A 60948-nucleotide genomic window follows, 5' to 3' on the forward strand; every position below is an offset into this window, starting at 1 on the left:
CCTCTCCATCTTAAATAAGCATGCTCCATTCAAAAAAAGCAGAACTAAGAACAGATATAGCCCTTGGTTCACCCCAGACATGACTGCCCTTGACCAGCACAAAAACATCCTGTGGCGTACTGCATTAGCATCGAACAGCCCCCGCGATATGCAACTTTTCAGGGAAGTCAGGAACCAATATACACAATCAGTTAGGAAAACAAAGGCTAGCTTTTTGAAACAGAAATTTGCATCCTGTAGCACTAACTCCAAAAAATGTTGGGACACTGTAAAGTCCATGGAGAATAAGAGCACCTCTTCCCAGCTGCCCACTGCACTGAGGCTAGGAAACACTGTTACTACCGATATATCTACGATAATCGAACATTTGAACAAGCATTTTGCTATGGCTGGCCATGCTTTCCACCTGGCTACCCCTACCCTGGCCACCAGCTCTGCACCCTCTGCTGCAACTTGCCCATGCCCCCCCCCCTCCCCGCTTCTCCTTCACCCAAATTCAGATAGATGTTGTTCTGAAAGAGCTGCAAAATCTGGACCCCTAAAAATCAGCTGGGCTAGACAATCTGGAGCCTTTCTTTCTAAAATTAGCCGCCGAAATTGTCGCAACCCCTATTACCAGCCTGTTCAACCTCTCTTTCATATCGTCTGAGATCCCCAGAGATCGGAAAGCTGCCGCGGTCATCCCCCTCTTCAAAGGGGGTGACACTCTAGATTCAAACTGTTACAGACCTATATCCATCCTGCCCTGCCTTTCGAAAGTATTTGAAAGCCAAGTTAACAAACAGATCACCGACCATTTCGAATCCCACCGTACCTTCTCCGCTATGCAATCTGGTTTCCGAGCTGGTCATGGGTGCACCTCAGCCACGCTCAAGGTCCTAAACGATATTATAACCGTGATCGATAAAAGACAGTACTGTGCAGCCATCTTCATCGACCTGGCCAAGGCTTTCGACTCCGTCAATCACTGCATTCTTATTGGCAGACTAAATAGCCTTGGTTTCTCAAATGACTGCCTCGCCTGGTTCACCAAATACTTCTCAGATAGAGTTCAATGTGTCAAATCGGATGGCATGTTGTCTGGACCTATGGCAGTCTCTATGGGGGTGCCACAGGGTTAAATTCTCAGGCTGACTCAATTCTCTGTGTATTTCAATGATGTCGCTCTTGCTGCTGGTGACTCTCAGATCCACCTCTACGCAGACGACATCATTTTGTATACATCTGGCCCTTCATTGGACACTGTGTTAACAAACCTCCAAACAAGCTTCAATGCCATACAACACTCCTTCCGTAGCCTCCAACTGCTCATAAACGCTAGTAAAACTAAATGCATGCTCTTCAATTTAATGCTGCTTGCACCCGCCCGCCTGACTAGAATCACTACTCTCGGCGGGTCTGACTTAGAGTATGTGGACAACTACAAATACCTAGGTGTCTGGTTAGACCGTAAACTCTCCTTCCAGACTCACATTAAGCATCTCCAATCCAAAGTTAAATCTATAATCGGCTTCCTATTTCGCAACAAAGCCTCCTTCACTCATGCTGCCAAACATGCCCTCGTAAAACTGACTATCCTACCGATCCTTGACTTTGGCGATGTCATTTACAAAATAGCCTCCAACACTACTCAGCAAATTGGATGTAGTCTATCACAGTGCCATCCGTTTTGTCACCAAAGCCCCATATACTACCCACCATTGTGACCTGTACGCTCTCGTTGGCTGGCCCTCACTACTTATTCGTCGCCAAACCCACTGGCTCCAGGTCATCTATAAATCACTGCTAGGCAAATCCCCGCCTTATCTTAGCTCATTGGTCACCATAGCAACACCCACCCGTTGTATGCACTCCAGCAGGTATATCTCACTGGTCATCCCCAAAGCTAACACCTCCTTTGGCCGCCATTCCTTCCAGTTCTCTGCTGCCAATGACTGGAACGAACTGCAAAAATCTCTGAAGCTATCTCCGTCACTAACTTTAAGCATCAGTTGTCAGAGCAGCTTACCGATCACTGCACCTGTACACAGCCCATGTCACGCCCTGACATAGAGATCTTTAGTTGGTTTTGGTCAGGGTGTGAAATTCTAGGTGTAGATCTATGTTTTCTATGTCTATGTTGGCCGGGTGTGGTTCCCAATCAGAGGCAGCTGTCGATCGTCTCTGATTGGGGATCATACTTAGGTAGCCATTTTGTTTCTGTTTGTTTGGCTTGTTTGATGTATAGCCTTTAGAACTTCACGTTCAGTTGCTTTGTTATTTTGTCAAGTGTTTATTATTATAATTAAACATGTAGGCATACCACGCTGCACCTTGTGCCAATCCTTTACACGACGAACGTGACAGAATATCCCACTACCAATGGACCAAGCAGCGTGAACAGGAAGAGCAGACAACATGGACATGGGAGGATATTTTGGACGGTAAGGGATCCTGGACTTGGGAAGAGATCCAGGCAGGTATGGATCGCCTTCCTTGGGAGCAGACGGAGACAGCAAGAAAGGATAAACGGCGAATCCGAAGTGCACAACGACGAAGGAGGCCCGAGAGGCAACCCCAAGAAAATTATTGGGGGGGCACACGGGGTGGTCGACAAAGCAGCAGGAGGCCGTGAAAAGGCTGACTGTGGAGGAGGAGGAGGCCGCTAGAGTAGAGACCCTCCAAGACCTGCAGCTCAGCAGTCTAAGAGAGGAGACCACCACATTGCGGGGGCTGTTAGCTCAGAGGGAGCAGGAGTTCTCCCTTCAGAGGGAGGCGCTACAGGAGGCTCACAGGGAGAAGGAGTCAGTGGATGCACTGAGAGAGGAGTTGGCCAGGCAACAGGAGGAGCTGAGAGAGGAGTTAAACCTTCAGCAGCAGAGAGATCAGTACTTAGAGCAGAGGCTGGCAAAGCCAGGTTGCAGAGCAGAGCCAACTCACCGCACTCGCTTTGAGGAGCGTGTGACCGTGCAGGCACCAGGCTATGCGCCGGCGTTGCGCACTGTGCCGCCAGGGCACCTTCACAGACCCGGGGTGCGTGTTTCCAGTCCGGCACGGCCCGTGCCTGCTCCTCGCACCAAACCAGTGGTGCGTGTCTCCAGTCCGGCAAGGCCCATGCCTGCTCCTCGCACCAAACCAGTGGTGCGTCTTTCCAGTCCAGCACGACCCGTGCCTGCTCCTCGCACCAAACCAGTGGTGCGTGTTTCCAGTCCGGTACGGACCGTGCCTGCTCCTCGCACCAAACCAGGGGTGCGTGTCGCCAGCCCGGTACGCCCCGTACCTGCTCCCCGCACCAAACCAGTGGTGCGTGTCCCAGTCCTGTACGGCCCGTACCTGCACCTCGCACCAAATCAGTGGTGCGTGTCGCCAGCCCGGTGCGCCCCGTACCTGCTCCTCGCACCAAACCAGTGGTGCGTGTCGCCAGCCCGGTGCGCCCCGTACCTGCTCCTCGCACCAAACCAGTGGTGCGTGTCTCCAGTCCTGTACGGCCCGTGCCTGCTCCTCGCACCAAATCAGTGGTGCGTGTCGCCAGCCCGGTGACCCCGTACCTGCTCCTCGCACCAGACTAGTGGTGCGTGTCTCCAGCCCGGTACGGTCCAGTCCAGGGTCAGAGCAGTCCGCTCCACCGGTGCCTAGTCCAGCTCCGGTCAGCTGCTCCACTCCAGTGCCAGAGCAGTCCGCTCCACCGGTGCCCAGTCCAGCTCTGGTCAGCTGCTCCACTCCAGTGCCAGAGCAGTCCGCTCCACCGCTGCCTAGTCTAGCTCCGGTCAGCTGCTCCACTCCAGTGCCAGAGCAGTCCGCTCCACCGGTGCCCAATCCAGCTCCGGTTAGCTGCTCCAGTCCAATGCCAGAGCAGTCCGCTCCACCGGTGCCTAGTCCATCCCCGGTCAGCTGCTCCAGTCCAGAGCCAGACCAGTCCGCTCCACCGGGGTCCAGTTCAGCTCCGGTCAGCGGCTCCACTCCAGTGCCAGAGCAGTCCGCTCCACCGGTGCCTAGTCCAGCCCCGGTCAGCTGCTCCAGTCCAGAGCCAGATTAGTCCGCTCCACCGGGGTCCAGTTCAGCCCCGGTCAGCGGCTCCACTCCAGAACTAGACGTCAACCCCTCTCCAGGGTCGGGGCCTCCCACACAAGGGTCCAGACAGGGCTTGGTGCATCGCGGGAGGATTTCCAGTCCAGGCCCAGACGTCAGCCCCTCTCCAGGGTCGGGGCCTCCCACACCAGGGCTTGGTGCATCGTGGGAGGACTGAGAGGGGAGGCATCGCGCCGAGGTCCAGACCGGACCAGGGTGCAACGGGGAGGCAGAAAGGGAGAGGACTGTCACGCCCTGACATAGAGATCTTTAGTTGGTTTTGGTCAGGGTGTGAAATTCTAGGTGTAGATCTATGTTTTCTATGTCTATGTTGGCCGGGTGTGGTTCCCAATCAGAGGCAGCTGTCGATCGTTGTCTCTGATTGGGGATCATACTTAGGTAGCCATTTTGCCTACCTTTAGTTGTGGGATCTTGTTTCTGTTTGTTTGGCTTGTTTGATGTATAGCCTTTAGAACTTCACGTTCAGTTGCTTTGTTATTTTGTCAAGTGTTTATTATTATAATTAAACATGTACGCATACCACGCTGCACCTTGTTCCAATCCTTTACACAACGAACGTGACAGCCCATCTGTAATTAGCCCACCCAACTACCTCATCCCCATATTGTTATTTATTTTGCTAATTTTCAACCTAGTATCTCTATTTGCACATCATCTTCTGCACATCTATCTTTCCAGTGTTAATACTAAATTGTAATTATCTTGCACTATGGACTATTTATTGCCTTACCTCCATAACTTACTACATTTGCACACACTGTATATAGATTTTCTATTCTGTTATTGACTGTACGTTTTGTTTATCCCATATGTAACTCCATATGTAAAAACGTGTTGTTTTTATTGCACTGCTTTGCTTTATCTTGGCCAGGTCGCAGTTGTAAATGAGAACTTGTTCTCAACTGGCTTACCTGGTTAAATAAAGGTTAAATAAATAAAATACCCCTCATTCCATCTGTGATCGAGTCAATGCATGGGGCGCGCTTCTTCACAAAATTAGATCTCCGGAGTGCGTACAACCTGGTGCATGTCTGAGAGGGGGACGAGTGGAAGACAGCATTCAGCACAACCACGGGGCATTACGAATACCTGGTGATGCCGTACGGTTTGATGAATGCCCCATCAGTCTTCCAGTCCTTTGTGAACGAGATGTTTTGGGACATGCTTGGTCACGGTGTAGTGGTCTACATCGATGACATTCTGGTGTATTCCGCTATCCACGCCGAGCATGTGTCCCTGGTTCGCAAAGTGCTGGCCCGACTGTTGAAACATGACCGTCATGCCAAGGCAGAAAAGTGTCTGTTTTTCCAACAGTCTGTCTCCTTCCTCAGATACCGCATTACCTACTCAGGTGTGGAGATGGAGGGAGATCACATTTCAGCCGTGCGTAATTGTCCGACTCCAACCACGGTTAAGGAGGTACAGCGCTTTATTGGCTTTGCCAACTACTATCAGAGGTTTATCCGGGGCTTTGGCAAGGTCGCAGCTCCCATCACATCTCTGTTGAAGGGTGGGCCGTCCCGGCTCCACTGGTCTGCTGAGGCAGACAGAGCCTTCAGTAACCTGAAGGTTCTGTTCACCTCAGCCCTGGTACTGGCCAATCCCGATCCATCGCTACCGTTCGTAGTGGAGGTGGATTCGTCCGAGGTAGGGATAGGCGCTGTCCTATCTCAACGCTCGGGCACGCCACCCAAGCTCCGCCCCTGTGCCTTCTTCTCCAAGAAGCTCAGCCCGGCGGAGCAGAACTACGACGTTGGTGATCGGGAGCTGTTGGTTGTTGTCCGAGCCCTGACCATGTGGAGGCACTGGCTCGAAGGGGGCGAAACACCCTTTCCTCGTCTGGACGGACCTCCGTAACCTGGAGTACATCCGGGCAGCGAGGAGTCTGAACCCTCGCCAGGCCAGGTGGGCCCTATTCTTCACCCGGTTTTACACTATCATACATCCCGGGTACGAAGAACGTGAAGGCAGACGCACTGTCACGGCTGTACGACACAGAGGAGAGGCCCATAGACAACACCCCCATCCTCCCGGCCTCCTGTATTGTGGCGCCGGTAGTATGGGCGATGGACGCGGACATAGAGCGGGCGTTACGCACAGAGCCATCTCCACCTCAGTATCCAGCTGAGCTGCAGTACGTGCCGTCTCTTGTCCGTGACCGTCTGATCTATTGGGCACACACGTCCCCCTCCTCTGGTCATCCAGGTATCAGTCGTACAGTGCTCTGCCTGACCGGAAAGTACTGGTGGCCTACCTTGGCTAAGGACGTGAGGGTCTATGTCTCCTCCTGCTCGGTGTGCGCCCAGAGTAAGGCACCTAGGCACCTCCCAGCGGGTACATACAGATCTTACCAGTTCCACAACGGCCATGGTCCCACCTGTGTATTGACTTTCTCACTGATCTTCCCCTCTCTCAGGGTAACACCACCATCCTGGTCGTTGTGGATCTCTTTTCAAAAGCCTGCCGCCTCCTTCCTCTGCCCGGTCTCCCCATGGCCCTGCAGACTGCGGAGGCCCTGTTTACTCACGTCTTCCGGCACTACGGGGTGCCAGAGGACATAGTGTCTGACCGGGGTCCCAGTTTACATCCAGGGTCTGGAAGGCGTTCGTGGAACGTTTGGGGGTCTCGGTCAGCCTGACCTCTGTGTTTCACCCTGAGAGTAATGGGCAGGTGGAATGGGTGAATCAGGATGTGGGTAGGTTCCTGTGGTCCTACTGCCAGGACCGGCCGGGGGAGTGGTCAGTGTTCTTACCATGGGCAGAATATGCCCAGAACTCTCTCTGCCACTCCTCCACTAACCTATCGCCCTTTCAATGTGTTTTATGTTATCAGCCGGTTCTGGCACCGTGGCATCAGAGCCAGACCGAAGCTCCTGCGGTGGATGACTGCTGCTCACGTCCACCTCCAGCACGCCGTGCGTCGCCAGAAGGCCAACGCTGACCGCCACCGCAGTGAGGTCCCGGTCTTGGTACCGGGTAATCGGGTCTGGCTCTCGACCCGTAATCTGCTCCTTCGCCTGCCCTGCCAGAAGCTGAGCCCACGGTTTGTGGGGCCGTTCAAAGTCCTGAGGAGGATAAACGAGGTTACATATACAGTTGAAGTCGGAAGTTTACATACACCTTAGCCAAATACATTTAAACTCAGTTTTTCACAATTCCTTACATTTAATCCTAGTAAAAAATCCCTGTCTTAGGTCAGTTAGGATCAACACTTTTTTTTAAAATGTGAAATGTAATTATTTCTTTCCGCTTTTATTTCTTTCATCACATTCCCAGTGGGTCAGAAGTTTGTCTCCATGTGCAGTTGCAAACCGTAGTCTTGCTTTTTTATGCCGGTTTTGAAGCTGTGGCTTCTTCCTTGCTGAGCGGCCTTTCAGGTTATGTCGATATAGGACTAGTTTTACTGTGGATATAGATACTTTTGTACCTGTTTCCTCCAGCGTGTCTACTTCCTGAGCGGTATGACGGCTGCGTGGGCCCATGGTGTTTATACTTGCGTACTATTGTTTGTACAGATGAATGTGGTACCTTCAGGCGTTTGGAAATTACTCCCAAGGATGAACCAGAGTTGTGGAGGTCTACAATTTTCTTTCTGAGGTCTTGGCTGATTTCTTTTCATTTTCCCATGATGTCAAGCAAAGAGGCACTGAGTTTGAAGGTAGGCCTTGAAATACATCCACAGGTACACCTCCAATTGACTCAAATGATGTCAATTAGCCTATCAGAAGCTTCTAAAGCCATGACATCATTTTCTGGAAATTTCCAAGCTGTTTAAAGGCACAGTCAACTTAGTGTATGTAAACTTCTGACCCACTGGAATTGTGATACAGTGAATTATAAGTGAAATAATCTGTCTGTAAACAATTGTTGGAAAAATTACTTGTGTCATGCACAAAGTAGATGTTCTAACCGACTTGCCAAAACTATAGTTTGTTAACAAAAAAATTGTGGAGTGGTTGAAAAACAAGTTTTAATGACTCCAACCTAAGTGAATGTAAACTTCCGACTTCAACTGTAGGTTATTACTCCCTCCAGATTACCGTATTAACCCCTCATTCCATTTGTCTCTCCTCAGGCCGGTGGTGGCTGGTCCGCTCCAGGAGTCTGAGGTGCGGGAGGTTCCTCCTTCCCCTCTGGACATCGAGGGGGCCCCGGCGTACTCCGTCTGTTCCATCCTGGATTCGAGGCGTCGGGTGAGGGGCCTTCAGTACCTCGTGGAGTGGGAGGGGGATGGTCCGGAGGAGCGGTGCTGGGTTCTGGTGAGGGATATCCTCGATCCCTCCCTATTGCTGGATTTCCACCGTCGCCATCCGGCTAACCCTGCTCCGCGTCCTCCTGGCCGTTCCCGAAGGCCGGTGTCTGCGCGCTGCTGGAGCTGCGCTTCAAGGGGGGGTACTGTCACGACTTCTTCCGAAGCTGCCACCTCTCCTTGTTCGAGCAGGCTTTGGCGTTCATCGTCACCGGCCTTCTAGCCACTGCCGCTCCTCATCTCATCATTCCATTTGTTTTGTCTTGTTTTTACACACACCTGGTTCATATCCCCTCATCAGTACCTGTATAAGTGTTCCCTCTGCCCCCTTGTCTTTGTGTGTGATTGTTTATTGTGGAGGATAGCTAAGCTCGGTGGAGCTCAGTGTATTTTTCATCGCCAGGATATTTCCCCGTGTGCCTTGTATTTTCCAGTGTGCCTGTTTTTGCGTACTAGAGTGTCTGTATTTGCGGAATAAAGCCTGTTATTCTGTGATTTACCCTCCTGCGCCTGATTCCTTCGACATCACCTCATCACATTATTTAACCTCTTGAGATGAGAAAACATGTTTTTTATCAAGTTGAACATGTGCTCTTTATGACAGAATGTTAAAATGGTGTGTTTGATTACTTATCTTCGCCTTATAGCTTTAACTATTTCAAGACCACTGTCAGACACACAACTCATCCCCCCTGTCTCCCTTTCTCTACAGGACTGTTACTGCGCTGTTCTCCATCACCATCATCATGGAGCCAGGTTGCACAATGGGAACACATCACGGCTGTGACGGTTACTACTACCCCTGACGCTTGAGAAGTCACCACGATGGAGACGGACAGCTACACCCCGACCCCGGCCCCCAGTGACTGGGCTGGGACGGTGGTAAGTGTGGGGGCCCTGGAGGAGGTCTCGGGGGGAAGTGTCTCCTCCAGCACAGCCTGGTACATGCCCTACCCCCTGGGCTTCCAGGTGTCTCTGACCGCCTTCCTCATGCTGGAGCTGGTGCTGGGCTTCAGCAGCAACTTGACCGTGCTGGTGCTCTATTGCTCTCAGTCCAACCTGGTCGACTCGGTCAGCAACATGGTCACGGTTAACCTGCATGTGCTAGACGTGGTGTTGTGCGTGCTGTGTCTGCCTCTGACCCTGGTGGTGGTGCTGCTGCCCCCAGGGCCCAACCTGGCCCTGCTCTGCTGCTTCCACGAGGCCTGTGTCACCTTCGCCTCCATCGCCACTGCCATCAACGTGCTGGTCATCAGTGTGGACCGCTACGACATCTCTGTCCGACCCGCCAACCGGTTGCTCACCCCGCGGAAGGCGGGGCAGCTGCTGGCTGCCGTCTGGGCCACGTCTCTGGCCGTCTTCTTCATCCCCTTTCTGGAGGTGGAGTTTCTCACCGGAGGGGCGGAGAGTGGGCAGCACAGCTCCACCTCCTCCTCCCCCGACACCACCCTGAGGCCAGTGTGGCGTAACCGGACGTTGCTTTGTGTGGGTGGACAGGGCTACCACACAGGCCTGGCGATGTACTACCACCTCCTGCTGCAGGTGCCCATCTTCTTTATCACAGTGGCAGTCATGCTGTTCACATACTCACGGATCCTGCGGGCCTTGAACATTCATATCGGCTCCCATATTAAGAAGAGCCAGCGCTTCAGGGGCCCCTACTGCAGGGGGCGCCGTAAGAGACAGAAGCAGAAGGCAGGGCTGGGAGTGAGAGAGGGAGGAGAGCAGTGTACAGACACAACCAAGCACCTCTCTCACCCTCCACTCATCCCCTCCCCGTCCCCCACAGCCACCTACCCCCCAGCCCTGTCCTCAGCCCCTCTGGTTAGCTCTGAAGGTGCTGCTACTGCTGCCTCTGCACCTGCTGCCTCTGTCCCCGGTCCCACTGTTCAGGCATCTGTGTCGGCCATCATTGCCTTGCGGCGGGCTGTGAGGCGTCACCGGGACCGGCGGGAGCGCCAGCGGCGCGTCTTCAGGATGTCCTTCCTCATCGTCTCCACTTTCCTAGGTTGCTGGGCTCCTCTGTCCGTGGCCAACATGCTGATCCTGGGCCTGGGCCCCAGCGACACCCTGGTCAGCCTGCGCCTCTGGTTCCTGGCCCTGGCCTATGGCACCACCATTTCACACCCACTGCTCTATGCCTTCACCAGGCAGAAGCTGCGGCGTGCCCTCAGAGCCAAGGTGAAGAAGAGGGTGGTGTCACTACTGCAGGTGGACCCCTCGCCAGGAGGGACCGTCACACACAACTCCTGGGTGGAGCCAAGGAAGGGACGCCAGTTACGGCTGGAGGGCAGCAAAGCCATTGACCGTTGCCTGGTAGAGCCCCTGTGAGAATAGCATAACCTAAGTGTGTATAACAGCCAGACAAGGAGGTACAGAATGGAGAGGGGCTTAGGTGTGTTCACCTGCTCCTTATACAGGTCTGTGTGAAGGTAATTGTACACTGTAGGATCCACCTCTGGGACATGCTACACTATAACCACCAGCAAACCAGTGCTTGATTTCAGAAACACCTCTTGCAGCACTACAATCCAACCCATGTCTGTGCCCACAGCCACTACTTTACTCTGCCTCCAATACTTATACATTCCTTGTTAGAATAAACAAAGCATAAAAGACAAGACAATGACAGAAAATGTATTTGAGATACTTTAGTCTCTGTTTACAAATGGAAACATATCCTGTACATACAGTGGGGGAAAAAGTATTTAGTCAGCCACCAATTGTGCAAGTCCTCCCACTTAAAAAGATGAGAGAGGCCTGTAATTTTCATCATAGGTACACGTCAACTATGACAGACAAAATTAGGAAAAAATTTCCAGAAAATCACATTGTAGGATTTTTAATGAATTTATTTGCAAATTATGGTGGAAAATAAGTATTTGGTCAATAACAAAAGTTTCTCAATACTTTGTTATATACCCTTTGTTGGCAATGACACAGGTCAAACGTTTTCTGTAAGTCTTCACAAGGTTTTCACACACTGTTGCTGGTATTTTAGCCTATTCCTCCATGCAGATCTCCTCTAGAGCAGTGATGTTTTGGGGCTGTCGTTGGGCAACACGGACTTTCAACTCCCTCCAAAGATTTTCTATGGGGTTGCGATCTGGATACTGGCTAGGCCACTCCAGGACCTTGAAATGCTTCTTACGAAGCCACTCCTTCGTTGCCCGGGCGGTGTGTTTGGGATCATTGTCATGCTGAAAGACCCAGCCACGTTTCATCTTCAATGCCCTTGCTGATGGAAGGAGGTTTTCACTCAAAATCTCACGATACATGGCCCCATTCATTCTTTCCTTTACACGGATCAGTCGTCCTGGTCCCTTTGCAGAAAAACAGCCCCAAAGCATGATGTTTCCACCCCCATGCTTCACAGTAGGTATGGTGTTCTTTGGATGCAACTCAGCATTCTTTGTCCTCCAAACACGACGAGTTGAGTTTTTACCAAAAAGTTATATTTTGGTTTCATCTGACCATATGACATTCTCCCAATCCTCTTCTGGATCATCCAAATGCACTCTAGCAAACTTCAGACGGGCCTGGACATGTACTGGCTTAAGCAGGGGGACACGTCTGGCACTGCAGGATTTGTGTCCCTGGCGGCGTAGTGTGTTACTGATGGTAGGCTTTGTTACTTTGGTCCCAGCTCTCTGCAGGTCATTCACTAGGTCCCCCCGTGTGGTTCTGGGATTTTTGCTCACCGTTCTTGTGATCATTTTGACCCCACGGGGTGAGATCTTGCGTGGAGCCTCAGATCGAGGGAGATTATCAGTGGTCTTGTATGTCTTCCAATAATTGCTCCCACAGTTGATTTCTTCAAACCAAGCTGCTTACCTATTGCAGATTCAGTCTTCCCAGCCTGGTGCAGGTCTACAATTTTGTTTCTGGTGTCCTTTGACAGCTCTTTGGTCTTGGCCATAGTGGAGTTTGGAGTGTGACTGTTTGAGGTTGTGGACAGGTGTCTTTTATACTGATAACAAGTTCAAACAGGTGCCATTAATACAGGTAACGAGTGGAGGACAGAGGAGCCTCTTAAAGAAGAAGTTACAGGTCTGTGAGAGCCAGAAATCTTGCTTGTTTGTAGGTGACCAAATACTTATTTTCCACCATAATTTGCAAATAAATTCATAAAAAATCCTACAATGTGATTTTCTGGATTTTTTTTCCTCAATTTGTCTGTCATAGTTGACGTGTACCTATGATGAAAATTACAGGCCTCTCTCATCTTTTTAAGTGGGAGAACTTGCACAATTGGTGGCTGACTAAATACTTTTTTTCCCCACTGTATACTGTATATCAGGGTTTCACAAACACTACACAGCTGATTCAAATAACCAACTCATCATCAAGCTTTGATTATCTGAATCAGCTGTGTAGTGCTAGGGAAAAAAACTAAAGTGCACCTGGGGGGGGGGGCAGGACCGGGTTTGGGAAACCCTGCTGTATATCACTGAGTGCAATCACTAAGATGCTTATGTAACTTCTTTACAGTAGCCTATATGAGTGTCTGTTTGACCAGCAGAGGATCAGAATTCCACCCACTCAAGCATTGGAAGGCAGCTTCCAAGACAACACAAAAACACTGGCACCTGTATAGATACACAAATAAATATCATTTTGGTTCTGCTAAATACAGATGTAGGACCTTAATTGACGGCAGTTTGCTACAGCAGGAAAATAATAATCCTGCAGTAACAGGAAATGTGAATTATTATGTGGATTATAATTAATGCCATTTTTTTTAGGGTTTGATACATTTTTTGGCAAATCAAGTCTGACATTTTAAAGTGGAAATTACAAACTTTAGAAGCCTTTTTAAACCTTGAATACACTACAAGTTCTCAGCAACAAAAGAGTGATCAAATGAAGATCCTACATCTGTATTACCATGCCTTAATTATTTTAAGAATGGGTTTAAAGGTGTTGATTGTGTCATTGATTCTGAACAAGAATGTGAATATGTATATGTCCTTGCTGATAAAATATAAGATTAAACTATGTACATATTGTGGACACTATCATCTATTCATACATTCAGTGCTTTCAGAAAGTATTCAGACCCCTTGACCCCTTGAGCCTGAATTCAAAATGGGTTGAATATATTTTTTGTCTCACCCATCTACACACAATACCCCATAATGACAAAGTGAAAACATGTTTTTAGACATTTTAGCAAATGTATTACAAATGAAATACAGAAATATCCAATTTACATAAGTATTCACACCCCTGAGTCAATACATGCTAGAATCACCTTTGGCTGTGATTACAGCTGTGAGTCTTTCTGGGTAAGTCTCTAACAGCTTTGCATACCTGGATTGTACAATACTTTCACAATATTATTTTAAAAATTATTTTAAAATCATTGCTAGACAGCCATTTTCAAGTCTTGCCGTAGATTTTCAAGCCAATTTAAGTGAAAACTGTAACTAGGCCACTCAGGAGCATTCAATGTCGTCTTGGTAAGCAACTCCAGTGCATATTTAGCCTAGTGTTTTAGGTTATTGCCCTGATGAAAAGTGAATTTGTCTCCCAGTGTCTGTTGGAAAGCAGACTGAACCAGGTTTTTCTCTAGGATCTTGCCTGTGTTAAACTCTATTCTGTTTATTTTTATACTAAAAAAAAACTCCCTAGTCCTTGCCGATGACAAGCATACCAATAACATGATGCAGCCACCACCATGCTTGAAAATATGATCAGTGGTATTCAGTGATGTGTAGTGTTGGATTTTCCCCAAACATAACGCTTCGTATTCACGACATTAAGTTAATTTTTGGCCAAATTTTTTGCAGTTTTACTTTAGTGCTTTATTGCGAACAGATGAATGTTTTGGAATATTTGTATTCCTTCTTTTCATTCTGTCAATTAGGTTAGCATTGTGGAGTAAATACAATGCTGTTGATCCATCCTCAGTTTTCTCCTATCACAGCCATTAAACTCTGTAACTGTTTTAAAGTCACCATTGGCCTCATGGTGAAATCCCTGAGCGGTTTCCTTCCTCTCCGGCAACTGAGTTAGGAAGGATGCCTGTAGCTTTGTAGTGACTGGGTGTATTGATAGACCATCCAAAGTGTAATTAATAACTTCACCATGCTCAGAGGGATATTCAATGTGTGCTTTTTTTCATTTTAACCCATCTACCAATAGGTGCCCTTCTTTGCGAGTCATTGGATAACCTCCCTGGTCTTTGTGGTTGAATCTGTGTTTGAAATTCACAGAGGGACCTTAAAGATAATTGTATGTGTGGGGTACAGAGATGAGGTAGTCATTAAAAAATCATGTTAAACACTATTATTGCACACAGAGTGAGTCCATGCAACTTATGTGACTTAAGCATATTTTTACTCCTGAACTTATTTTGGCTTTCCATAACATACTTAACGACTCAAGATATTTCAGCTTTTCATTTTTTATGAATTTGTAATAAAAAAATAAAAAAATCATAATTCCACTTTGACATTATGGTATATTGTGTGTAGGCCATTGACACAAAATCTAAATTTAATTCATTTTAAATTCAGGCTGTAACATAACAAAATGTGGAAAAAGTCAAGGGGTATGAATACTTTCTGAAGGCATTTTAAATAGAAAGAGAAGAGAGAGAAGGGGAGATAGAGGTTAAAGATCTCACTATATAATAGACAGCATTGTGTTGGATAGTTTGTAGTAAACAGATGACTGACAATGTTTTAATGTTGACAGATAAACTTCCACCAAGCTCATAAATGTGTTCATAAATCACTAAATGCCAATCTACAATCCCCTCCCCCCCTCTCTCTCGCTCTCTCTCTCTCTCTGTCTCTCTCTCTCTCTATTTCTCTCTCTCTATTTCTCTCTCTCTCATGCTGTTTAATCAGCTTATTGATATGCCACACCTGTCAGGTGGATGGATTATCTTGGCAAAGGAGAAATGCTTACAAAAAATGTGTGCCCAAAATTAGTGAGAAATAAGCTTTTTGTGCATATGGAACATTTCTGGGATCTTTTATTTCAGCTCATGAAACATGGGACCAACACTTTACATGTTGCGTTTATATTTTTGTTCAGTATAGGTTGAGGGGGAATCTGATCCCAGATAAATCTCTGTCTGCATCTGTAAATATATAGAGGACAATGTTTAAATGTTGACAGATAAACTTCCACAAAGCTCAGAAATGTGTCCACAAATCACAATTTGGCATCATGTATTGATATTTATTTATTGTATATTAAATAGACATTGTAACTTATTCAATGTGATTTCCACCTTGTCGGTTGGTCCTCAGATTATTTTTACATTTACGTCATTTAGCAGACACTCTTATCCAGAGCGACTTACAGTTTGTGAGTGCATACATTATTTTTTACATACTGGTCCCCCGTGGGAATCAAACCCACAACCCTGGCGTTGCAAACACCATGCTCTATCAACGGAGCTACATCCCTGCCAGCCATTCCCTCCCCTACCCTGGACGACGCTGGGCCAATTGTGCGGCCGGCCACGACAGAGCCTGGATTCGAACCAAGATCTCTAGTGGCACAGCTAGCACTGCGATGCAGTGCCTTAGACCACTGCGCCATTCGGGAGACCTATTTGGTCATGTTACAAAGAGTGATGTTGTTATAGTAGAGGACATCTGTCATGGCCATCTTGTCAGCCCTTGTGTCAAACCAATTAAATACCTTTGTACCTGCAAAAGTCCCCAGAGCCAGCGCAAATGAACAGGACAGTGTTTTTTCCATAATTTGCCTGTATGAAACACAGGTAGGTTTGTGTACTACCGGTATATTTAGGGCTCATAAGCAAGCATTTCATGGTAAAGTCTACATGAGTTGTATTCGGCGCATGTGACAAATACATTTGAGTTGATTTGATTTTAGCCTACTTTTTTATTTTTTATTATTCGTTATTTGCACATAAGGGTAAAAAAATAAGATGTGAAAATAAAGGACTGAAAGAAGAAGTTAAACATTTGTAGGCCACAGGAGGTTGGTGGCACCTTAATTGGAGAGGACAGGCTCGTGGAAATGGCTAGAGTGGAATAGGTAGAATGGTATCAAATACATCAAACACGTGGTTTCCATGTGCTTGATACCATTCCATTTACTCCATTCCAGCCATTATTATGAGCCGTCCTCCCCTCAGCAGCCTCCACTGGTGTAGGCGAGGTAAAAACAATACAGAACAACACTATTGGCTAATTGCTTGATTTCAGCACCATACTGTTCTGTGGTGCACGCAAGGACCTTCAACCTCCTGTTGATTTATCATCATAAAACCTGAGACAAATGTGATGGATTTATGCTACTGAATGTTCACACACGCTTTATATACGCACATGCATCACACGTATTCATTGTATAAATTCACATTGTGTTGTTTTCTTGTATCTGAATGTATAGAGAGAAGACAATGAAAATATCAATAAATGTGACTATTGTATTGGGGCTTGTGTTTGCAGTAAGTCACCTTTAATCTGGCTTCTATATTTCTGTGTTCTTGTTGTCTATAGGTTTTTCAATAACAGGCACATTTCATCCCTGAATAAAGATGAGTACACACAGTGCTACATGACTACAGCCATTTTAGAATACCTGGTTTAAAATTGCTTGGAGTTGAAGCCTGGGGAGCTACAGTGCTTCATGAAAGTATTTCCTTCAGTAGAGAAATGTGTTAAGGGAAGGCCTGCTGTGAGGGCTGCAGCTGGAGGCAGATGAAGAGGAAGGTAACAACTTTATCATGCATGTCCACACACACTCACATACACAGCCACACTCACTCACATACACAGCCACACACACACTCACATACACTTGTGTGTGTGTGTGCGTGCGTACAAATGATGGGTTCTCTGTTGCTATGAGCAACATCTACAGTTTGAGTACAGGCTGAAGTGTGGTGCAGGACATGCAAAGCACAGGAGCAATAGTTCATCAACCAACAACAGCGAGCTGCAGGCACTACTATCGAGATTAGATGTTTTTCACAGCATTTTGGTCAATAAAGTATTTTCTTTACAATGTAACACAATTTAATACAATAATATTAAACATAAATTATACAAAACGTTTGCGGTATAGAAAGACAACTCTAAACCATCTTTGGTTAGACGTCATATCGCAATCTTTAGCCTTATGGCGACCTCTGCAGGTGTATCTGTCAACTTGCACAGAAACTAACATATCCCATAAGGCCCTGCAGTTGTTCAAATGGTCTATTCGATATTATCTTATCACGCCCGCCGAAATAGCTCAGTTGGGAGAGCGTTAGACTGAAGATCTAAATGTCCCTGGTTCGATCCCGGGTTTCGGCAAAGACGAGACTGAAATGTCGTTTTCCGTTTTCATAGAAAGAATGGACACGTTCGCATTTTTTGAAGATACATGAATGTTTAAATTATAAATCAGTAGCCTATGACATCTAATGGATAGTAATTATATTGCAGTAGCCTAACTGTAAAGGTAGGCTATATGTGATGAAATTGTAGCCTCCCTATGTATGTAGCAATCCACATTACATGAAGATACGTTTACATTTTTTACATTTAAATTTTAGTCATTTAGCAGACGCTCTTATCCAGAGCGACTTACAGTTAGTGAGTGTTAGCGACTTACAGTTTACTATTGTGTTTAAACTTTAAAACCACTAAACTGGACTAATATATATATATATACACACTACCGGTCAAAAGATTTAGAACACCTACTAATTCAAGGGTTTTTCTTTATTTTTACTATTTTCTACGTTGTAGGCCCCGTGTAGCTCAGTTGGTAGAGCATGGCGCTAGCAACGCCAGGGTTGCGGGTTCGATTCCCACGGGGGTGCAGTATGAAAATGTATGCACTCACTAACTATAAGACCGTCTGATAAGTGACTTAAATGTAATTGTAGAATAATAGTGAAGACATCAAAACGATGAAATAACATATGGAATCATGTAGTAACCCAAAAAGTGTTAAATGAATCAAAATATATTTGAGATTCTGCCACCATCCCTACAGTGAAGCATGATGTTTTTCAGCAGCAGGCACTGGGAGACTAGTCAGGATCGAGATAAAGATGAACGGAGCAAAGTTCAGAGAGATCCTTGATGAAAACCTGCTCCAGAGCGCTCAGGACCTCCGACTGGGGCGAAGGTTCACCTTCCAACAGGACAACGACACTAAGCACACAGCCAAGACAATGCAGGAGTGGCTTCGGGACAAGTCTCTGAATGTCCTTGAGTGGCTCGGCCAGAGCCTGGACTTGAACCCGATTTAACATCTCTGGAGAGACCTGAAAATAGCTGTGCAGCAACGCTCCCCATTCAACCTAACAGAGCTTGAGAAGAATGGGAGAAACTCCCCAAATACAGATGTGCCAAGTTAGTAGCGTCATACCCAAGAAGACTCGAGGCTGTAATTGCTGCCAAAGGTGCTTCAACAAAGTAAAGGGTCTGAATACTTATGTAATATTTCCGTTTTGTATTTTTTATAAATGTGCAAAAAAAATTTAAAAACTGTTTTGGTTTTGTCATTATGGGGTATTGTGTGTAGATTGATGAGGGGAAAAAACGATTTAATCCATTTTAGAATAAGGCTGTAATGTAACAAAATGTGGAAAAAGTCAAGGGGTCTGAATACTTTCCAAACGCACTGTATAGCTGTCCCAACAGCAGTGTCCCAACAGCAGTCACAACACCTTACCACCGCTACACATGGCTCTCAGCGGAGCCTTGTCTGGCAGCGAAACAGTTCATTCAGCCTCATTTGCTGCCTTTAAAAAAACATAGCTGATATGGCTGACTTGCTCAAACAAATGTGGTTTCTACTGACAATTGAGATGTACAAACTACAGCATAACGGGAGGACGAGCGGATAAGAGGCAATCCGTAATTTCGAATGAGACATTAAATGAGAGAGCTAGGATGGACGTAGTCAATTTAATTATTTGTTCAGCACTTTTGAAATGTACAGTGACAGAATTCAGAACATGGGCCGTTCTTACAGTATTCTCCATGTACACCAAGTCAGAATCGTAGGATAAATAAAGGGGGCATATAAGCAGACAATGAAAGCTCTTACAATATTCGTTGATGACATTTCTCTAAAACAGGCTATAGGCTACATGTGCAGCACCAAGTCAGAACAGTAGGCTAAATTATGAGGGGAAAAAGGACCAAATTATTAGGGTGAGGCATATGGGCTACTAACAGCTTACTACACAACATACACTTAGTATTACTTTCTTAGCTACAGTATACATATCTCCCTGGCGTATTACATCATTTATACAGCAGCATACAAGACAGTTTTGGACTCACCTTGTTGTGCTGTGCTCACTTGAACAGGAAGGTGGCGAGGTGGTCCTTCGTGGGCAAATCTTGTCATCAAACTTTGTCACCAAAGTCTGTCATTCTCTGGATTTATGCTGCTTTCAAGACAACTGGGAACTGAAAAAAACAAGGTTGAATCATGACGTTAGTGATCTTCAGGTCGGAGCTCTAGAAAGAGGCCCGAGTTCCCGACTTGGAATTCCGAGTTGGATGACTGTTCAAAACATATTTTCCCAGTCGGAGCTCGTTTTTTTCAGAGTACTCAGTTGTCTTGAACTCACTGAAGTCTGAGATTTCCCAGTTCCGAGTTTCCAGTTGTTTTGAACGTGGCAGAAGTCATGCTGGATTGACAGCATGGCCAATGTTGAATGTTTATCATTTTAAGCTTGGAAAAGAGACCCTTAAACCAAGACTTGGACCACACATCCACTCCACTGAATAGCAGGCTAGTGATTGCTGTGCAATGCTTGCAGTTAGTCACTGATTCCTTCCAAACCAATTGTTGAATTTGCTATTTCCAACTTGTTGTGTAATGTTTATGTCCAATGGCCGATGAGCACCGATACTTTTTATCTATCATTTCTCTTCATAATTTCTCTTCATATGACAAGGGTTGAAAAGGATTTGCCAGTAGATTGTCGACATGATTCATGATGATGACTGCTAGCTTGCTAGCTAAGATTTTGAAAGTATGATGTTGACATGATCAGTCCAATCAAAGCTACTGTAGATATAACGTGATTTGACGTCATTTTATCTGTGGCCAATGGCCTTGAGCCTTCTTGTATTTTCTTGTACTTTATTGTAACTTCAAGTTTAAAAAATAAATCAGGGAAGGCAGGGATCTCACCATTGTTGAGCTGGCAATGTCATAAGATAGGCAGTAGTAAAGTATTAGTTGAGTTTATTAGCTGTTAAGCTCTGAACCTATTGAATTGACACATTGTGATGATAGGGCTGTTCAGGAGGGGGCTTGGGTAGAGCAGTTTTTTATGGTCGATACAAATAATTCAAATATTCTCCTCAGTGATGGTGAATGACCTCCTTTTGGGGTGTCTCTTGAACACAGGCTTTGGGGGTGAACACTCGCCTGAAGCTTCATGAGATCGAGAGGGCGTTGGTACAGGATGAGGTGTTCTCAGTTTGCACGGCATCCCACAGCGACAACCCATCTGCTCAGCCACTGCATGGCATTGGAGGGTCAATGTGTTCCTCCCTTTCCTCTCTTAACCTATGAGTGTCCCTTTACTTGATACAAGTGTTTATTAGCTAGTAATATATGCATATCAGTTCCATAGTTCCCTGTTTGTAGGCCTCTGTAGTGTTCATAGTCTCTAAACGTGTGGCCTTTATTTGCTGTCCTGCTGTAGCATAAACCCTGCAAGTGGAGAGCAGACTGTGTCTCAAAGGGAACCTACTGGGTTTGCGACCACAAGTTTGCTCCAAAAGGCCATTAAGAACATCATCAGTGACTTGACCTACCTTCCAGCCTCCCGTCTACAGAGTGCATCTGAGGTTGTGGTGGAAATCGTCACTAGTCTGATTCTTGGAACCTACCCTGCAGACAGAGACTCTTTTGAGGGAGAGGGCTCCACCAGCATGCCGTTGGTTGACCTGATGATGTGGGTGGTGATCTCGGTGCTGCAGGAACTTGCTGGTGGTCTTAAGATCACAGATGATTTCAATGATACGAAGCAGCTGCAGATCCTCTACTCCAGGCCTGTGGGCGTCAGGGTTGTGCGCTCCATTCTTGATGACCTGCTGAGTATGGCTGGTGGCCCCATTGCCCTGAGAAAAGCCCTGAGTGCTGGAGATAGTGAGGTTACCGGATATGTTATGACACCTGTAACTCTGTATGTCAGCTTATCACATGTGACTGAATAACTGGACCCTCCTCCTGTGTAAACTTCCGTTTTATCCAGAAGTCTGAGTCACACCTTGGCAGTAAGTCCCCTCTTCTCCATGCAGAACTTCTTGTGATTGGTCACAATGTTGTGCAGGGTTGTAGAGCCAAACTGCTGAGCCAAATATACTCTGATGCACCAAAGAAGGGTCTGGCCCTTTCTGGATGATCTGGATAACCACCTGTCTGCGGTCCTTGGAATGTCAGTGGCCAATGGAGAAACAGAGGCCAACTTCCACTTGAAACCAGCAGAGGTAGAAAAGATTCTAGCTTCTGTGTATGATCAACTGGCCCAGCGCTCTGACTGGTCGAGCACAAAGATGATCCTTCAGTACAATGTCTCCTCTAAGAGCCAAATGGTGTCCAGAGACATCGCCTGCCTGATTGTGAGAGCCATGATGTAGCTCCTTCCCATGTGTACCCTCAACGGTACCCTGTGAGACCTGGTGATTGTGGAGAGTACTGCAGAGTCAAAGAACACAAAGCTGTGAACTACTGGACCCTAATGTCTACTGGAACTGTGCCTAATTCCCAATTTCTGCACATCATCAACACATTTGTGTATAACATCTTTCCAATTGACCCCGTCATGACAGTGATGGATGAAGACATGAGGAAGCACTTCTGCTTGGCACATCAGCTTTGGGTCATTATCCAAAACGAGTTTGCCAAAGCTCCAAAGAGCAAAGCTCTCCTGCGAGCCTTGAATAAATTACCTGACTGTGAAGCGAACCTGGGGAAGGCAGACTCTGATCTGCGAGATATGCTCTACTCTGGGTACGTTTCAGCATTCCCTGCAAACCAACTTAATATTGATGCCTTCATGGAGGACAAGGAGCTGTGTTTTAGAGTCTCCTGAATGGTTGTGGAAAAGTTGATAGGTCACTGGACCCCATCAGTGTTGTTCTCGGATCCCATTGCTGTTGGATCAGAGTTCATCAGCGAAAGAGTAAGGTCTCTCTATGAATACAATTAAAGGTTTTTCGTCACACAAATAATGCTGTTTACATTGTGGACTAGCAGACTTTTCAGCCTCATACACATTTCGCAGATCATTGACACAGGAGGACCTATCAAGTGAGTCAACAAATCAATGTACAGTACATGGTCTGCAAAGAGTGTAGTAGATTTGGAGGTGAATACAAATATTACTTCTTCCTATCTTTCAGGTGACCGTAAATCACCCCAGAAAGAAGGGAGGATTCCTCCGCCCTGTTTGGAGGGCAGTGAAGCGAGTCACCTGTGGCTGCTGCCGACGTGCTACAGCTGGACCAAGCCCAGACTAAAATACATAGCCTAGACAAGTAGTCATTGTTATACAGTCATGTGCAAGCCCTGCCTTTTCAAAATCATTATTGTATTGATATGAATAAATTGCTTATTCATTAGACCTACTTGTCCCTGTCATTATTTTCAGCTATCATGTTTTGATGTGCAACATAATAGATCTATCCTGGTGTATAAATGAAGCAACATTTCAAGCAAACATAGCCCAGTTTACAGCATTATCAGATATTCTTTGGTCTTAGACAGAGCCCTATGTATTATTTGGTATCAGAGGAGGCTGGTAGGAGGAGCTATAGGAGGAATGGCTCATTGTAATTGCTGGAATGGAATCAATGGAACGGTATCAAACACATCAAACATATGGAAACCAGCCATTACAATGAGCATGTCCTCCCACCAGCCTCCTCTGTTTGGTATTTACAGTAGCGCCATTACAATTGTAAGAAAATGACGTGCGTTGTCAAAAGGTTCCTCGATTGAACACAAGGTGGTGCTGTTATATAGTTTGACATATATCCACCCTGTTCTTTGGCCTGGGCCCTGGCCTGTAGCCTAGTTTCTAACTACTCTAATGATCAAAAACATCAATAAGAAAATATAATACCTACAGCACTACAAAACATATACAGAATGGTTCAATTATTCTCAATTGGCTAATGAATATAATTGGCTTATTGAATAATTTGTGTTAATGATTGAAAATAGAAGTATGAGTCATCATACAGTACATGAAACCACAACTTAAGAAATTGTGTTGATACGCTATATGTTCATATTACCATAATGTTTATCGTAGGCAGTGTTTATGTTTGGGATTTGGGTCATGATATAATACAGGGTCATGTCAGGATAGCATTGTTGGCAGTGCCACATAGGTAACCTATGACCCAATATATCCACCTCAGAGAAAGTGTTTTCACCACCAGCAGGGGTGTGACAGACAGACAGGAATATTGAACCTGGTCCAGTCCAGTCCACATAGGGGTTCTGGCCCACTCATAACTGGTTTGTCTGTCCACCTGCCAGCAAGGTCAAGATTTGTAAGGAGAACGTTGGTCGAAGAGAGCAGGCCCAGGATTTCGGAGTACAAAACAGGTCAGGGATTTGCGTCATCTCAATTGAAACATGAGTGAATGGTGCACTCCCTCTCTGCCTCTCTCAGTGGCAGTGTTCTAAACAGCAGTGCATTCTAAATGAATGGAGCGAGTGTTTTAGAGCGAGAGAGAGAGCAGAGAGAGTGAGGCGGGAGCTTGACAGGATCAGAGTGAGGTGCTCAATGTTCAGAGTACTGCTAGGCAATGAAGACTATGCAGAGGAAGAGGTTGAAGAGCCTTTTGATAGTGTGTGTGTGATCATCAGAACATTCTGTTCCTTCCACAGCCTTTCTCATTTTCATCCCTACCCACACAATGTCAGATAATATGTTACCGTATACGTATCATCTCAACAAATATACTCACATTTGTTACTAGGTTATTTGCTGCAGTGTGGCAATGTGTGATTATGCAAGACGCTGCTAAACAAGGCAGCTACTGAATGTTTCTTTAAGTAACTGTCCTCTCTCTCTCATTTGCTTGTTCTCTATGCCTGGCATGCCTGCCAGCTGTGTGTTTCCCATAAGTCTAGCAGGCTTTCCAAGTCTCTTTGTTTAGGCAGCTCCTCGAAAGGAAATGGCCTGAACATGCCAATCAAGCCACTTACTGATTCAATTTGGTAATAGAATGAAACATTCAGGTGAAACACAACCCAGGCAGTGGGAGGAACATTATCTGTTTTTGCTCTAATGAATCTAACCTCCATTCAGTCCTGTTCCAAACCGCTCCCACAAGTATTCTGGTAAAGTTGGCATCACCTGAAGGCTTAAATAACCTGAACAACAGTGACTTCTACAGGCACAGTAAACACACTCTGTCCTGTTCCTTAGTTCCTGGGCCTTTTTAAACAAGCCCTGAGCTGGACAGACAGACTAACAGACACAGACAGGAGGCAATTACAGAAAGAGAGAGTGAGGGGTAGAGAGAGGGAGACAAGGCAAGAGAGTGAGAGTTGGTCACATAATGGCTTGTTTATAAGACAAAGAATGATTAGGGTAAACAACCATTAAAAGTGAGAGAAGTGGGATCTCTGACAGTAGCTACTGGTAGTAATTATTTGTGTGGTCATCTTCATAGCTAGCCGTTGGTGGGCTAAAAGAGATCCTAACAAACCACAATAAACAACAACTTCCTGAGTGTGTAAGTTGCTTTGGTCAATATTGCTCTATACCACTAAATTATACTGTTGCACCATTAGTAGTATAGTATAGCCTAATATTATGACAATACTGTACATCTCAGAAAGTCTAGAAATGTACGATGAGTGGAAAGTGTTCCTCAGTCGACATTTTCCTGCATGGTGCCCTGCTGCTGATACGTCCATCACCACTGGTTCACATTACATGTTATTATTAGTTTTTCTCCATTCAGCACGTTGGCTAATATTCTTTCCATGGTTCTGTACACTACTGTACCATGTTGTCTTATCGTACGGGAGCTGAAACAGCTTTATTCATCATTCTCAAACTAATTCAGTAAACTTATAGCTAGTTTCCTTTTAGACACATGTCGACAGAATAAAATGGACTGCTAGCCCTAAAACACAAGGACAGTTCGCATGTGGCACAGCACCTGTCATGTGCTTCTTGTTTTCCATTTTCAATTCCGTTACCAATCATAACAGACACGGCCTATTCAATTGTTGCTCCACAATTTGAGGAAATGTTCTGGCCACATCAGGAGAGAAAGAGTGTTTGACATTACGTATTTGTGACTATCCCACTCCATTATGATATAACAGCATTACCATCAAAAAACATTTATTTCTTCACAAAATGTCACAGCAGTTTTGTCCCTGGGTAAGGGGATAGAATGTGCCTTATCCCTATCATTGTGTGGGGAGTAAAGCACTCTGTTGTCCCTGCTGTGTGATTCAGCAGAAAATAACTAACCCACGCATGCTCCCTCCAACCAGCTCTGGGCTAGGGAACAACCGGGGGATTGTTCAGTGTGTAATTTATGCACAGGGTTAGGGAGTAACTGATTAAACTATTAAATGTAATCAGTTACAGTGGGGGAAAAAAGTATTTAGTCAGCCACCAATTGTGCAAGTTCTCCCACTTAAAAAGATGAGAGAGGCCTGTAATTTTCATCATAGGTACACGTCAAGTATGACAGACAAATTGAGATTTTTTTTCTCCAGAAAATCACATTGTAGGATTTTTTATGAATTTATTTGCAAATTATGGTGGAAAATAAGTATTTGGTCACCTACAAACAAGCAAGATTTCTGGCTCTCACAGACCTGTAACTTCTTCTTTAAGAGGCTCCTCTGTCCTCCACTCGTTACCTGTATTAATGGCACCTGTTTGAACTTGTTATCAGTATAAAAGACACCTGTCCACAACCTCAAACAGTCACACTCCAAACTCCACTATGGCCAAGACCAAAGAGCTGTCAAAGGACACCAGAAACAAAATTGTAGACCTGCACCAGGCTGGGAAGACTGAATCTGCAATAGGTAAGCAGCTTGGTTTGAAGAAATCAACTGTGGGAGCAATTAATAGGAAATGGAAGACATACAAGACCACTGATAATCTCCCTCGATCTGGGGCTCCACGCAAGATCTCACCCCGTGGGGTCAAAATGATCACAAGAACGGTGAGCAAAAATCCCAGAACCACACGGGGGGACCTAGTGAATGACCTGCAGAGAGCTGGGAACAAAGTAACAAAGCCTACCATCAGTAACACACTACGCCGCCAGGGACTCAAATCCTGCAGTGCCAGACGTGTCCCCCTGCTTAAGCCAGTACATGTCCAGGCCCGTCTGAAGTTTGCTAGAGTGCATTTGGATGATCCAGAAGAGGATTGGGAGAATGTCATATGGTCAGATGAAACCAAAATAGAACTTTTTGGTAAAAACTCAACTCGTCGTGTTTGGAGGACAAAGAATGCTGAGTTGCATCCAAAGAACACCATACCTACTGTTAAGCATGGGGGTGGAAACATCATGCTTTGGGGATGTTTTTCTGCAAAGGGACCAGGACGACTGATCCGTGTAAAGGAAAGAATGAATGGGGCCATGTATCGTGAGATTTTGAGTGAAAACCTCCTTCCATCAGCAAGGGCATTAAATTCATTAAAAATCCTACAATGTGATTTTCTGGAGAAAAAAATTCTCATTTTGTCTGTCATAGTTGACGTGTACCTATGATGAAAATTACAGGCCTCTCTCATCTTTTTAAGTGGGAGAACTTGCACAATTGGTGGCTGACTAAATACTTTTTTCCCCCACTGTATATAGAATAGAAAATAGCCCAGCACCATAAATGAGCAATGCTAATAAACGGCTAATCGCTAACAGTCATGCTAAAATGCTCATGCATTCCAATGCAAGATGCTAACGGTAGTGCTAATGCTAGCGGGAGGGCAAGATCGCTAACAAGCTCAACACACTGTAATTATACACAATAGACCACAAAACTTAGCTCCACATAATATGACACATATCTCAAGGCACTTACGTTTAGATGCATGCACAATTAAATATCAGACATACAGTAGTTAAAGTTCAGCAGGAGGTCAACTGTGGAATCGCTCATCAAGATGGGGAAAGCACTTTCTGACCACACAGTGTGCTGGAGTCATAGACTAACTGAAACTGAAGTCCCGGGAATCAAGGCCGCTGATAGGCTGAACAAGAGGTGGTGATAAGTATTTTGCGTGACCCTGACCAATAAGACACTAACAAAAGTGGGGGTCCTCTGAATGAGACTATGCTGCCCGACTAGAACTGACCAGAAGGAATGGCTAGAATCAGCTGACTGATGCAGGACGTTTTAACGTGCTTCAGAGTTATTATTGACTTAACCTGTCAGGTGACACTGAGGTGGTCAGGGTTGCCACGTCTTCAACCAGCTAAAACCATACAATTGGCATGCACTTCTATTCATTCTATTCTATCAGAAAACGTACTTTCTCCATGCATTTTCTCATGCAGCAGCCAAGCCTGGAATGCATTTCTTCACTCTAAAGGTGTTTGGGTAAATGTAGAGCCTTGTATTTATCTAAAGATATGGCTCTAGGTAAATTATGCAAAACTGCATTTTCCATGTTATGCCTATGTATGACATGCTGTATTTTGCCGGCAATGACATGGCACAGTTTCTAAACCCAGGTGCGCAATATCGCGAGACTTTCGGAAACGCTTGCGAAACAGACCAAACAGAACAAGCCAGGTTTTGTGGTTTGAGAAGTCAATGAGAGAAATGAAAATTATTCCTTAGATGTTAATTTTCTCGAAATCTAAAGACATAACCTAGGTTCAATGCAATGTCTTAAGTAGTTGAACATGTTATTATTCCAACCTCGTGAAAGGGATCAACAGACACGTTTTTATTTTCGTCAAAAACAACTTTATATCGAAGGAGTGCCTTTGATTTAACGGCTTGCACATGCGCAGTTTGGCGCGAGACGACCGTTAGACCAATGACGTGTTTCTACGCATGAGTTTAGATAGCCAACGTCGCCATGACATCGCCTACAAGTGTGATCGGGAATTTCTATTGGAGAAGCAGTTTTAGCCTATCTTCATACTGTACTGTCTTTGACATTGGTCTTCGAATAAATCGAACCAACTGGTTGCTATAGCATCGGGGAGAGGTCGTACAGTTAACCAACCAGAGACGAATTCCCACGGTCTTATAAACCAATGAAAATAGGACTCTGACAATAGCGGAAATACATGAAACCCATACCACCGATACATTTTTGCTCATACCGCGTGTTTATAGGGAATCTCGAGTTGATGATAGCCAAGTGCCAAGGTAAATATAAATGTGCATTCACCGGTAAACCCCCCCCCCCGGGTTTATAACTTTGATAAGTTGATGATTTTGTCTGGTGGCAAATTGAGTATATTCTACCTATATGATTACAGAACAATTTCTGACTGTATTTTGCACAGCGACCTGACGTTAGCTAGCTACCAAGCTAAAGCTAACGGGACCCCCGCTAGTAGCACTAGCAGTAACCATAAATGAACGTTGTGGATCAGTCTTAACACTTTCCAGCATTAACTACAGAGGTTGCTAACATTGTTTTTCTAAGGCAATGTCAGAGACCAAGTTTCACTTAAGGCTTAGACTCCCGATGTGTCCCAAAGCAAAGTTTCACTGTGTGTTCGACATTTCTCAACGCTCTCATAAAGAGTTTGTGTAACTTGTGTGTAAATGTGTTCCTCCAGTCTTTAATGTTAGGCCTGTAGTTTAGGAACAGGGACTTTCCATTTCACTGTCAATGCACTGTGTCTAATAATAATAATAATAATAATAATATGCCATTTAGCAGACGCTTTTATCCAAAGCGATTTACAGTCATGCGTGCATACATTTTTGTGTATGGGTGGTCCCGGGGATCGAACCCACTACCGTGGCGTTACAAGCGCCGTGCTCGACCAGCTGAGCTACAGTGTGTGTGTGTGTGTGTGTGTGTGTGTGTGTGTGTGTGTGTGTGTGTGTGTGTGTGTGTGTGTGTGTGTGAGAGTGAGTGAAAGAGAGAGAGAGAGAGAGAGAGAGAGAGAAGAGAGGTCTCTGTTGGTGCTGTAGGCTTTGAGTCACAGAGGCATGTCTATGGTTTCAAAGGATTACCTTTTCTCTCATCAGAACAAACATCTATAATTTGGAACCCGCCTCAGCTTGCTTAGGTGCCCACTCTTTGATATAGATAGCACTCACTAGGTTAATGTCTGACAAACCTGGCTAGCACCTCTGGCTAGTACCTCATCATGATGTTAGACAGGTCATTGACCCTGAGGGTTACTCACTTTAGATGGTGTTCTTTTCCAGGCCTTACATAAGAGAAACCTCCCCTCGGTGGTGACGTTAAGCCTTTCTTACCCTAACTCGAGGTATCTGTCTCTACAGCTAGCCAACTACTGTGGTGGTATGTTCCTGTTCCAGCACCTGTGGGGTAAATTTACTGTGTAGAAATTGAGGCCATGCTGCATCCTTCCCTCAGACTTCCTGGGGGGTTCCAGGAACTAGCCACTCCGTGGTTCCGTTTAGCAGCGAAATCAATCTGACATGGCAAGGAGTGTTGGAGAGTGCTGCTGACAACCTGGCCATATCTCATAGTGGGGTGATGGCAGGTTGGGATGGGAAGAAGACCCATGGAAATTCCAGTGTTCCTCTGATGCGTACAGTAGGTTATAAGAAACTGGCCTACTGAAGCTTTAAACAACCCCAATAACAGATACATCAAGGAGAGGATGTCCATTAAAACCATGATCAGGCCTAGGCTATGTCCTGATGAGTTGTTGGTTGGATTAGAATTTGCTGCCTCACATGTTTAATAGCTAGCCATTAATGTGTTCTATCATGATGGAACAAACACAAACTGGGCTAATCTTGCCATGTCGGTCCTTCATAGATTAGATTGGTTTGGCTCCCCTCAACCAAAGGCATGTTGTTTTGTTATTTTATTATTGCCGGTGTTGTCAAGACTGAGACACCTCTGGTCCTGGATATCTCAGCTGTTTAAGTGTTGTGTTATTCTACTCTGTCATTTTGATGAGAGGGAAAGAAACACACAAGTCTTACATTGTCAGCACCACTCTCGTATGTCGATAGAGGCATTGCAGAGTTGGCTGGTAGGCCACATCTCCTTATTTCCTCCTCTACCCCATTGGCATGCCCCTGGTCCTCTCCTCCACCCTCCTCTCCCAGACCCACAGTGTCTGCTGTGAGTCACTCAGCTCCTGTTCATCTGAGATCCCTCTGAAGTTTGGGCTCCGATTACTTATACACACACACTGTCACTCACTCACTCCTGTCCCGCTGGCACTGTGATTACTGGGGTTTAGTGGGTTAGGCACACACTTGGAGGGGGGCAGGGTAAGGGTTAGCCCCGTAGCAACAGGATGAAGAGGGCAGAGACATCGTCAGGACAGGATTAATTTACACACTCACTCATTTGCCCTTATATGTCTCTGCTCACACACCAACTTACACTACCGTTCAAAAGTTTGGGGTCACTTAGAAATGTCCTTGTTTTCGAAAGAAAGGCTTTTTTTTTTTTTGTCCATTTAAAATAACATCAAATTGATCAGAAATACAGTGTAGACGTTGTTAATGTTGTAAATGGCTATTGTAGCTGGAAACGGCTGATTTTTAATGGAATATCTACATAGGCGTACAGAGGCCCATTATCAGCAACCATCAGTCCTGTGTTCCAATGGTACGTTGTATTTGCTAATCCAAGTTTATCATTTTAAAAGGCTAATTGATCATTAGAACGCCCTTTTGCAATTATATTAGGACAGCTGAAAACTGTTGTGCTGATTTAAAAGAAGCAATAAAACTGGCCTTCTTGAGACTAGTTGAGTATCTGGAGCATCAGCAATTGTGGGTTCGATTACAGGATCAAAATGGTCAGAGACAAATAACTTTCTTCTGAAACTCGTCAGTCTATTCTTGTTCTGAGAAATGAAGGCTATTCCATGCGAGAAATTGCCAAGAAACTGGAGATCTCATACAACACTGTGTACTACTCCTGTCACAGAACAGCGCAAACTGGCTCTAACCAGAATAGAAAGAGGAGTGGGAGGCCCCGGTGCACAACTGAGCAAGAGGACAAATACATGAGTGTCTAGTTTGAGAAACAGACGCCTCACAGGTCCTCAACTGGCAGCTTCATTAAATAGTACCCGCAAAACACCATTCTCAACGTCAACAGTGAAGAGGCGACTCCGGGATGCTGACCTTCTAGGCAGAGTTGCAAAGAAAAAGCCATATCTCAGACTGGCCAATAAAAATAAAAGATTAAGATGGGCAAAAGAACGCAGACACTAGACAGAGAAAGATTGGAAAAAAGTGTTATGGACAGAAGAATCGAAGTTTGAGGTGTTCGGATCACAAAGAATAACATTTGTGAGACTCAGACCAAATGAAAAGATGCTGGAGGAGTGCTTGATGCCATCTGTCAAGCAGGGTGGAGGCAATGTGATGGTCTGGGGGTGCTTTGGTGGTGGTAAAGTGGGAGATTTGTACAGGGTAAAAGGGATCTTGAAGAAGGAAGGCTATCACTCCATTTTGCAACGCCATGCCATACCCTGTGGACGGTGCTTGATTGGAGCCAATTTCCTCCTACGACAGGACAATGACCCAAAGCACAGCTCCAAACTATGCAAGAACTATCTAGGGAAGAAGCAGTCAGCTGGTATTCTGTCTATAATGGAGTGGCCTGCACAGTCACCGGATCTCAACCCTATTGAGCTGTTGTGGGAGCAGCTTGAACGTATGGTACGTAAGAAGTGCCCATCAAGCCAATCAAACTTGTGAGAGGTGCTTCAGGAAGCATGAGGTGAAATCTCTTCAGATTACCTCAACAAATTGACAACTAGAATGCCAAAGGTCTGCAAGGATGTAATTGCTGCAAATTGAGGATTCTTTGACGAAAGCAAAGTTTGGACACAATTATTATTTCAATTAAAAATCATTATTTCTAACCTTGTCAATGACTACATTTCCTATGCAATTTGCTATATTTCCTATTCAAACTCATTTCATGTATGTTTTCATGGAAACAAGGACATTTCTAAGTGACCCCAAACTTTTGAACGGTAGTGTATGTAGCCTAAGCCATCAGACATTGTCACATATCCTTAATAAGCTTTCTAGACACACACACATATGCTCACACAGATTACCTTAATATAGCCTACCCCAATTCTAGAATTGTAATTTTGCCAAGAGAAAAGGGAAAAAAAAGTGGTTGTAGTAAACAGAGCTGTTTCTATTTACTTCCTACAAATGTGGCTGGATCCTTTGAATGGTTTAAGTTACAAAATATAATGAACCCATTCCTCTAAAATGCCCACAAGCATCATTAGAACACAGTGGACAAGACCAGGCGCTAAATCAGAGTTGGGGGGGGGGGGAATAACAATCAATGATGCACATATTCTGATGTACAGTGGGCTCCAGAATTACTGGCACCCCTGACTGGCAGTGCACAAACAATACTTTAAAAAATATAAACAATATAATTATAGTGAAACTCAAAATACCAACATGTGAGAAACACAGTACTTTATTAATGTTTCAATGGAACCAACCAAAATCATACAATTATTTTGTATAATTATTTCATAATTATTGGCACTCCTCATTTAGCATTGGCACTCCTCATTTAGTACTTAGTGCAACCACCTCTGGCAAGGATAACAGCATGGAGTCTTTTCCTGTAATGTTTGACAAGGTTAAGGAACACATTTGGAGGGATGTTGGACCATTCCTCTATGCAGATCCTTTCAAGATCCTTCACATTCTTGGGTTTGCGCTTATCAACTGCCCTCTTCAACTCAGCCCACAGATTTCCGATTGGATTGAGGTCCGGCGACTGAGATGACCATGGCAGAACATTGAGTTTGTTGACACAGAACCATTTCTGTGTGGATCTTGAGGTATGTTTTGGGTCATTGTCTTGTTGGAAAGTCCACCTACGGCCAAGTCCCAGCCTTCTGGCAGAGGCAATCAGATTGTCAGCCAAAATTGCCTGATACTTGGTGGAATTCATTATGCCATCAATCTTAACCAGTGCCCCTGGACCTCTGGAATTAAAACAGCCCCAAAACATCACTGACCCACCATATTTCACTGTGGGTATGCGGTGCCTCTCCTTGTATGCATCTCTGTTTCTACGCCAAACATGCCGATGCTGTACCTGACCAAAACATTCAATTTTGGTCTCATCTGACCAGAGCACCTTCTTCCAGTCATAATTTAAATGACGTTTGGCAAACTCCAAGCGCTTGCGTCTGTGTCTTGGGGTCAGAAAGGGCTTTCTTCTGGCAACCCTTCCAAAGAGCCTGTGGTTGTGGAGGTGGCATCTGATGGTGCTTTTTGAAACCTGGTGACCCCAAGACGCCACCAAGGCCTGCACAGTGATTCTTGGGGATTTTGTTGCTTCTCTCACCATCCTCCTCCCTATCCTGGAGGGCAAAATGCATTTGTGTCCTCTACCCGTGAGGTTTTCAACTGTTCCATATCTTTTTAATTTGTTAATAATTGCCCTGACAGTGCTCAGTGGTATATTCAATCGTTTGTGGATCTTCTTGTAGCCATTACCAGATTTATGAAGGTCTACAACCATCTCTCTTTTGAACTGCCAGATCTTTTTTCTTCATGGTGTTGGATGACAAAGGGAAATTGCATGCGTGTTACCTCATTTTTATACCCTAGTAAAACAGGAAGTGATGTAATGGCTCACATGTTGGTATTTTGAGTTTATCTCTATAATTATATTGTTTAACATTTTTAAAGTATTGTTTGTGCATTGCCAGTCAGGGGTGCCAGTAATTTTGGAGCCCACTGTATTATTCACTTCAAACCATACTTCCTTAAGATTAAAATACTGTCAAAAGTACTTTCAGGCTGATTTGTAATAGACTGTCATAGCGCCTATTTATTTATTTATTTATTTATTTATTTATTTATATATATATATATATATATATATATATATATATATATATATATATATATATATATATATATATATATATATACACACACACACAGTGGGGAGAACAAGTATTTGATACACTGCCAATTTTGCAGGTTTTCCTACTTACAAAGCATGTAGAGGTCTGTACTTTTTATCATAGGTACACTTCAACTGTGAGAGACGGAATCTAAAACAAAAATCCAGAAAATCACATTGTATGATTATTAATTTGCATTTTATTGCATGACATAAGTATTTGATCACCTACCAACCAGTAAGAATTCCGGCTCTCACAGACCTGTTAGTTTTTCTTTAAGAAACCCTCCTGTTCTCCACTCATTACCTGTATAAAAGACACCTGTCCACACACTTAATCAAACAGACTCCAACCTCTCCACAATGGCCAAGACCAGAGAGCTGTGTAAGGACATCAGGGATAAAATTGTAGACCTGCACAAGGCTGGGATGGGCTACAGGACAATAGGCAAGCAGCTTGGTGAGAAGGCAACAACTGTTGGTGCAATTATTAGAAAATGGAAGACGTTCAAGATGACGGTCAATCACCCTCGGTCTGGGGCTCCATGCAAGATCTCACCTCGTGGGGCATCAATGATCATGAGGAAGATGAGGGATCAGCCCAGAACTACACGGCAGGACCTGGTCAATGACCTGAAGAGAGCTGGGACCACAGTCTCAAAGAAAACCCTTAGTAACACACTACGCCGTCATGAATTAAAATCCTGCAGCGCACGCAAGGAGCCCCTGCTCAAGCCAGCGCATGTCCAGGCCCGTCTGAAGTTTGCCAGTGACCATCTGGATGATCCAGAGGAGGAATGGGAGAAGGTCATGTGGTCTGATGAGACAAAAATAGAGCTTTTTGGTCTAAACTCCACTCGCCGTGTTTGGAGGAAGAAGAAGGATGAGTACAACCCCAAGAACACCATCCCAACCGTGAAGCATGGAGGTGGAAACATCATTCTTTGGGGATGCTTTTCTGCAAAGGGGACAGGACGACTGCACCGTATTGAGGGGAGGATGGATGGGGCCATGTATCGCGAGATCTTGGCCAACAACCTCCTTCCCTCAGTAAGAGCATTGAAGATGGGTCATGGCTTGGTCTTCCAGCATGACAACGACCCGAAACACACAGCCAGGGCAACTAAGGAGTGGCTCCGTAAGAAGCATCTCAAGGTCCTGGAGTGGCCTAGCCCAGTCTCCAGACCTGAACCCAATAGAAAATCTTTGGAGGGAGCTGAAAGTCCGTATTGCCCAGCGACAGCCCAGAAACCTGAAGGATCTGGAGAAGGTCTGTATGGAGGAGTGGGCCAAAATCCCTGCTGCAGTGTGTGCAAACCTGGTCAAGAACTACAGGAAACGTATGATCTCTGTAATTGCAAACAAAGGTTTCTGTACCAAATATTAAGTTCTGCTTTTCTAATGTACAGTGGGGGAAAAAAGTATTTAGTCAGCCACCAATTGTGCAAGTTCTCCCACTTAAAAAGATGAGAGAGGCCTGTAATTTTCATCATAGGTACACGTCAACTATGACAGACAAATTGAGGGAAAAAAATCCAGAAAATCACATTGTAGGATTTTTAATGAATTTATTTGCAAATTATGGTGGAAAATAAGTATTTGGTCAATAACAAAAGTTTCTCAATACTTTGTTATATACCCTTTGTTGGCAATGACACGGGTCAAACATTTTCTGTAAGTCTTCACAAGGTTTTCACACACTGTTGCTGGTATTTTGGCCCATTCCTCCATGCAGATCTCCTCTAGAGCAGTTATGTTTTGGGGCTGTCGCTGGGCAACACTGACTTTCAACTCCCTCCAAAGATTTTCTATGGGGTTGAGATCTGGAGACTGGTTAGGCCACTCCGGGACCTTGAAATGCTTCTTACGAAGCCACTCCTTCATTGCCCGGGCGGTGTGTTTGGGATCATTGTCATGCTGAAAGACCCAGCCACGTTTCATCTTCAATGCCCTTGCTGATGGAAAGAGGTTTTCACTCAAAATCTCACGATACATGGCCCCATTCATTCTTTCCTTTACACGGATCAGTCGTCCTGGTCCCTTTGCAGAAAAACAGCCCCAAAGCATGATGTTTCCACCCCCATGCTTCACAGTAGGTATGGTGTTCTTTGGATGCAACTCAGCATTCTTTGTCCTCCAAACACGACGAGTTGAGTTTTTACCAAAAAGTTATATTTTGGTTTCATCTGACCATATGACATTCTCCCAATCCTCTTCTGGATCATCCAAATGCACTCTAGCAAACTTCAGACGGGCCTGGACATGTACTGGCTTAAGCAGGGGGACACGTCTGGCACTGCAGGATTTGAGTCCCTGGCGGCGTAGTGTGTTACTGATGGTAGGCTTTGTTACTTTGTTCCCAGCTCTCTGCAGGTCATTCACTAGGTCCCCCCATGTGGTTCTGGGATTTTTGCTCACCGTTCTTGTGATCATTTTGACCCCACGGGGTGAGATCTTGCGTGGAGCCCCAGATCGAGGGAGATTATCAGTGGTCTTGTATGTCTTCCATTTCCTAATAATTGCTCCCACAGTTGATTTCTTCAAACCAAGCTGCTTACCTATTGCAGATTCAGTCTTCCCAGCCTGGTGCAGGTCTACAATTTTGTTTCTGGTGTCCTTTGACAGCTCTTTGGTCTTGGCCATAGTGGAGTTTGGAGTGTGACTGTTTGAGGTTGTGGACAGGTGTCTTTTATACTGATAACAAGTTCAAACAGGTGCCATTAATACAGGTAACGAGTGGAGGACAGAGGAGCCTCTTAAAGAAGAAGTTACAGGTCTGTGAGAGCCAAAAATCTTGCTTGTTTGTAGGTGACCAAATACTTATTTTCCACCAGAGCGCGATGGGACAAGGACATCCCAGCCGGCCAAATCCTCCCTTAACCCTGACGACGATGGGCCAATTGTGCGCCGCCTCATGGGTCTACCGGTCGCGGCTGGCAGTGACACAGCCCGGGATCGAACCCGGATCTGTAGTGACGCCTCTAGCACTGCGATGCAGTGCCTTAGACCGCTGCGCCACTCGGGATGCCCCCCGGCTGGCCTATTCTAGGACTTTGTGGATCATATGAAATCAGATCTGACAACTGAGCCATATCAGATATTATCTATGCACACACACACTCAGTCTCCTGCCAGGACGGGAGGGGGTTTCCCTGCCCCCTGAGAGGGAGAGGGGACTGGGAGACTAAAGCCCTTCTGGAGGGACACCATGGCTTTATTTGTGCACCATCAATTCTAAACCAAGGAGTGACACTGCCAGGAAAAGCAATAAATGCTCCCTCCATACCTCCCACAGTCCAACTTTTTAACTGCCATCAATCATCATTCCCTCCATAGGTCAGACACAGTCAGTAATTTGGTCACTGTTATGTAAAGTGTGTGTTGGTGTCTTGTCAAATGCATGAATCATATATCCTAACCTCTGCTCTTTTGTTGTTGTGCCCTGTAACGCTTAGCCTAGGGTCATTCCATGTCATTTCAGCAAGCCATGACACCCACCATCTCAGATCGTTCTGAAATCATTTCTGTAGTTAGAAACAGATACAATTAGCATTCATGAAAAATATGTTGAATTGGCTGTTTTTAATTTATAGGATTCACATAATATTCAACAAATTATAGTACCAAACTTTTTCCTACCATTAAGTAAGACATGAGGAATCCAAGAAAATGGTCAAAAGCCACCCATGGACCCCCCACAGCCCATGCCAATCCCTCCCCAACAAACAGTATCTGTTCTCTATGTTTGACATGTTAATATGGAGCTGTGGTTGGAGTATTGCTTCTTCACCATTTGTAATGTGTTCCCTGTGTATCTGGTAACGTTTTTTCCCCCGTTTAGAGAAATTAGTCATTGAAGTCGCTTGCATTATTTACCGTAAATCAGTGCGACATTACCAGGTTTTGCCCACTAGATGCCGCTGTTTCTGCTACTGCCACCACACCCTTTTATAACATTTTCTGGTTTATTAAATGAGTCACAACATTTCCTTTTTGCAACTTTGGGTAGAAAACCAATAGCTTTTGCTCATGATGAAAATAAATTGTGTGGTCAAGCCAGTCCTCCATGAAAGCAATTCCTTTTGTCCTTCTCTTAGCAACCTAATGATTCAACCCAACTCTCCTTTAATAGTCCAACAAATGGAAGCTCTCTGAGGGCTATCCATATGGTGCAATTCTCATATGAATAATTTTCCTACAAGCCTAAAACTTTGATGGAGAAATTGGATAGTGACAAAAATTGTGACAACCCTAATAAAATAATTCAATCATAAACCATTGCATGGAAGTCATGTTTTTTAAAATACAATTATTAGAAAACATCTCTATATATATATATATATATATATATATATATATATATATATATATATATATATATATATATATATATATATATATATATATATATATATATATATATATATATATATATATATATATATATATATATATATATATATATATAGTGTGATTTGTGACATTTACCATTAAACCCAACCCAATACCATTAACATTGCAAAACACTATATAGTGTGTATTTGGGACTTTTACCGTTAAAGAGACCATAACATTGAAACCATTAGAACTGCTGTAGCCTAATGGTTTGCTTGTTCACCAGTAATGGTCTAACTAATCCATACCTTTTTGAAGGGAATAAACCTCACATAGAGGGGCTGTTTCCTGGACACACATTAAGCAAAAGAGAATGACAAACTGAATCACTTTCATGGAGGACTGGCTTGAATTGTGAGGATGACCATACAATCTATTTTCATCATGAGCAAAGGCTATTGGTTTTCTAACCAATGTTGCAAATAAAATGTTGTGATCCATTTAACAAACAGAAGAGACCTCCAACATGGATAAAAGGGTGTGGTGGCAATTAGCAGGAACAGCGGCATCTAGTGAGCAAAATGTGGTACTCTCACATTTATGGTAAATAATGCAAGCAACTTCGATGGCTCATTTCTCAGAACAGGGGAAAAATAATATAACCAGATTTACAGGGAATACATTACAAAGGACGAAGAAGCAATACTCCAAGCAGCAGCTCCATACTGCTTGTCAAACATGGAGAACTAATACTGGTTGTTGGGGAGGGATTGGCATGGGGGGCCCGTGGGTGGCTTTTTATCATTTTATTGGATTCCTCATGTCTTACTCATTGTTAGGAAGACTTTAAGGTCCAAATCGGATGTCAGGTACTATATTTATTTAACATTATAGGAATCCTATAAATTAAAATTACCAATTTGGGTGGAGTCAATTAGCTTAATGTCTAAGAGATTAAATTATATTTCAACAAAATAGTGTTTCAGGAATTCTAATTATTATTTTGTATATCATTTTTTGTATTTTACCACCTTTTTTTCTCCCAATTTCAATCTTGTCTCATCGATGCAACTCCCCAACGGGCTCGGGAGAGGCGAAAGTCAAGTCACGCGTCCTCCGGAACATGGCCCGTGCTCCTTAACACCCGCCCGCTTAACCCTTAAGCCAGCTGCACCAATGTGTCGGAGGAAACCTCATTCAACTGACGACTGAAGTCAGCCTGCAGGCGCCCGGCCCGCCACAAGGAGTCGCTAGAGAACGATGAGCCAAGTAAAGCCCCCCCAGCCAAACCCTCCCTTAACCTGGATGACGCTGGGCCAATTGTGCGCCGCCCTATGGGTCTACCGGTCGCGGCTGGCAGTGACACAGCCCGGGATCGAACCCGGGTCTGTAGTGACGCCTCTAGCACTGCGATGCAGTGCCTTAGACCGCTGCGCCACTCGGGATGCCCCCCGGCTGGCCTATTCTAGGACTTTGTGGATCATATGAAATCAGATCTGACAACTGAGCCATATCAGATATTATCTATGCACACACACACTCAGTCTCCTGCCAGGACGGGAGGGGGTTTCCCTGCCCCCTGAGAGGGAGAGGGGACTGGGAGACTAAAGCCCTTCTGGAGGGACACCATGGCTTTATTTGTGCACCATCAATTCTAAACCAAGGAGTGACACTGCCAGGAAAAGCAATAAATGCTCCCTCCATACCTCCCACAGTCCAACTTTTTAACTGCCATCAATCATCATTCCCTCCATAGGTCAGACACAGTCAGTAATTTGGTCACTGTTATGTAAAGTGTGTGTTGGTGTCTTGTCAAATGCATGAATCATATATCCTAACCTCTGCTCTTTTGTTGTTGTGCCCTGTAACGCTTAGCCTAGGGTCATTCCATGTCATTTCAGCAAGCCATGACACCCACCATCTCAGATCGTTCTGAAATCATTTCTGTAGTTAGAAACAGATACAATTAGCATTCATGAAAAATATGTTGAATTGGCTGTTTTTAATTTATAGGATTCACATAATATTCAACAAATTATAGTACCAAACTTTTTCCTACCATTAAGTAAGACATGAGGAATCCAAGAAAATGGTCAAAAGCCACCCATGGACCCCCCACAGCCCATGCCAATCCCTCCCCAACAAACAGTATCTGTTCTCTATGTTTGACATGTTAATATGGAGCTGTGGTTGGAGTATTGCTTCTTCACCATTTGTAATGTGTTCCCTGTGTATCTGGTAACGTTTTTTCCCCCGTTTAGAGAAATTAGTCATTGAAGTCGCTTGCATTATTTACCGTAAATCAGTGCGACATTACCAGGTTTTGCCCACTAGATGCCGCTGTTTCTGCTACTGCCACCACACCCTTTTATAACATTTTCTGGTTTATTAAATGAGTCACAACATTTCCTTTTTGCAACTTTGGGTAGAAAACCAATAGCTTTTGCTCATGATGAAAATAAATTGTGTGGTCAAGCCAGTCCTCCATGAAAGCAATTCCTTTTGTCCTTCTCTTAGCAACCTAATGATTCAACCCAACTCTCCTTTAATAGTCCAACAAATGGAAGCTCTCTGAGGGCTATCCATATGGTGCAATTCTCATATGAATAATTTTCCTACAAGCCTAAAACTTTGATGGAGAAATTGGATAGTGACAAAAATTGTGACAACCCTAATAAAATAATTCAATCATAAACCATTGCATGGAAGTCATGTTTTTTAAAATACAATTATTAGAAAACATCTCTCTCTATATATATATATATATATATATATATATATATATATATATATATAGTGTGATTTGTGACATTTACCATTAAACCCAACCCAATACCATTAACATTGCAAAACACTATATAGTGTGTATTTGGGACTTTTACCGTTAAAGAGACCATAACATTGAAACCATTAGAACTGCTGTAGCCTAATGGTTTGCTTGTTCACCAGTAATGGTCTAACTAATCCATACCTTTTTGAAGGGAATAAACCTCACATAGAGGGGCTGTTTCCTGGACACACATTAAGCAAAAGAGAATGACAAACTGAATCACTTTCATGGAGGACTGGCTTGAATTGTGAGGATGACCATACAATCTATTTTCATCATGAGCAAAGGCTATTGGTTTTCTAACCAATGTTGCAAATAAAATGTTGTGATCCATTTAACAAACAGAAGAGACCTCCAACATGGATAAAAGGGTGTGGTGGCAATTAGCAGGAACAGCGGCATCTAGTGAGCAAAATGTGGTACTCTCACATTTATGGTAAATAATGCAAGCAACTTCGATGGCTCATTTCTCAGAACAGGGGAAAAATAATATAACCAGATTTACAGGGAATACATTACAAAGGACGAAGAAGCAATACTCCAAGCAGCAGCTCCATACTGCTTGTCAAACATGGAGAACTAATACTGGTTGTTGGGGAGGGATTGGCATGGGGGGCCCGTGGGTGGCTTTTTATCATTTTATTGGATTCCTCATGTCTTACTCATTGTTAGGAAGACTTTAAGGTCCAAATCGGATGTCAGGTACTATATTTATTTAACATTATAGGAATCCTATAAATTAAAATTACCAATTTGGGTGGAGTCAATTAGCTTAATGTCTAAGAGATTAAATTATATTTCAACAAAATAGTGTTTCAGGAATTCTAATTATTATTTTGTATATCATTTTTTGTATTTTACCACCTTTTTTTCTCCCAATTTCAATCTTGTCTCATCGATGCAACTCCCCAACGGGCTCGGGAGAGGCGAAAGTCAAGTCACGCGTCCTCCGGAACATGGCCCGTGCTCCTTAACACCCGCCCGCTTAACCCTTAAGCCAGCTGCACCAATGTGTCGGAGGAAACCTCATTCAACTGACGACTGAAGTCAGCCTGCAGGCGCCCGGCCCGCCACAAGGAGTCGCTAGAGAACGATGAGCCAAGTAAAGCCCCCCCAGCCAAACCCTCCCTTAACCTGGATGACGCTGGGCCAATTGTGCGCCGCCCTATGGGACTCCCGGTCACGGCCGGTTGTGAAACAGCCTGGGATCGAACCCGGGTCTGTAGTGATGCCTCAAGCACTGCGATGCAGTGCCTTAGACCGCTGTGCCACTCGGTGATGCTGATCTTAACTACAGAAAGGATTTCAGAACAATCTGAGATGGTGGGAGTCGAATTCCCTCTTCATGTGCTTTTTGAGGTGGAATGACTCGCTAGTTGTTAAGAAGCATAGTTAGCTATATAAGGCTGACATGTGCTATATAAGGCTCCATAAGTGACACAAGCAAGTGACTGTTATGCCAGGGAAGTCAGTTAGATTGAGGGAGGGAGGCCCTGGTATTTGTCCTTGAGAGTACACAAGCATGGTTCCATTCCACAGTAACAGCCGAGTCGTGGCAACCTGCTTTGTTAGGTAGAGTGTGGAGAAGGTATAGGAAAGGCCATGGCAGAATCCTGTCCTGGTGCCAACTCGCCTACATTCCTCCCTCTACTTCACCCTACCTTACCCTACTCTACCCCCACCCCCTCCTTTCTCTCTCTTTCTGGCACCCTATTACTCTAATTAGAATCTGATGTCCTTTTGTTGAAGGATTACTGCCTTATATTGAGCCTGGGATCTCATTTTCACTGGCTTATTATAACATACTCTGGCACAATGGCTGTCTCACTCTCTTTCTCCCACTCTCTCTCTCCACTTTTTCCATTTTGCTCTGAAAGGCTCAGGCTGATCCCTCCTCTTCTCTTCAGCTGGGGATCGCGTGCAGCAGATCACCGAGAGAATTATGGACTTGAAGAGTATGAAGGGATTTGAGACAGCAAAGGGATTTAGTCTCAGATTGTGGAAGCAGGGAAGTGCAAAGTAGTGATGTTGTGGGATTGTTAAAGGTGCACTATGCAGAAATTGCTCCGCCATTTCCTGGTTGCTAAAATTCTAATAGTTCACCTAATTTCAGTTTGTGACAAAACAAGCAAGTATAGTGTAGAGAATCATTGTACCATCTAAACCGCTGTGAAATATATTTTCCATAACCCAAAATATTGTATTTTCAGCTGTTTTGAAGCTGGTGTACAAAACCGAAAGTAAAAGACGCAAAAACTCAACTTAAGAACGGGAAGCATAGAAATAGCGCACATAGAACAGATCTACCGCTTCTTAGACTGCTTTCATTGAGCATGCCAGATCTATAACTAACATTTCTATGTGCATTTGGTCACATCACCCAAAAAGTTACATATTGCAGCTTTAAGGGGTCGATGGGGACAGAGGAGTTGTATTGAGAGGGAGTTGTGATAATGGTGAGAGAGAAGGTAAAAATGACTGGGACTACTCTTCACTCTCATCGTCACCCTGACACTCACACACTGACTATATTGGCACAGACCTTGAATTGCAAATTATTTTCTGTTTCAAATTGCAACTCTCTCAGCTGATCTGTTCTGATCTGAATCTGTTGTAACGAAGGCTACTTGTAGTATGTTTGTTATTGCACATCATTTCAGTCTATGTGGATGTATTCATCTATTTGGCTGCCTGTAAGAATGTAGGCTATGGGGTTGTTTCAGTGTGTGTGTGTGTGTGTGTGTGTGTTTACTGAATGTGTGTGCGTCTTGCTCTATCAGAACGCTGTCTTCTGTGACTCAGGCTGCAGTACTTTTCCACTGTGCTCTGCAGTGGCCTGCTCATTGGACCAGGCCCAGTTTCCCCATCAACACCCACTCAGGGGCCTTCATCACACCCATCACCCAATCCACTGGCTGGCCAGCTCACCTCAGCAGCCAGCCAGACACCCCATCTCTCAATCCATCACAGACACTGCTCTTCCTTTCTGATAGTGATAGTGATTCACCAAGGGATGCAGATGGAGAGTTTTGGCTGGGGGGGTTCATTAGGCATTAGAGGAGAGGGAGGGCTTCCTCTGTGATCTGCAGACACACATGCACTCTCCCTCACGTGTTCACACAAGCACTGCAATGCAGAACCATGGCACAAATTGTTGGTCAGGACACCAATACACACTGTGCTCCTGCCAAAATAACTTTAATCAACAGCCTGCTTCACTGCCCACACTTGTTTTAATAACACACACACTAACTAATGGCTATGCATCTGAAGCAAAAGCGTATTATCAACATGAACCCACAGCAGCCTAATAACCCACCTACATCAGACCACCAGTGCTGCTTCCCAACATTCTATTCAACTGGGTGCACTGTGCAGGATCTTTACTTAAAGTAAGTATTACGTTTCCAGGGTGAGACAGCAGATTCCAGCCCTGTCATCCTGTAATGATCATATTTCCTGTTTTAATATGATAATATTTCCAAGTGGAACTGTAAAAGCCAAGCTTGAGTTTCCCTAAGGCAGCCTGTCCAGACTCTCGCTCTCTCACTCTTTCTCCTCTCCAGATAAGTAATCTCCCCTCTTTCTCTTCCGCATCCTTTTCCATCTTCTCCATGTTCGTTTCCTTTGGTTTACCTATGCCTCTAGTCCTGTTAGTGTCTGATACACAGCAGTCAGGTGCAAATAGGTGGACAGTGTTGATAGGCTACTTGTACTGGTAGGCTCTTATTGTCTGGTCATGCACAAAGGACAACATGAACGAAGCGCATGGGTCCTAAGGAGAGCCAATCCTGGGCTATGTGCATGGATGGGATGTTTGGGTCAGTGGTGGTGGCATTTCTTTGTGTTTGTGTCAGCGCTCAGGCCCCTCAGGCTTTTAATAGCATGTGATAAGGTGTGTGACTGCTGATATTTAGGGCGAGAGGTGTGTGTGAGAGCGAGGTTATATTTAGTGTTGATGAGTCATAAGGCATGTGTTCACCCATCCTGTCACTGCACGTGTGGTGAGACGAGATCTCTGGGAGAGGAAATCTCAGGAAGGCTGGTGCACACACACACACCAACTTGACACTGAACCTATAGAAGGGTTGTTTGTTTAGCAACAAAACCGACGTGTGCGCAACTGGGGCAAAACATACGGGGTTCGCTTAGGTTGTTGTCAATATGTAAAATATATTTAGCCTCCAATGTTTATTGAAAACATAAATAAATTTGCACAATGAGCACTTGTTGTCTCTCAACTACATCGTTACAGTTGTTGGTTAGCTAGTTTGTGAATTTTTGCCATATTAGCATTGCCATGAAATCAGTCAAAACACCTCAAAACGACGTGGTATCAAGAACAAGATGAAACTAGCTGAAACGAGCCACTTAAATTTCCGCTTCTTGTCATTGTTGCTAGCAATCCAGAATCGCAACACAGACTTCTGCCCCATTGAAGCGTGCACATGGTTTCCGTGACTTTGTCGGCTAACCCATCTATTCCGTGGTGTCAGGGCTCTACACTGACCTTTTTCACAGTTGAAAAATCTAGGCGCACACATACATTTAGGAGCACAATGAAAAATATTTAAGGTTAATAAAGCTAGAATCCTTAATTTTTCCTTAAAATTCCAGTTCACACAGCAAAATATTTAGGCACATATGCAAGTAAAATGATCGCACTGTAGAGCCCAGGGTGTCAAGTTGACAGGAGAGAAACGCCTGGTTTAATCATAATGGACTCCTTGACGTTCCCTAAATGCCCTTCCACACACACTTCCAGTCCACACACGCACACTCTGCCTCTCTCCACAGAAGAAGACCCTATTGACCTGCTGGCTCAGGCCATGTTTTGGATAAGGCCTTCATTTCCATTGCAAAGTTGCTCTGAGGCTGAGCATCCCTGGCCACTGTATGGAAATGGCATGACACAACATTCAAACACAAACAAATCATCCACCCACTACAGATATGCTAGATCCCTGTGACCTTGGCCTGGTTATGAACAGATGCTGCTCTCTGGGTTCCTGGACACTGACTGAACACAGAGGAGTGGGGTTGAACCAACACCGTTTACCCCTAGCAGCAGGGGGAAATGGCTCTGACGTGCACACCCTCGCACCACTGATCAGTGTGTTCAGGAGCTGTCTTTGAATGAAAAATATCTAAACTCTCAGAAAATTGAATCAACGAACTTGAGGAGAAGCGCACTATACTACTGCATTACGAAATTTGATTATTTTGAAAGCAAATAGATTTATTACATTTTGCTCCGAAGACTGCTTTCAAAGATTCAAACAATTTATAGGGGGGTGTCCTCCTGTCCAGACAGCCTTAGCTGGGGCCAGTGATGCAGCTCTGCTTTCCTGGTTACCGGCAGGATATGAAGTCAGGGTGGGAACTAGGGCTGGGCGATACGGACAAAATATATCACGATATTTCTTTACATTTATGACGGTATTTTATGTTGTTGAGTAATGTAAAAAAGTTCTAAATATGCTTTATGAGTAGGCCATGACCCTAGGTTGGCAACACAAATAAGTGATTTCAATGGGGCTTTCTCCATTTATACTGTTCAATTCCAAACAAAATTATTTCTACAATAACTTCTACATTTCCTGCACTTTTATTATAATTTACACCCTGTGCCACGCAGCATGATATGGGCAAAAAATATAGGCATAGTTTATTTATTTAACCTTTATTTAACTAGGCAAGTCAGTTAAGAACACATTCTTATTTACAATGGCGGCCTACACCGGCCAAACCCGGACGACGCTGGGCCAATTGTGCACCGCCCTATGGGACTCCCAATCACGGCCGGTTGTGATACAGCCTGGAATTGAACCGGGGGTCTGTAGTGATGCCTCAAGCACTGAGATGCTGTGCCTTAGACCGCTGCGCCACTCGGGAGCCCAAGTTAATTGGTTGGAATATAGTGGGCAGCACCTTGAATACATTGTTTGACATGACAACGAATGAATAAACCAGGGAGGAATTATTGATCGGGTACGCTTGTGGAAAGCAGCATGTCCCCAACATTGTTGCATCCATCTGACCATGCAGAGTGAAGAAAGTGCTCGTGACTCCGTGGTCGAGCAACTGCTCTCTCCTTAAGTGCCAGAGCAGGAGGAGAGGGAGAGCGAGACGACTCATGGTAAATGGAGTAAACTATAAAAACTGACATTATACGCGCTGGAGTTGTGTATCACATTTTAATAAACCAAACATTGAAATCCTGTTACAGAAGGTAAAGTAAAAACTCAAACCGGTCCGTGCATATATATTCCGCCTAGCCCTAGTGGGAACAGGAAGAGACAGGCTGTTGGACAGGAACCTGTGTTTGTGTGTGGGTGCCATTATGATGCTGTGTTTGGCATTACTCAGTCAATCTATGTCAAAGAGCTAAGTGACTCGCGTACTGCAGTGGCTTAGATTAGAAGACATTAAGAGGGGGGCTTTGGATGGGCTTGGACGTTTTGTAGGAATCCAGGGAGGGGTAAATTCTATTTAGGAAGATAATTCAAGTTCCTGCTTGCCTTAGCATGATGCCCTCAGAAGTTGGTCAAATAGTTTGGCATCTCCAGAGTGAGAAAGATGGGTGACCCCTCCATCCATGCCATGGACAGGTTTGAGAGGATTTGTGTGTGTTGAGTGTGTGGACCGTGGGTTGTGGGCACATCCTGTAGCAAAGGTGATGCAGCTGCGTCCAGGAGGCTGAAGTGATCAAATGTCACCCGTTGCACTATGGTGTTAATGCTGGTATTTATGGACCTGTTACCTCTCATATGAACTTTAGTATATGCAAGTGTGTGTCTGTATGTGCTCCGTGTGTCTAGCCTGTTCGTGTTTCTAAACGTGTGCAGAGAATGTTGGTACAGTGTGTAAAAAAAGATAAAGCATTCTGACCCTACTTAGTGTCAGTCTGTCAATTGTGTGAATGTTTCTGACTGTATGTCTGTCTGTGCGTGTCTGTCTGTGCATGTCTAAATGTGTGTCTGTCTGTGTGTGTGTGTCTGTGCATGTCTAAATGTGTGTCTGTCTGTGTGTGTGTGTCTGTGCATGTCTAAATGTGTGTCTGTCTGTGTGTGTGTGTCTGTGCATGTCTAAATGTGTGTGTGTCTGTGTGTGTCTGTCTGTGCATGTCTAAATGTGTGTCTGTCTGTGTGTGTGTGTCTGTGCATGTCTAAATGTGTGTCTGTCTGTGTGTGTGTGTCTGTCTGTGTGTGTCTGTGTGTGTGTCTGTCTGTGTGTGTGTGTGTGTGTGTTTTGGAGGGAGCTGTGTATTATTAGTCTATCTGAATAGCCGGTAGCTCTTTGGTATTTTAAGGGGGGCTTACATGGTGACCTGTAAAGACTTGGTCAGCAGCACACTGATCATATGTAATCTGGACTGATCCGTTGTCTGTCTGTCTGTCTGTCTGGGGAATAGGCTGACTCTGTGAGCAAGGTGAGCATTTTTCCTGAAACAGCCCAGTGAGAGGGGAAGGAGACTGGTCAGCAGAGATGTGTGTCCTTGTGTACAGTCAGTCAGTCTGGGTTAATGTGGTATTAATTCTGCCTTAAGACTCCTAGTACACCTGTATTCCATTCTAAATACAGTGCATTCGGAAAGTATTCAGATCCCTTGACTTTTTCCACATTTTGTTACGTTACAGCCTTATTCTAAAACCAATAAAATTATTTTTTCTCATCAATCTACACACAATACCCCATAATGACAAAGCAAAAACAGTATTTTTGTATGTTTGCAAATGTATTAAAAATAGAAAACACAAACCTTATTTACATAAGTATTCAGACCCATGCTATGAGACTCTCAATTGAGCTCAGGTGCATCCTGTTTCCATTGATCATCCTTGAGATGTTTCTACAACTTCATTGGAGTCCAACTGTGGTAAATTCAATTGATTGAACATGATTTGGAAAGGCACATCTGTCTGAATGCCAAGCGTCACGTCTGGAGGAAACCTGGCACTATCCCTACGGTGAAGCATTGTGGTGGCAGCATCATGCTGTGGGGACGTTTTTCAACGGCAGGGGCTGGGAGACTAGTCAGGATCAAGGGAAAGATGAACAGAGAAAAGTACAGAGAGATCCTTGATGAAAACCTGCTCCAGAGCGCTCAGGACCTCAGACTGGGGCGAAGGTTCCAACAGGACAATGACCCTAAGCACACAGCCAAGACAACGCAGGAGCATGTAGCGTCATACCCAAGAAGACTTGAGGCTGTTAATGCTGCCAAAGGAGCTTCAACAAAGTACTGAGTAAAGGGTCTGAATGATTATGTAAATGTCATATTTCAGTTTTTTTGTTCAAATTTCTACAAACCTGTTTTTGCTTTGACATTATGGGGTATTGTGTGTAGATTGATGAGGAAAAACAACTATTTAATCCATTTTAGAATAAGGCTGTAACATAAAGTGGAAAAAGTCAAGGGGTCTGAATACTTTCTGAAAGCACTGTATGTTCTAAAGCACTTAAAAGATAGGCCTTACTCAAATTCCTAGAGGTAGCTATACAAATAGCCTAGGATGTTGTGGAGTTACGCTCACTTCTGCCTTCCTTTAGCCTACAGTGTTAGCTTGCTTGTTTACGAGCTACAGCCTTTGTCCATGTGTCCTTCATAGCCCCAGGCTGCTCTCTGGGTTCACTACAGTAGCTCCTCCCATCTGTCTGAAGTCACTCAGCACCTACATATTAGCCCCACTCCACTTACTCCTCTGCTCTGTTCTGCTCAACGTGCCAGTGCCCCTGGCCTCACGTTGGCATGAAACTAACCTTGCCCACCTCCTGCCCCCTATGAGCACCCCAGCACCACAATGTGCCCACCACCATACTCCGGCGCGTTGACATTCCACCACAACCCGACCTCTGTCGTTCCTCATGCAGCCATGAGAAACTAGCATGGTGACAATAGCAAGGACCCCAGCTGAACAATAGGCCTGTCAGACCTTCAGTGTCACTGTACACCAGGGGTATTCAACTCTTACCCTACGAGGTCCAGAGCCTGCTGGTTTTCTGTTCTACCTGATAATTAATTGCACCCACCTCGTGTCCCAGGTCTAAATCAGTTCCCGATTAGAGGGGAACAATGAAAAAATGCAGTGGAACTGGCTTCGAGGTCCAGAGATGAGTTTGAGGGCTGTAGACGGATTATGTTTTTGTTAACTTATTTGTACCTCCGGACCATAGTTTGACAGGGTATACACAACTACTTCAGCATGTCAGTCAATCACACAGCTCCATAGGGTAGAATGCCATCCTTTTCCTGTCAGCTCTGCTGGCTGGAGGCTTCCAATCCATTTTGGGGTCTCCTGAGGATATTTCCCTCAAAAACGAGTCCATTGTTGTGCCCCTCCCTTAAAGTCTTGCAAGTCTCTCCAAAGTTCAGGCCAAAGTCAACATGTCTGCAGTGCTGGCAATGACCATTAGAGTGAGAATGTTATTTGCCAGTAGGTCAGACATTATTGGCAAGACGTGTCATTTGGGTCTGTGTCTGACGTCTGTGTGTGTGTGCGTTCTATGGAGACTGTGTGGAGGTGAAAAGGACCGCTTTGCTGAGCTCTGTGCTCCTATTGGGTTCCCAGGCTATGGCCTGGTCTGTCAGCAGATCACTGTGTCTTTGTCTCTCTGGCACACACTACAGGAACACTCTGTTTAATGCCTTACCTACCTCACTAACAGCCAACGGCCCAATGCCACGATACTGCTCATCAGCAAGTTCACACGCCTCTCTCTGTCTCTGTGTTTTTCATTTCTCTCTCCCTCTCTGACATTCTTGTGCCCCTCCCTAAAGTCTTGCAAGTGTCTGCAAAGTCTAAGCCAAACTCAGCATGTCTGCTGGCAGTAGGCTACCGTTGGCATGGATATTGACCAATGTTCAGGTCAGAGATGATTGGTCAAGAGACAAAGCCAGAGCAGTGTCAGTGTATTGCTTCATTAGTGTTGTATAATGTGTATGTCTGAGGTAGTGGTTATGTGGTGCCACTGAGGGTGGCAAGGAGTTGCCTACCTGACAGTCCCTTTGTGCCCTGTGCCGTCAACCTGTGTTTGTCTGTGTGTTTTTTAGTTACTGTTTTTTTCCATGGCCCATTTCCTCCCTGTAGTTTTCCAGGATGCTGGATTAGAAATATTACTGTGGGGATTGCTGCTGCTGCCTGTGGTCTGAGGAGAACCAGCCAGTGTCTATCCCCTCCTCTGCTACTGGGCCAGGCACACACACACACACACACACACACACACACACACACACATACACACACACACACACTCCCCCGACTCCCTACGGGCAATTCCACGGTAACGGAATTACGCTTTGACTCAGTGTTTTCACTTTAAAATGTAGCCAAACAAAAACCATTGATTTCAAAGTTTAACAAACCATACAACTCTATGCACAAGGACTGCTTTTAACAATTTCGACAGAAAATGTTACAAAAACTAATTTAGAAGAACTATGCAGATGCAAACTTAAAATCTCATTCAGGTTTTTATGCGACCAAAAACTCAGTTAAATATCTGCTCCAAATTAAGATTCAAAGATGTCTGCTGAAAGAATGGGGAGTCAGCTATGACGTGGCACTTTGAGTTTGAAAAAATCTATTTTGGTTATTGAACTACAGTAAGTGAAGTGGATTTACACCTTGTAACAGAATTACGGTAACGGAATTACATCATGGGTCCCTGGTCTGTACTACACAGAAATGCATAATTATGGATATAAATGTCATTCTGTTCAAATCTGAACCTATCATAAACATATGTTTCACAAGTTTGGACATCGCAGTACAGCAGAGTAGAGTACAATACAGCACAGTAGAGTACATGGCAGTAGAGTACATTACAATATACTGTACTACTGCATTGTATTGGACTGTACTCTATTGTGCTCTACTCACTGTACTGCACTGTGCTATCCAAACTTGTGAAACATAAGTCTATGATAGGTTCAGATTTGGTCCAGTCCGGTCCGTCTGTGGACGTTAACATCAAGGCCAGGGTGGACTGACCAACTTTCAACTACTTTTCAGCGTCCATGGACATCCGGTGTCAGTCGGTGCTCTGTGGGTGAGGCTGGAAAGAGAGGGGGCTCATGGGTAGGTTTCTGTAAGAGCTGGGAGAGGTGACATTTAACCAGAGAGAGAGAGATCGAGAGGCAGAGAGATAGGGGGAGGGGTTGCTGAACATAACAGTATGCCGGAAGAGGGAGGACATTAGAAGGTGACCCAACTGTGGTTTGTGACTATTATGATTTCCCATTGTATCCAATTCAGTTGCAGTAATTCCCTTAATAATTTTTTTGTTACAAGTTTTAATTAATATATAATTCATAAACAAAATTGATAGCAGTAAAATTACTATAACTCATTGCCAGGTCTACCATTACTTGATACTTTAATTGAGGGAGAGAAATTAGAAAATATCTTAAAGAAATGTGGGCTTTATTAACGGAATTACAAGGTACAAGGCAATATTTCTTAAACTTACAGAAGGTAAACAATTTCTCAAAAATAAAATATGTGCTGATATTAGTTGGCAGGGGTCTTTACGTCAACATTATTGTGTTTTGATGTATTTCTGAAGCCTTTAATTATGCCTCATTTTTAAGATGATTGAAAAATGTATCTCTGACTTCATTTCACAAAAATATAGACTTAGCTTTCATTTGACACCCAATTTGATATGCTTCTATGAACTTCACATGTTGGTGCTCATGGGTCCTTTTCGATGGAAATGCTCCTACCTGTCCTGTTGTGACTGGCAATTCTGTGAATGAGAAGTTGGTATGTTCTCCCTTCTTGAAACAGATTAGCCTAGGCTACCACGAAGGGAAGGATTAGTGTCCACCCTGCAGCTCAGGAAACACAAGCACTCCCTGTTCTCTCTCTCTCTGCTGTACAGGGCCCTACTCCCAGTCAGCATGTTATGCCTAGCTAGTAGTTATAGGCAATGTTGGCAGTTTATCTTCAGAGGAATCTGGAAGACAACAAACACTGTTTTATTCCATGTTCTATGTTTTATGTTGCCCTTAAGACTACCTTTACCTTAACTGGCACCATTATTTGCACCAGACCGCTGTTTGTTCCATAATCAACATTCTGTGGCTCTCAAGGTTATTTGTCATAATGCAAACCGTTTGTTACTGTGTTTACCAGTGTGTTTGTGGCATATTTAACTGTCTTTGCAAATGTCAGTATGTGATGCTAGGCTGTATGTGGGCACTGGGTCTGCATTATTTTACCACCAGTCTTCACCCTCTCAGCCGTTGGTCTGAAATGAGGAAATGCAGCTTGTTGTGTGAGGTTGTTAAAACACTTCTGTCATACAGAAAAAAACAGCTGAGTTCAGTTCAGCTCTGCCTCCATCCCTCCTCCCTCTCTCTGTTCTGCTTCTTTCCTTTTTTCTCTCCCCTCCCCCATGCTCCTTCCATCCCTCTTTGTTTGCTCCCTCTCTTCCCTCAATGGGTACCACCCAACAACCTGCTCCTGCTTGTGATTGGTGGAAGTGGGCTGAGTGGGCGGGTCTGTTTTTGTGCTTGTGAGTTTTACCAGTCAGAGCGAGCGCAGGCTGTCAGTGTCAGAAGGGTTTCAGTGGGCAGCAGGCGAGACTTTCAGTCAGGCTGTGTCGCACTCAGACCACACTCTGCAGAGCAGCAGCTGCAGCGCACACCTTCATTTATCAACCTCGGGACACAAAGGACTTTCTGTTCCTACACCCCTCTGCCTACTTTCTAAGGCCAGGAGGAAAAAAGGGATTTAAGATTGACAAACGCTGAGCCGATATTTCTCTCTCTCTATCTCTCTCTCTCTCTTCCTCCTTCCATTCCCTCTTTGTTTTCGTCTTGCAGAATCCCTCCTGCACAGAGGAGAGATCATCAAACCACAGAAAAGGAGGGATCAAAATAAACGACATCAACAGAGATACCCTGCGGTCTGCGTGTGTGGTCGTCCAACTGTCCTGTTGCGGCCCTGCAGCGCTGTGTCCCTGAGGAGGGAGGCTAATGCGTGTGGCGTCGCTGTGCTCAGGATCAGGGTCAGTGGAGGATGAGTCCGGCCGTGGAGGCTCAGACCATGCAGGCCAAGCAACAGCAAACACAGCAGCAGCTACAACACTATCTGGAGAAAGGGGTCCCGCTTGAGCCCTTCATGCACCAGGTGGGGGGCCACTGCTGCGTGCTGCGTTTCGGAGAGCAGACCATCTGCAAGCCCCTCATCCCCCAAGAGCACCAGTTCTACAAGAGCCTACCCAGCGCCATGAGGAAGTTCACCCCCCAGTACCGAGGTAAGACTGTACCCCCTAACCTCTGTTGCTGTGTTGTCTCTGTCTCTTTTGACCATATCCCATTCCCCCTCTTTCTGTATCTCTTGATTGGTATGGAATACGGTTGGAAAAGAGGGTAGGTTTTTATTGCAGGTGCATGCATTTTCTTCTATGCACTTTTCCTTGTTCAAGGTCCATGTTAGCGCATGGTTTTAGGGTGTAGGTTGTTTTTAGGGAGTCGAAGTGTGTCCCTCCACAGATGGATCAGGTGGGTTCTGTCAATTCTCTAAGGCCCAGGTTAGGACTTTGCAGGCCAGCCAGGATGCTGTGTGGTAGCCGGTGCTCTTGGACCTGGCCACAGGGGGACACTGTAGCAGTGGAGCACCACCAGGGTGTGCTGTCCTGTGTGTAGAAGCAGAGGAGGTAAGTCGCACAGACAGACCGGTAGGAGCTGTGTTTCTCTGCCCAGAGAGCAGGTAGAATGCAGTATAGTATGCATGAAGACAGGTTTAGCGAGTACGCGCGCACACACACACACACACACACACACAGAAATGCTTTCTAACGTGTTCAGAAATAATTCAGCGAGGAGAGGGTTAAATCATACAATGACACCAGTATCTAAGGCTTGAGGTTCAGAAGGCAGTGTGGACCTGCAGGGTCCTAACATCCACCATATCTTGTTAACTCTCACTGTTCACCACCAGTGCTGCGTCTCCCCTCTGCTGTTTAGCCGTTTAACAGTAGGTTATCTAACACTACGGGTCACTGCAGCTGTTTGTCTTTAGTACCTGACATACAAGTGAAAGGTGAACCTGTGTGCGTAAAAGGGGGGGCTTGCTCCCTCCTTTTTAACATTCTAAAACAAGGCTGTGGCTTGACACTCACAGTTGCTTTGGATCATATATACTCGCACCACAAAATGTGTTCTGATCTGATAGGATCCAATTAATCCTAGTCTTTATCTCACTTTTTATCTTCATCTTCAACCGTTTTCTCTTTGAGCTACTCTACCTTTCCATGTCAATTTGCAGCTGTTGTGTTCTATGCATCCCCACCCCAGAGGGGAATCATCCCCACAGAGAGATATGGTGGCTGGGTGAGGGGGTGGTTTTGGATGGGGCAGGGTAGGGCATGGCTCATGAGGGAGGGGGGTTAAAATGTTGTACATACGGGATGGGTAGAATGACGTGAGAGTGACTGAGTAACTGAAATAGGCTTTAGTTCATCCGTCTGGTCCATCTACAGAGACTATGTATGCTGTTGTGCTGTTCTCTCACTGTACAAGTTGTTTTAAGGCAATATGCATAGGTTTACATGATTTTGTGGTTTTTGGTACTCTATGGTGTTGGTGACAGTGTCTTTAAGGTGTTTTATTTATTTATTTACTGTGTAATAATATTACTGCTATAATGGTTTGATAAAACAGCTCAAATCACTTAAAATAAATATTTTTTGATTGCATCTGCTCGAGCCTTGCGTGGTTTGTGTTTTGGAGTGACTTTCCTTTTCTGCATGATTGATCGTGTAATATTGGGAGTGTGTATGTTTACAACAACAACATACTGTACACAAATATAAACAAGATTTCCATATAGACACAGCCTCTATTTGTTGTCCCCAAGCCCCATATCTCCATCGCCCTCCACCTCTGTCGCTGTCTCTCTCTCTCTCTCTGGCTGTCTGGAGTTGGGAGATCTGTATCTGTATCTCTCTCTCTCTCTCTCTCTCTCTGTCTGAAGTTGGGAGATCTGTATCTCTGTTTGTTATAAAGTTGTTTGTCCAGGTCCTTTGATCTCTATCAGGTTGAGAGAAGCCAGGGCAGACGGCTCTGTAAGTTTTAAAAATGCTGGCGAGCAAAAAGAGTTTGGGGTAAGAGACTCAAAATACTTCCCAGTTTCTTGTTTGCTGCTGGGAAATTTAAATGCAGTGTTCCATCGAGAGAGTCAAAATAACCATTGCTTTGCTGTTTCTATGAGGTTGATATCTTACGGGTTTGTCTACTTCCTTTCCTCTCTCTGTCTCTCAGGTGTGGTATCTGTGGGTTTTGAAGAGGATGAGGAGGGCAACCTGTGTCTCATAGCGTACCCCCTGCACAGTGACTCTGGGGTGGGGGACCTGGAGAATATAGATCTGTCGGTCAACGGCGAGCCATACAGCAAGATGCTGCAGTGGGGCAACAAGCAGCTGTCTGCCCGGAGTCTACTGGACTCACACGAAGACGAGGACAAGAGGTGAGACGGGACAGAGACGGATTGAAACACTGTTACGGAGACTTACTGTGACACTGATAAAGAGACATGCAGTGCACCAGAGTTGGTGATCGTTATGGTGAACAAACGCAATCACTGGCACATAACTGACAGACACACACAAACACAGAAAGCACTCTGAAATACACACTCTGAAATACACACTCTGAAATACACATACACACTCTGAAATACAAGCAGGCAGGACCCATCTGGTGTGAGTAGATGATGGTGTGGCCAGGCTGGGGTTAGTTAAAGCCAGAGGTTTATGGAACCACTACAGAGCCGTGATCTCCAGGCCAGGAGGGGCAGTGCAAGGGAAAGAGGAAAGGGTAGAGAAGAGACAGGACAGTCGAAGGTGATGCAATCTGACCAAGCTCACACTTATAATATGCTGATCTTTGTCATGTACCTTCCATACAACATTACCTGACACCTAGGTTGAGACACATTGTATCAAAGGTTCTAGAACGTAAACTTAATGGTACAATAGGGGACTCCCTCCCTGCTCTCCACCCCTCCTGACTCCCCTCTCTCCCCCAGTCATAAGCATGAGGAGGAGGAGCTGGAGTGGCTGCAGCAGGTGGAGGTGCCTCTGGAAGGCTGCAACGCCATCCAACACAACCCCTGGAGACTCCAACTCCAACAGGAACACCTGCAGAGGATGAAGGAGAACGCCAAGCACCGCAACCAATACAGTATCCTTTCATTACCACAACCACTCTAAACATCAGGCAATCCATCACCTGCCTGCAGGGTTTGTCCATGTACCTGATCTTATTACTGTATACTACTGCTTATTTCTTCACTCTGCAGAATTTTGTGCCCAAAGTAGCCTCACAATCTTACAGATAATCGACTTGTGACATCTTTGTGTTTGTAAGTGAAGTAGATTGATGTGACGAAAGGCTAGAGATGGAATGGTGTCATGTCCGTCTGATAAATTAGTGTCCGCTGAGTGGGAGTCAGGTCTTCCTACTACATTAATGGAGAGCTGTCTCCAACCAGGTCCATTAGAACATGTGATTTTCCTGTAGTCAAAGGTTCCTTGACTCAGGACCCCTTCCCAGAATTCATCCTGCTGGAGAACCTGACGTGGCGTCACACGGTTCCATGCGTGCTGGACCTGAAGATGGGCACGCGGCAGCACGGTGACAACGTGTCTGAGGAGAAGAAGGTCATGCAAATACGCAAGTGCCAGCAAAGCACCTCTGCCTCCATCGGAGTACGCCTCTGTGGCATGCAGGTGGGCACAATGTTAACTTGTGTGTTATTGATGGGGATGGGGCAGAATTGAAGAGCCTGAAATGATCTAGTGGGGGGGGGCATAGCTTAGTTCTTGTTCAGAATGAAAAGGAAGAAATGTGTTTCTGAACCCCTCCATCTCCTACCTCTCTCTCAGGTGTACCAGTCAGACTCGGGTCAGCTCATGTTCATGGATAAGTACATTGGGCGTAAACTGACCCTGTCAGGCTTTAAGGAAGCCTTGTTCCAGTTCTTCCATGACGGGCGGCATCTGCGGCGTGAGCTGCTCTCCCCGGTGCTGCGGAGGCTCAGGGAGATGCAGGCGGCCCTAGAGAGCTGTGAGTCCTACCGCTTCTATTCCTCCTCCCTATTGATCATCTATGATGGCGAGCCGCCCTGCACACACACACACACACACAGGGCCCCCGAGGACGGTCTGTCTGAGGAGGAGGAAGTAGAAGAGGAAGATGATGAAGAGGCAGGTGCGTTTGGGTTTACCCGCAGTAGTAGTGGTAGCACTGGTGGTGGGCACCTGGCAGCCCGATCTGATACAAGCCTTGACCCGGCAGTGGACGTGAGGATGATTGACTTTGCCCACACCACCTGCCCCGACTTTGTGGAGGACAGTGTGGTGCACGAGGGCCAGGACAGTGGCTACATCTTTGGTCTGCAGAACCTCATCACCATCATCTCCAAGCTTGAGGACCACAGCACAGACTAAAACACACACACACACACAGTCTCCCTTCTCTCTTTTGGACTCATGGAAGAAACATCACACTGGACTACAGAGGCTGGACTTAGGGGCATGATGAACATTGCTGTAGCCTGTTTTCCACAGGGTCCTTGTTTCTGTTCTTGGTGCTTCTTTTGGGTGTTTTTGTTTGTGTCCGTACGGGATAAAAAGGGCCCTGATGGTTCATGTTTAAAGAGACATTTGCGATCTTCAGTTTAGTTAACTCAGTGAGTTGTCACCCTTATCTGCTTACTCTTTTACAAACTAGGTTATTTTACCCAGTGAAATGAAGTCCATGACTGCAAGCACGGATTCCAACTGTCCCAAGGTGCCTGCCTTATACACACACAAACACATGCACTGATGTTGTGTGCTACTGATAGGGCAGATTTGAGAAAGCAAAAGAGAGAAACTGCTGTATCTGTGTGAAATTAATTAAAGTTGATGAGAGAAAAGGGAAAACATCTTCAATTTTTCTACTATACCAGTTTATTTTGCTGTCCCGCTCCCTTCGCATTCAAAGAACAGACTGCGGTATATTCAGATAGCTATTAGGTTACATACAAAGGCCTTGTACAGGTAACTGCCCAAATCAAGGAAACACCAACATAAAGCGTCTTAATAGGGCGTTGGGCCACCACGAGCCAGAACAGCTTCAATGCACCTTGGTATAGATTCTACAAGTGTCTAGAACTCTATTGGAGGGATGCAACGCCATTCTTACACAATAAATTCCCATCATTTTGTGTTTTGTTGATGGTGGTGGAAAACGCTGTCTCAGGTGCTGCACCAGAATCTCCCATAAGTGTTCAGTTGGGTTGAGATCTGGTGACTGAGACACACACACATAAAATACCAAATGATACTAAAATACACACACACCCTTTAAACCCCCTATGCTCCTTTGAGACGTCTCTTTCAAAGTCACTGAGATCTCTTCTAGCCATGGTAGCCAAAATAGTGGGCATCTGGGCGTTTTCATACATGACCCTAAGCATGATGGGATGTTAATTGCTTAATTAACTCAGGAACCACACTTGTGTGGAATCACCTGCTTTCAATATACTTTGTATTCCTCATTTACTCAAGTGTTTCCTTTATTTTGTCAGTTACCTGTATATCTTTATTTATTTTACATGTTTCTTAAACAAAAAATTTAAAAAAGAAAGTGAATGGAGATACAAAGACTACATTCCATGTTATTAATCTGATAATATTAATTAATATTGTTATTTTACATTCAGATACCTCTATCTTGTATCTGTCTTGTCCACATTTTGTTGGAGGAGAAATAAATAAAAAATGTGGTTGTGGCAAATGCTCTGCTTTCCATTTCTATCCCTTTGTGTGCTAATACTGTGTTATACAGTGATGATCATTCTCACTAAATCCAGACAACAGCCAGCAATGGGTTGAGTGCCTAAGGGGCGTACCGGTAAGTGACATTTTCAAAATTGTACAAAAGAATAAAGATAACTTGTATTGCTAGTGTTTTCTGCTTCTACAGTAAAACAGCCCATCTTGCTTGAATCCATAGTTGGTGAAACTGCCACGTCAGTTTGGTATATTACAACAACAAAGAAGTTACTTTAAACACAAAGTTTCTTTCCCTCGTACATCATTGCACGCGCGATAGAACACCAGAATATGTACTGCAATTATAATTATTTTAACCGTGCTGCCAGTCGCTCCTCTCTGTTTCATCAACAAAATAATAAAGACACTGGGGATGAATAGTGGTGCTATTTCACCTTATGCAGATTTCAGCTTTTTTTTTTTTTTTTTTACAATCAAATTGATTTAAATGTCACTTGCGTCTTTTTGGAACCAATAAAATCTAGTCATTTACTGTAACACTTATGTCCAATTTGCAAAACGTACTCCCTTTTGGCACACAGAATCCAATTGGTTGTAATGGTTCTTCATG

At 44.8% G+C, this 60948-nt stretch overlaps 2 protein-coding genes across 3 annotated transcripts; both read left to right on the plus strand.

Moving 5' to 3' along the window:
- Positions 1–9141: 9141 nt before the first annotated feature.
- On the plus strand, positions 9142–10647 carry LOC311138430 (G-protein coupled receptor 22-like; the record flags this gene model as incomplete). Its single annotated transcript, XM_084173111.1, has 1 exon — positions 9142–10647. One exon carries the CDS (start codon positions 9142–9144, stop codon positions 10645–10647), a length of 1506 nt encoding a protein of 501 aa, XP_084029237.1.
- Positions 10648–28582: 17935 nt separating this feature from the next.
- LOC311138460 (inositol hexakisphosphate kinase 2-like) lies at positions 28583–60342 on the plus strand. 2 transcript variants are annotated; one of them, XM_084173144.1, is made up of 6 exons: positions 28583–28662; positions 54376–54809; positions 56818–57022; positions 57584–57738; positions 58111–58286; positions 58443–60342. In XM_084173144.1, the coding sequence occupies exons 2-6, from the start codon at positions 54572–54574 to the stop codon at positions 59004–59006; spliced, it is 1338 nt and encodes a 445-aa protein (XP_084029270.1). In that variant the 5' UTR covers positions 28583–28662; positions 54376–54571; the 3' UTR covers positions 59007–60342. The 2 variants fall into 2 exon arrangements, with proteins under 2 accessions (XP_084029270.1, XP_084029269.1); XM_084173143.1 differs by lacking the exon at positions 28583–28662 and having other exon boundaries at positions 54101–54809.
- Positions 60343–60948: the final 606 nt, after the last annotated feature.

Source organism: Coregonus lavaretus (assembly GCF_964263955.1).
Source record: "Coregonus lavaretus genome assembly, chromosome: 12".
NCBI lineage: Eukaryota > Metazoa > Chordata > Actinopteri > Salmoniformes > Salmonidae > Coregonus > Coregonus lavaretus.

Bases quoted from the DNA above. Each gene is read 5' to 3' on its own strand.
- LOC311138460 (XM_084173144.1), top strand. From the start codon at position 54,572: ATGAGTCCGGCCGTGGAGGCTCAGACCATGCAGGCCAAGCAACAGCAA. The intron at 57,023-57,583 runs GTGAGACGGGAC...TCTCTCCCCCAG, and splicing joins CACGAAGACGAGGACAAGAG to TCATAAGCATGAGGAGGAGG. The intron at 58,287-58,442 runs GTGGGCACAATG...CCTCTCTCTCAG, and splicing joins TACGCCTCTGTGGCATGCAG to GTGTACCAGTCAGACTCGGG.